General features: G+C 42.7%; 1 protein-coding gene across 1 annotated transcript; it reads right to left on the bottom strand.

Moving 5' to 3' along the window:
- Positions 1-30,406: 30,406 nt before the first annotated feature.
- LOC130367059 (protein spinster homolog 1-like) lies at positions 30,407-33,182 on the bottom strand. Its single transcript, XM_056569440.1, has 2 exons — positions 33,084-33,182; positions 30,407-31,988 (listed from the first exon to the last, which is right to left on the bottom strand). The coding sequence occupies exon 2, from the start codon at positions 31,961-31,963 to the stop codon at positions 30,449-30,451; it is 1,515 nt and encodes a 504-aa protein (XP_056425415.1). The 5' UTR covers positions 31,964-31,988; positions 33,084-33,182; the 3' UTR covers positions 30,407-30,448.
- Between the last annotated feature and the right edge of the window lie 38,907 nt (positions 33,183-72,089).

Below are 72,089 nucleotides of genomic sequence, written 5' to 3'. Positions count from 1 at the left end.
ATATTAGATTTCTGAAATTCTCTTTTACGTGGCCATTTTAACTTTGTCTTGGCTATATATCTACTCTGTTTATATAACGTATACTGTAGCACATACACCATGACATGGTAGAAAGTGCGACAGATTTGCTCAGTATCTGACCCTGTAAATTATATAAAAGGTGATACCCAATTTCAGAAATGTACTAAATGTATCAAAGCTTTAAGAGAAAAGGAGACCTTGTGCCCAGACCAACTAATCATATTTCATGTAACACCATGTAACTCTTCATTATTTATTATTAAATAGATCTATTAGTGTCTTTCAACATGTTCATGTGCCAAGTGATCAGATCTGCCATTAGGGGGGTATAGCCAGTTCCCCCAGTAAAAGGGAGGCCTTCCCCGCTGCACCCCCACTACACCCCCATGCAGCAGCCCCAGCACAGAAGCAGAAGATTGTTGCTTAAACAGTGGTTTTCTTCTTCTGTGCATACATTCCGCAAATGGCGTACGTTATGTATGTACAGGAGCGTGGACTTACAGTAGACTGCAGGCCGTGTATTGACGTCATTTCGTCACGTATCCTATGAAAGAAGTCCAACACTCCAACGCCGCTCTGGAGCCTGCAGAGAGCCAGGCATCAGAACAGGATTGGCGGAAAGGTGGGATTTTTTGTTTACATTTTTTGGTGGAGGACCTTGATGGGGGGACTACCTACCTGGGGGTCACTATATACATGGGGCCACTTTCTACCTGCGGTGCACTATCTATGTGGGAGGCACTACCTGCCTGGGAATGTTACCTACATGGGGGCACTATCTACCTGGGGGTCACTATCTACATGGGGCCACTTTCTACTTGCAGTGCACTATCTATGTGGGAGGCACTGCCTGCCTGAGAATGTTACCTACATGGGGGCACTACCTACCTGGGGGCATTACCTGTTACCTAACAGTTGGCATTACCCACTAGGGGAATAGCCTACATGGGGATCTATCTACCTTGGGGGGGGGGGGGCATTACCTACCTGGGGACATTACCAACTACCTATTGGGGGCATTACCTGCCTGGGGGCACTACCTACTACCTACTGGGAACATTATCCACTATGGGAGGGAAATAACCTTGCCATCACCACCCAATCCCTCTAACCTTTCCCCCAACAATCTAACTTACTCCCTCATTCTATGCAGGGCATCAAGGAGGGCATTATTTAGGGCACTGAGCATAGCGAACACGTGGGGGATGTGCTGAAAAAGTGTGGAGCCTAATAAGTTTGTTGTCTGGCAGATTCTGAGGTGATGAGTCACAGTTGGAAAAATTCTTCATCTTGGTCTGAGCAAGACAGAGACGAAAAGGAAAGAGAACGACTCCAAGAAGCTGCCTCCTTTGAGTCAGTAGATGCAACTGCACTGTAATCACTTCTACAGTCTGCAGCACCTGAGTAGAGCTCGGGTCCCCACCATGGGCTTTGTTTGGGGAGGTATTGCTTTATGTTCTGTGGTTTTTATACAGGCACTATGTGGTGTAATGGTAGTGGTCACGGTGTGGCAGTATTATTCTACCTTGTATACTGGTATTATTGGTAATATTGGTCTCAGTATACAGGATTTGGTCAGTAACAGTATAATGGTAATATGCATGTTGATAACATCTCTCCTTGTATACTGGAATTATTGGTAATAATGGTCAGTATACAGGGTTTGGTCGGTAACAGTATGATGGTAATATGCATGGTTATAATATTCCTCCTTGTATACTGGGGATATCATTGGCAATATTGGTCTTAATATACAGTGGCTCAGGCATTGAGCTGTGCAAGACAGCCCCGATGGCAGCCCTGCAAGTGATAGATCTTCTATGTGGGAGAGTCTAGGAGTGATGAGCTCAGACTTCTTGTCAGAGGTCCTAGAGTTGGTTGTAATGGAAGATTATCCCCCCAGCTTCAATGCAGAAATCACAAAGTAATGTCTTACCTACTCTGAGCAATGGCCTAAGCAATAGACTATGAGTTAAAAAAAATACAGCATTCTCATCTGCATGTTTACCAAGTTTGGCAGTAAAGCATTGGATTGTTAAAGTAACTGTGTCTATGGAGGACATTTATCATTGCTTTTAGAGCATATTTTTTGTCTATGTTTTGGCGCAATTCAGGCACAAGCAGCATATTTTGAGACTTTTATCTGTCTTTTGATATAGACAGTTTCACTCTTTTTGCCTACCTGTGGAACTTTTTCTTTTTGACCATGCAGTGGTCATGTATTTATCATTTGCGACTTTTGTCAAAAGTCGCTATTTTGTGCGTAAAGGTACTTTTTTAGGCTCAAAGCTACACCACCTACCAGTAGGCGTGAGAATAACTTCTTCCTTCCACAATTCAACCTTTAACCTCTTGTGGACGACAGCGTCCCACTCCTCTTCTATGACACACGCTCAGCTCATAGCTGGGTGGTCCTGGCAGCTGTCTGCCAACAGGACCCATCTCTAATGCCAGACATCTCCGATCATGGTGATGCCCGGCTTTAACCCCTTAGACACCGCAATCAAATTTGATTGTAGCGTCTAAAATGCAAGTATAAATGTCCTGGCAGCTCTGTGAAAGTAAGTAGAAACACCTAACTTGCCAAATTCAGGACCCAGGAAAGTGTCTACCTCCCTCACAAGCGTCTAGAAAAAGTGTATGTGGTAGAGCTTTTCCCACCACAGCAGAGCTGCCCAAAATTCATCATCCTGCTGCACCTTCTTCATAAATAAGATGCACGCTAGTCAAACCCACCACCCAAATAAACGTGGCAAAATAGCTCTACCGTAGACATTCTTTGATAAATCTGGGCCTATGCGTTTATCTCTGTTAAGCCTCACATGGCCTCACAAGGTCTTACATGGCCTTAAGCCATTGCTGGGCAGCTGTTCCTCCCTCAGTACAAGAACCTGTGGGCTTGACACCCACTTTAAGAGTTACTGTTATTTGATTAAACAATTGACTAATTGTCTAGATAGCTCAAAAGTTTAGATTGCATCGGGTCTCATACCTGAGACTCAATGTGATCGCAAGTTACAGAGTCAGGTGAAGTGTGCGGCAGCGTGCACCTCTCTTATTGGCTGTCACTTGAATCTGACCCTTTCACTGCATATGTCTATGGAGTGTAAAGGTCTGATCTGCCACATACTTTACTGTCTTAAAACTCAGTATTGCTTTAAGGCACCTAGCACCACTCGCACACGCAAGTATATATAGCCAGTATAGTGTAAGCTTCAAAGGCTCATTAAATCAGTTATGGTTCCATTGATCAGTTCAACCCATTTCTTTGAATAACTGTAGTAATTCTAGAGGTAATACATGCCAGTGACCGGTACATTTATCAGACCAAAGTCAATCCAGTGGCCGGGTGTAAACTCCAATGGCCTGCTGTTCCTGGCAGTCTTGGTGACTCTAGATAACCTTGAGATGATCACACAGACCCCTGCCATGTTCTCTTAAAGGTAAAAATAAATGTTCATTTGTTTGCTATAGCCCTCGTTCCTTCGATGCTCTCTACGTGTTGAATTGCCCTAGCAGCTCCATTTTTCTCATAATAAATTATTAAATGTAAAAATGTGTATAGTATACCTTTCATTTGCAAACATTTTTTTTTATATAATGTAGATATGAACCTAATATACTGTATATATTTTTAATATACATTGGTTGAAAATGTTTTTATTTTTTGGGTTAAAAATCCTAACTTGTCCCTGCAGCTATGTTTTTGGGCAGAGACAAAATACAGAAAATGTGGGTGAACTGAGGACAAGCAGGGCTCTGTGTACTGAGGACAGGCAGGGCTCTGTACACTGAGGACAAGCAGGGCTCTGTGCAGTGAGGACAAGCAGGGCTCTGTGCAGTGAGGACAAGCAGGGCTCTGTGCAGTGAGGACAAGCAGGGCTCTGTACACTGAGGACAAGCAGGGCCCTGTGCACTGAGGACAAGCAGGGCTCTGTACACTGAGGACAAGCAGGGCTCTGTACACTGAGGACAAGCAGGGCTCTGTACACTGAGGAGAAGCAGGGCTCTGTACACTGAGGACAAGCAAGGATTTGTGCGCTTAGGACAAGCAGGGCTCTGTACACTGAGGACAAGCAGGGCTCTGTACACTGAGGACAAGCAGGGCTCTGTACACTGAGGACAAGCAAGGATCTGTGCGCTTAGGACAAGCAGGGCTCTGTTCACTGAGGACAAGCAGGGCTCTGTGCATTGAGGACAAGTAGGGCTGGTCATTACTGTGGCTGGCGATACACTGAGTGCAGTTTGACTGTACATAGGTCCCGATGAAGAAGAGTTCATGGCCATGGTAGAAGTCTGCTCTTCATGGTTCATAGCTTTCTCATCCTGCAGGAGCAATGGTTTTCACCCCTTCCATGCTGACTCCCAGATGCTTCAAGATGCAGGGATCCAGGTAGGTATGGTGTTTAATGCAAATAGCAGTTTGAAGTGAGTAGCTTTGTACAGTTTGTTGCACTGTGGGTGTAGTGTATGTATATGCGTTTGCTGTGTAAGTAAATTTACATATGAATTGGTCAATGCAAGTTCATGACATTTATTAATTCTATACTATACTCGCCTGGCTCCAGGTCCTAAATACCACCCATCCCTGTTTCTGCAGTTCTCTTCATTTTTCAGGCACAAACACAGTCAATGGCCTGATGCTCCTAATGCTACATCCTTGGGCAAAGGTCAAGATTCCTGCAGGAACAGGGAGAGGTATCTATCCGATCACTCTGGTTACCATAAATTTGTTTTTCCATAAAGAATCTGATCTGTGTTCTGTTTTTTTTTTTTTTTCTTTTTCACATTATTTGGGATTCACATTATTTGGGCTAAAGCCTTATAAATCAAAACAGTATGTGATGTGGCACTTTATACAGCCCATTTCTCTACAATGTTGGTAATTATTATTGATACTAGTGATTTGTGGTAAGCTTCATCCATAAGTTAAGAAAAAAATACCAGCAAGACTCAAAATACCTTGTGCCCCTAATCCTTAGACCCTAGCTGTTAGTGCTGCATTGATAAGGTTGCTTAAAAGTCCAATTGACTTGGCTTAAATTATTGATGAGGGACCTAAGTTGAATGGCTACACGGATCCATGACCATTGCTATGCCCCGCACTGATGGTTGCCATGACGTGTCCCTGCCTGGCCCATTGCCGCCAGAGCAAAAAGAGGAGAGCACTGCTCAACTTTGACCAATGCCATGTTTTCTGCTAGGAGACCTGGCTGTACAACATAGGGAAGTCCACATGGCAGATAAGGTTATAGCTAAAGTGCACTTGCCCCTTCTGAAATCGTTGCTAAACTGCCAACATGGTTACATACACTGTAATAAAAAGGATACCAATCTGCTGTTGGTGTGGTTATTTCCCTAACAAATGCCCTTTAATGCTCCTTTCATGTGTCAGGGATGAGTGGCCCAGGGTCTGATGTGCCATTGGGCCATGTTCTTATTCCCCATCCTCTCATTTAGTAATGGTACCCACCATTGCATTGCATTGCTGGCTTAGTAAGTTTGACAGGTCTCAACCTCTGTGATGCCATGGAGATGACAGATCAGAGCGAGCTCTCTTCCTCCTAACACAGGAAGTGCATGAGCTGGGAGTGTGTGAGTTTGGCATTGGATTTCACTCGCTCACCACACCTGTGCTGCAATACCTGACATTGGCACCAGTGTGGGATTTCAACAGGGCTTGCTTCTGGAGACTGAACCCTGTATGCTTGTTACTGAGTGAAACAACAAGGAATAAGAGCACAGAGGAGTTGTTGTGTAGCATGTAGTTTATATAATGTATGCAATATATGGGGGATGATCATATGGGGGTATATAGACATGGGGAAGATCACTAAGTGTAAATTATATGGCTATAGGGGGTTTGCATGGAGTATGCATACTGGTATATGATGACTATATATATAATGAATAGACATTGTGTTACTAAATTCATTATAGGGTTCTATGGAGACCTAAGTTGGGGTTAGTCGAGCTACTGGTGATCTGGGCATCATGGCAATAATATTAATTCTGTGAATTCAACTAGAAAAAAAACAGACATGGTCACACATCTACAACATGTACCTTGATCTAATGGTCATTAGTGTACTTTATGATCATGAAGTGCAAGTCCGCTAGCCACGTCACGGCCACCTGTAAGTAGTGGGTCCCTAATATCCCTAGCATAAAATGGCGCAGCACTGAGCGGCAACCACCACCGTCCCAACACCAGTGCCAACAGGGGGAATGACCCACTGGCAGAGCAGCCCAATGCCACTCAAACCAGTCACGGGGCCACGCCTCCCCACAGACATGGCGCCTGGGCAGCAATAGACGCCACACAGCACCGCAACAGTGTGAACAGATGTAAAAAGCTCACTTACCATGTGCTCTCAGCCAGAGACTGGGAGGCTGCCAGAAAGGAATAGGGCCTTAATGCAGCTTCCTGCTAATTTATATAGGCCTGGGCTGAGGGAGAGGGGCAGAGTGCAGACCAAGTGAAAACAAAAAAAGAGGGGGATAGAAAACACGATGTGAATTCAACTAGAGAAAAAAAAACAGACATGGTTGCACATCCACAACATGCACCTTGATCTAATGCTTCTCAGCAACATTTATTAAACTAACAGGTCATTAGTGTACTTTAAGATCATGAAGTGCAAGTCCGCTAGACATGTCACGGCCACCTGTAAGTAGCGGATTGCAAACATCCCTAGCATAAAATTGCACAGCACTGAGCGGCGACCACCACCACCCCAACACCAGTGCCCACAGTGGGAATAACCCACTGGCAGAGCAGCCCCAATGTCACTCAAACCAGTCTCCTGGCCACACCTCCCACAGATACGGCGTTGGGGCAGCAATGGATGCCACACAGCACCGCACCAGTGTGAACAGATGTAACAAGCTCACTTACCCTGTGCTCCCAGCCAGAGACTTTGAGGCTGTCAGAAAGGAAAAGGGCCCTGGAGGGGTTCTCTGTGGCAGCCATTGTTTCTGTTATGCTTTGTCTGTGGGGTGGTGCGGCCCAAAGCCAGGGGCTTGGTCGGGCAGCAGTGGGGCTGCCTGGCCACTGGGTCATTCCAAATGGTGGATGTGCGGCTATGTTTCTCTATTTGTGTTGTACATAATATTAATTCTATTTTATGTGAAAAAGACAATAGTCTTGTTTATGTTAAACATCCTTTGTTGCTATTAAACATTCAATGATATTAAATCACATTTAAATCATAGTTAGGCTTCTTTCACACTTTGAGTATTCATCGGTTATTAAACATCTGTTTTCTGTGTAAATACGGATGTATAATAACAGATGAAATAATGGTTGCTAATGCCTGATTAAAGTCCGTCAAAATAATGGGCATATTCATCCGTTAAGACCCATTATAACATCCGTCATGTACGGCCATTTTAACACCTCTGCCTACAGACTACCACAGCCAGGACTACTACTACTCCCATCATGGAACAGACTTGTTTCTATGATGGGAATTGTAGTTCCCCGGCTGCGGGAGTCTGCCAGTGGCTGAGGAGGCTACATTAGTGTTTGTACTACTACCCCCATCATGGAACAGACTCTGTTCCATGATAAGGGTTGTAGTACAGGGGCTGAGGGAATGATCGCACGGGGCCTAACTTCTGAGATCCGATGCAATTAGAGTTATTAAACAGGGGAGCGGGCGGCATGCTCCACTCCCCTGTGTACGGTGTATTTTACTTTAATTTTTAAATACCCCGCAGGGAGCCCTGAATGGCGGGTTCGGAGGAGCCATTCAGGGCTTCCAGCTGGGTTTTTAAACTTCAGTGCGTCCCTATTCATTTTATTCCCCCATGTGTATATATCTGAATTCCCCCCTGCCTGCTGTCCAGGTATATTCTCATCTTCTAGCGCTGACAAGCAGTGCATTGGCCCGGGAAGCCGGCTGGCCCAATGCGCTGCTGAAAGAATACTTATCATTCATAACACTGCGGCGGCATCTGGCACAAATCTGGCCTTTATGGAAGAGTGGCAAGAAGAATTTCTTAAATTTCTTAAAGATATCCATAAAAAGTGTTGTTTAAAGTTTGCCACAAGCCACCTGGGAGACACACCATACATGTGGAAGAAGGTGCTCTGGTCAGATGAAACCAAAATCAAACTTTTTGGCAACAATGCAAAACGTTATGTTTGGCGTAAAAGCAACACAGCTCATCACCCTGAACACACCATCCCTACTGTCAAACATGGTGGTGGCAGCATCATGGTTTGGGCCTGCTTTTCTTCAGCAGGGAAAGGGAAGATGGATGGAGCCAAATACAGGACCATTCTGGAAGAAAACCTGATGGAGTCTGCTAAAGACCTGAGACTGGGATGGAGATTTGCCTTCTGACAAGACAATGATCCAAAACAGAAAGCATAATCTACAATGGAATGGTTCACAAATAAACATATCCAGGTGTTAGAATGGCCAAGTCAAAGTCCAGACCTGAATCCAATCGAGAATCTGTGGAAAGAACTGAAAACTGCTGTTCACAAATACAAATCCAAAGGGGTTAGCCACCATAAGGTGATTTTAGTACATACCTGGCAGGCAGTAATGGACATGCTTAGGAAGGATCTGTGCTTGTCTTGGGGATAAATGGCTATGTTGTGAGATCACCATAACTCTGTGGCTAGCTTTTTGTGAAATTGTATTTCTCTTTTCTTTTTTGACTACAAATCCCACAATTCCATTTTCCTCCCTTCCACACATCAGCCACCTCACCCATTGAAACATAAATGAGCTGCATCCATTCAAAAGACCTGTGGTTTTCAATCAAGGTGCCTACAGCTGTTGCATTAGTTGCAGATTGATCTCTCTCCCACCAAGCGATCGCTCCACCCATTGAAGCAGACAGGCTCCCTGTCATCAGATGACTAGTGAGGTCAGGTCTCGGCCGCATTGCAACCTGGAAAAAATCTGAGACAACAGTAATTTTGTATGCTGGTAAAAATAAATATTGGGGTGAAAATCACGGAAGAATTGTGAGAAAACTGTCACACACAGGTACAGACACTATATTATGAACAACACTAACTTTACAGCCCCTGTAGCATAGTCAAATAAAAAAAAAATCCTGGAATACTCCTTTAATGTAACCTGGGATTAACCTAATTAAAAAAGAATAAGAAACATCGGACAATGTTTCATCAAAGATGTCAGATAAAAAACCTGCTCACTCTTTTCCCCCACACCCCAAAGTTCCCCTAAATGGAATATAATTGGGTTTTACCTACTATTAAAGGGTTAAAAGTAATGGGATATTTTTTGTCAGCTTCCTAAAGACACTAGTAGTCTACCAACGTATAATTGAGGTTGAGGTAGCTGGTGATTGTAAGAGAATATTAGACACAGAAAATACATTTTCATCGTCTTTTACACCTTTACAGTGGCTGCCAAAGTGTAAATTGAAATTCCCAATGAAACTTTTCATCTAGACAGTTGTATTTACTCTCTCAATGTGTTCTCTAAAGTGGCTCTGAGGACAACAGTACTGTCATGACATGGTCCATAGGAAACAATGTATTTCCAATTCTTTTAAGGATAGTCCATAATGCAGTGCAGCTCCTCATCTGACTGTTATAACTAGGGCAAGCCTCCTCTGGTGAGAAGGGAAAACATAGCAATATGTAGTACAGATGAATGGCTGTCTATGTAATATACATGGGTGCATTAAGTACACCAGATTTATCAAAACCTGTCCAGAGAAAAAGTTGCTGAGTTGCCTATAGCAACCAATCAGATTGCTTCTTTCACTTTGAAAAGAAAAGGCCCCTGAAAAATGAAAGAAGCGATCTGATTGGTTTCTATGGGCAACTCAGCAATTTTCCTCTGGACAGGTTTTGGTAAATCTCCCCCAATATTGACTCTACTATGGCTCATAGGTGCTCTTTAAAGATGGGGGGGGACACACTGTATGTGACCCTGCAATACATTGAACAGATGTACTAGCCACCATCAACAAGTGTGGTGGCTTGACATCATGGTACTGCAGCACACCAACAAGAGAGTAGGTTCCATTCAGCAAAATTGTATGTGAGCAGCAATACATACATAGATTCATAGATACATATATACATACATACATACAGATATAGATACATACATACATATATATACATACATAGATACATACATACATAGATACAAACATACATAGATACATACATATATACATACATAGATACATACATACAGACATAGATACAAACATACATAGATACATACATATATACATACATAGATACATACATAGATACATACAGTCAGACATATATACATACATACATACATAGATACATACATACATAGATACAGACATAGATACATACATAGATACATACATAGATACATACATACATACATAGATGCATACATAGGTACGTATATGCATACTAGTGTTGCTCACGAATATTCGCAATTCGAATATTATTCGCGAATATCGCATATTCGCGAATTCGCGAATTTCGCGAATATAGCGCTATATATTCGTAATTACGAATATTCGTTTTTTTTTTTGTTTTTTTTTTCACAGTACACATCACAGTGATCACCCCTCTCTGCTTCCAGCTTGTGTGGTGTAAAGAAGGCTCTAATACTACTGTGTGAGACTGGCGTGCGGAAATTCGCATATGCGAAAATTAGCATATGCGCATTTTCGCATATGCGAATTTTTGCATGTGCTAATTTTGTATGTGCTAATATTCACATATGTTAATTTTCGCATACGCGAATTTTCACATATGCGAAAATAAAACGAGAATATAACGAATATGCGAATATTCGCGAATATATGACGAATATTCGTCCATATATTCGCGAATATTCGCGAATTCGAATATGGCCTATGCCGCTCAACACTAATGCATACATACATAGATACATACATACATACATACATAGATACAGACATACACACATACATACGTACATACATACATAGATACATACATACACACATACATACATACATAGATACATACATACATACATACATAGATATATACATACATACATAGATATATACATACACACATACATACATAGATATATATACATACATACATACATCACCACTCACCATAACTGCCAGGCCAGAAGCTCCTACAACTGGCCCAGCCAATGTGAATGGTGTCTGTGCTGTATGCATCATAGCTTACTCATTTCATTACCTGTTGGTTAAATTAAGTTTTTAAAGTGTATAATAATGATATGGACTATAACTATTACAGTGATTATCAAGTGTTTACTAAAAATGGAACAATTTAAAGGGGTACTCCAGTGGAAAACTTTTTTTTTTAAATAAACTTGTGCTAGAAAGTTAAACAGATTTGTAAATTACTTCTATTAAAAAATCTTAATCCTTCCAGTACTTATTAGCTGCTGAATACTACAGAGGAAATTATTTTCTTTTTGGAACACAGAGCTCTCTGCTGACATCACGAGCACAGTGCTCTCTGCTGACATCTCTATCCATTTTAAGAACTGTCCAGAGTAGGAGAAAATCCCTATAGCAAACATATGCTGCTCTGGACAATTCTTAAAATGGACAGAGATGTCAGCAGAGAGCACTGTGCTTGTGATGTCAGCAGAGAGCAAATCATTTCCTCTGTAGTATTCAGAAGCTAATAAGTACTGGAAGGATTAAGATTTTTTAATAGATGTAATTTACAAATCTGTTTAACTTTCTGGCACCAGTTGATTTAAAAAAAAAGTTTTCCACCGGAGTACCCCTTTAAAAAAAATAGAGAATGGAGGTGACTGGAATTAAATAAGGATATTTGTTTCTGACAACAAAACAGCAACAAACCAGGATCTGCCGCAGGATCCTTGAGGCTGTCTGGATGCTGTTTATCAGTATCAGATAAAATGTAATTAACCTGATAAAATACAATAAGATAAAAGTCATGTGATTAACACAAAATGCACACTATGCATGCTACCTGCAAAAAGAAAAACAAAAAGCCTCGCAGACACTGAATGAGCCGGAGCACAATGTTCATGTGAACTTAGCCTTATACCCAGTAGGACTGCATTCTTTCCTTCCTTGCATTTCATTTTATTGCCACATAGGGTAATGTACACCACAGTATCCTTGACTAAACGTTCTGTTGTGAGCTGCATTGCCATTCCTTTTAGCACAGACAGGAGTACAGTGAAATGTGTAGTGTAGATAGATAGAAAAGTAGAAAATATATAGACAAGTAAATAGATAAAACACCATTTACAATAGCTAAAACTCCGCCTCCCCTTCCCTTTGAATGAGCTTCAAAGAAGATATCTCATCCTTTAAAATTCTGAAAAACATATCCCCTATCAGTGATCTCCTGTACGGGCCCTCCGATCTCCCTGGGACAACCCCCGCCCAAAGCAGTGGCTGCCACGCCCCTCTATATATCGCTATGGGAGAGCAGTTTGCCAATCTTCGGCTCTCCCATAGCGATAATTTTAGGGGGCGTGGCAGCCCCTGCTTCGGGCGAGGGTTGTGACGCCCCGCTCCCAGGGAGAGAGGAGGACCCATACAGAAGAATGCGGGGGTCCCAGCAGTCAGACCCCCTGCGATCTAAAAAAGTGGATGGGGGATACGTTTTTCAGAATTCTGGAGGATGAGACTTCTCCTTGAAAAGCATTACAGAGAATGCCCAGTAAAGTATGCTATTAACAGCTCAAGATAGCGCCACAGCGCAAGATAGCGCCACCAAATGAATAAAATAAACAAAGAAAATTACAGAACATAAAAACATATCTTAAAAAAGGTCTGCACTGAATGCTCAATGTACAGGATCAGGTAGTGCTGGAGAATCTCTGTACACTCTGTACTACGCTATTGTGCTAGCATGGTGTGTAACAGTGGCTGCGTCTGTATATTAAAATAATAATACAACATGAATTTCTTAAACATGGTATAAAATGCATTACACTGCTCAACCTTCATATTGAGAGCTGTAAAGATGGCAGGAGGAGGTACTGGCTTCAGCTTATGTCTTTGTGTAGCCAGCTATGATGTTCCATGAGGGTACAGAGCACAATATAAAAGTAACCTACTGGGAAAAGCCTAAAAATATTCCACTTTTCTTTTTATATAAAGTTGGTACCTGCATGAAGAATATCATCCCATATAAAAGCAGTACTTGATCTATTATGCAGAATGTGTACTCAACATCTTCTCCAAGGAAACTAACAAAGAAAAGAGGTTTATTTCTTCAGGCGGTCTGTGTATTAATTGAAAATCTTTGTCATCGCAGCCAAATGCATCATTTATCCACCTAGTAAGCAGGAGGCACAGCGGACACAAGAGCCGCATAACAAGCCACTTTAGGAAGGATTCCACCTGCTATCAGTTTTTCCTCAGTATTTTAAGGTTCAATCAGATTTTATTGCAGTAAACAACAAAAGAAGAAACAAGCTTGGTACAGATTATAAAGCAAACTACAGCAGAGCAAAGGGTATGGTTCTAGAAAGATACGGTTATAATACGTGTGAAAAGGTACGACCCGAGAAACAACCTCCATATTAATTAGATTACTCAGTATAACAACAGAGAATTCACACATAACAAGTACAAGGGCAAGACCGACAGAAAAAGACAAAACAAAGAAAGAATTAAGGGGTGAAGTCCAGAGGGATGATGACAACCCCACCCCTGATCTTTCACTCAAGTCATAAACTAATTTTTGCTATTGCACTTCTTATGGTAAATAAAACATCTTTCTAATGTACTTTTTATTTTTTTATTATGTTTTATTCTTGTTGAAAAAAAAGCTGCCACTAGGGGTCTCCCTACCTTTCCAGAGAACATTTCCCCCCCATCTCCTGCACAGGCTTTGGACTCCTGCTGGCCTAGTAGAAGTCTGCAGTCTGGAGTGCTGAGAGGGTTATGTGCAGCCTTAGCCAATCATAGCTCATCTCACACACTGAACTGCTCTGGGCTGTGTGTAGCAGAGTGAGGGAGGAAGTTCTCCGCTGTATGGCTTCAGAAGATGTCACGCCTGCTGGGGAACGCCCCTTCCCAGTCTGTGATTCTGACTGTGAATCTGACTGAGCAGAAAATACAGACAATATCAAGGAAGAAAACTAAAAAAATTATAAAAATAAAGGCAGGGGGTGGTTTATCACGATGGGGGCAGTGAACTGGGAGGATTATAAAATTTAACAAGATCATGACAGGTACTCTTTAAAGGGGTACTCCGGGGAACAAAACCCATAGCCCATCCTTTCCCTCTTATCAACCTTTTTAATTGTCATGATGTCATAAATTAGCTATATAGAGCAGTTTCTCCTCTTTGGTTGTTAAGGAATTACATTAATGGAATGTCTGAATTTATAATAGTTCCTAGTATATATTATACATCAATATAGTAATATATGTCTGGTAAAAGAATCAATGACACTAGCTGAAGATTGGGTATGAAAGAAGATCAGTCCTAGATTGAATGTCACCCTGTGCAGATCTTTATTTGGGGCTCTGCACCCATCATGAGAAGTAAACTGGGAAGGAGAAGCCCATTCAGATGCTTCCTTAAAGGGGTACTCGGGCCCTAAGACATCTTATCCTCTATCCAAAGGGCAGAATCAAGACATCACGATACCCCGGCCCCATAGTCATGAGGCTTCAGACTCGGAGCCTTCAGCACTGGCGTGCAGCTCACACAGGTGGATGCTGCATGAGAGATTGCGGTGGTCCCCCGAGGTGGGACCCCTGCGATCAGACATCTTATCCTCTATCCTTAGGGGGGCCACTGGGGTCTGGCAAATACAAGCTGTTTCTTCCTTGTCTCTCTTGAAATCTACTGTTGGGAAGAGTCAGAAGGTACCTGTACACATTAGATGGTTGGCAAATCCAGCTAAAATCATTCTGTTTGGCTAATGTGCATCATTAGCTTTAGAGATCCGTATTTTATTTTTGGAGTTGCATTGAAAAAACACTTTGTCTATGAGACAGGTTGCTATACAAAATACCTTCAGCCTGTTCATTTGCTTTAAGGTATGTTCCTTCCACATCTTATGACTATGTTTAGGATATGCTTCTTTAGCTCAAAAGTTTAGCCCATGGTAGTTAAAAGGTATTATGGTTTACAGTAATAGCCAATAGACAGATATCCTATTCTGTATGGTATAAATTCACTATGCCTTACTGTTGAATACAATTGTCCACTGGCTTTGGCTTTAAAACGTCTAAAGCCAGAAAATGCTGCTGACGTTCACCAATTCCCCTGCGGTAGAAATGCATTATAAAATAGTGTATGTCACAGTATCCCTATTTGATACAGAATATTTTTTTTTCATTTTTTTTCTTATTTTTTTTTAAATAAAAATATAAAGATCTGGCATAAGGTGTTTAGTTTAATACTGCTGACCCTTGAAAACAGATATCAGATTATCTTCACCGCGCTGCATTGGTTCTTGTGACCCAGTAACTGACAACAATGGGAAAGATATTTTTGATGTTAGTACCCAAATAGCTTTTGATATCCTAATGGTATTTATCCATTAGACACCTCTGTTCAATCCGCATGATTCTTGCAGTGACAAGCACTTTGGCACTAATATTCTATTAAGCCAGAGTACACTCAGGGATAAATATTTTAATACAATAAATATCTACATAAGAGAAGAGTAAAATGTTTGCCTGACTTGGAGTTCACTGCGTCACTTGTTCACAGCATTTGCTGACCTTAAATAATTTCTTATCAACCTATAAAGTCTTTGTGCTCCGTAATATACTGTAGATGCTTGTTTTTCCACTGATATCTACCTCAAAAAATCTAAAATATAGCTCCATCTTCTTCCAGAATATGAAGGTCCATATTACGGATCTGTATTCTCCCCATAGTAATAAGTAATAATTAATATTTTAGACGTATCTGGATACAGATTGGCATCCACTCCACAGACATCAATACAGTATGGATTCTTATTAGCTGACCTTATTTGTTGACTTGGCTCTTCTATTACCAATGAATATTTTAGACTTGTATGGGGAAATAGAGAATTGTTATACATGCTTTCATGTTCTCATTGACAACTAATTGAACCCAAGGGCTTGGTTCGCTGAATATTTGATAAAGTAGATACACAATGCCATACTTAATTCTAATTTTACATATTAAATTCACACTTAAAGGAAATCTCCAGAATAGAAAAATGTACCACTTATCCTACAGATAGTGGACAGGTGTCCAATCACGGGGGGTCTGATTGAACCTGGGCCCTGGGTGGGAGATCAGGAGGGTCCCAGCGTTCATACCCCCCCCACCGCAATCTGGCACTAGTATCCTATCCTTAGGGTAGGGGAATACGTTGTTTTTTTTTTTTATCCCAGAGTACTCCTTTAACTATAACAGTAAATAACAAAAAGACAGGCTTTCTAAATGTATGTGTACATGGGACACTGTAAACCAAACAAGAAGAAATTAAACCACTGTTTGTGCTTTTTTCGGCAACACATATGCTGGTTCTGGTATTTGTTGTGCTAGACTAAAAATAAAGACTAAAATAAGTACGGTAATTTATGTTTTTGGAGATCTCTGATGCCTGCCTGGATTTAATGCTGCTCCACAAGGAGAAAACAGGGCTCATGCACATGGCCAATAAATGCCCTATGACATATGGAAGGAGATTTGTCATTCTTTTCAAATGTATGACTTTTATATGACAATTTGTTTTACTTACTTTTGCTTAAATGCGACCTATTTATAAAATAGTCGCACAACCTTGATAAATAAATCGCATGTAAGCAAAACCCGGGAAACCTGCTTACAAAAGCATATTTTAAAGCAGAAAAGTTTTACCTTATGTTAATAGCTGAGGTTCTTTATCTACCCTTTATTACAAGTCACGTTACTAGAGAGTGATGGGGGGGGGGGGGGGGCGTACCACAGCGGGTGACACCTACCTGGCACTAAATAGCTGCACTCTAACTATCCCGCAACAACCCATTCACCCTCCTCAGACATTAAAAAATATTAAAAACATACTATGCCGCACCATGAATATTTGTACTCTGGAGGTTTTTTTGTTTAATTTTGAGCCCGCATTTTGTGACGTTGGTGGGCGGAGTCTTGTGTCGCTACTCTGATGTTGGAGTTTACATCAGGCATGAAGACAGTGCAGCACCAACAGGCACATAAACAATAGTGAAGCCACGAAAAAAAAAAAAGGCTTGGTACGTCACCCACCCCGAAATGTACATGAAGCTGTATTACTATGGATGTTTCTTTTTTTTTTTTTAAGGAAAAATTTTTGTGCCACATATGGGTTATTTACATAGTTTGTAAAAATTCTTACACAATTATTTTGTGCCTTATTCTATTTTAACACAACATTCATTTTAAAATTTAGTGGATACGCCAGCATGTACGTGTCCTAAAATTAACAAGGTGTGCAGTGTGTATTTTAAACCTTACAATTAATAGTTATTAGTTATATAGATACATTTTTTCTATAATTAACATTAACATTAATGTAGTAGCTTTGTTTCATGATGCAGAACAAGAACATTTGTTAAAGTGGGGGTTAAGGGCGTCGGCCATTGCCGGCGGGTCCCTGGCTGCGATCAGCAGCCGGGATCAGCCGCGCATGACACGGGCATCGCTCCGATGCCCGCGGTTATGTACAGGACGTAAATGTACGTCCTGGTGCATTAAGTACCACCGCACCAGGACGTACATTTACGTCCTGCGTCCTTAACCCCTTAAAGACCGGGTTTTTTCCGTTTTTGCATTTTCGTTTTTTGCTCCTTGCCTTTAAAAAATCATAACTCTTTCAATTTTGCACCTAAAAATCCATATTATGGCTTATTTTTTGCGCCACCAATTCTACTTTGTAATGACATCAGTCATTTTGCCCAAAAATCTACGGTGAAACGGGAAAAAAATCATTGTGCGACAAAATTGAAAAAAATACGCCGTTTTGTAACTTTTGGGGGCTTCCGTTTCTACGAAGTACATTTTTCGGTAAAAATGACACATTATCTTTATTCTGTAGGTCCATACGATTAAAATGATACCCTACTTATATAGGTTTGATTTTGTCGGACTTCTGGAAAAAATCATAAGTACATGCAGGAACATTAATACGTTTAAAATTGTCATCTTCTGACCCCTATAACTTTTTTATTTTTCCGTGTATGAGGTGGTATGAGGGTTTAATTTTTTGCGCCCTGATCTGAAGTTTTTAACGGTACCATTTCTGTATTGATAGGACTTATTGATCGCTTTTTATTCATTTTTAAATGATATAAAAAGTGACCAAAAATGCACTATTTTGGACTTTGGAATTTTTTTGCGCGCACCGAGCGGTTTAATTAACGATATATTTTTATAATTCGGACATTTCCACATGCGGTGATACCATATATGTTTATTTTTATTTACACTGTGTTTTTTTTTTTATTGGAAAGGGGGGGTGATTCAAACTTTTAATAGGGGAGGAGTTAAATGATCTTTATTCACTTTTTTTTTTCACTTTTTTTTGCAGTGTTATAGGTCCCATAGGGACCTATAACACAGCACACACTGATCTTCATCATTGATCACTGGTTTCTCATAAGAAACCAGTGATCAACGATTCTGCCGCATGACTGCTCATGCCTGGATCTCAGGCACTGAGCAGTCATTCGGCGATCGGATAGCGAGGAGGCAGGTAGGGGCCCTCCCGCTGTCCTGTCAGCTGTTTGGGATGCCACGATTAGCCGCGGCTATTCCGAACAGACCGACTGAGCTAGCCGGCAACTTTCACTTTCACTTTTAGCCGTGTGGCTCAGCTCTGAGCGCGCGGCTAAAGGGTTAATAGCGCGTGGCGCCGCGATCGGCGCTGCGCGCTATTAGAGGTGGGTCCCGGCTTCACTATGACGCCGGGCCCGCCGTGATATGACGCAGGGTTACTGTGTAACCCCGCGTTATATCAGGAGAGCAGGACCAAGGACGTACCGGTATGTCCTTGGTCCTTAAGGGGTTAAACCTTAGAATTAATAGTTATTAGTTATATAGATACATTTTTTCTATAATTAACATTAACATTAATGTAGCAGCTTTGTTTCATGATGTAGAACAAGAACATTTGTTAAAGTGGGGGTTAATTTCCTTTTCTGCGGACATATGCACTGTTACGCCGAGCGCTCCAGGTCCCCGCTCCTCCCCGGAGCGCTCACAGCGTTCTCCTGTTCGCAGCGCCCCGTTCAGACCTGCTGACCGGGTGTGCTGCGATAATGTCCCCAGCCGGGATGCGATTCGCGATGCCGGACGCGCCCGCTCGCGATGCGAATCCCGACCCGCTTACCAGACTCGTTTCCCATCTGTGTTGTCCCGGCGCGCGCGGCCCCGCACCCTAGGGAGCGCGCGCGCCGGATCTTTGCGATTTAAAGGGTAGGTGCGCCACTGATTGGCGCATGGGTTTTAATCAGTATCTTCACCTGTGCACTTCCCTATTAATACCCCACTTCCCCTGCACTTCCTTGCCGGATCTTGTTGCCATTGTGCCAGTGAAAGCGTTTCCTTGTGTGTTCCTAGCCTGTGTTCCAGACCTCCTGCCGTTGCCCCTGGCTACGATCCTTGCTGCCTGCCCTGACCTTCTGCTACGTCCGACCCTGCTCTTGTCTACTCCCTTGTACCGCGCCTATCTCAGCAGTCAGAGTGGTTGAGCCGTTGCCGGTGGATACGACCTGGTTGCTACTGCCGCTGCAAGTCCATCCCGCTTTGCGGCAGGCTCTGGTGAAAACCAGTAGCAACTTAGAAGCGGTCCGCCAGCACGGTCCACGCCAATCCCTCTCTGGCACAGAGGATCCACCTCCAGCCTGCTGAATCGTGACATGCATTTTCTGTAAGCCAGGTTGGACCTGGATTACATATGCAACTTTTAAATGGAGATTTTTTGCTCAGTGGTGCAAGATATTTCCTTCATAAAAAGCGACTATCGCATTTGATAAATACATGACCACTGCAAAGCAAAAAAAAATACTACGTGAGCAGATTTCAGAAATGTGCTTTGGAATAAGCAGAAATCAAAAAGTCGCAGCATGTATAGAAAAGTTGCACGTGCCCAAGTACGTGCAACTTTTTTTTACGTACAAAAAAATCTACTACAGAGCTTGATAAATCTCCCTCATGGAGCTTTTTTTTAAGAGCAGGTAAAGAACACGAAAGAGATAGTAATCTTCCCATTATGCTTTTTTTCTGAGTGGGTTCAAGTCCTAATTTTGGCTTATAAATACTGATGTAAACTACTGATGTGTGAAAGTGCTTTATCAATCTGTACATTGTTTTGTGGCTTTTCTACATGAAAAAAATTTCTATAATTTTTTATTTTTTTTTACTTAGGAATATTACTTGTACTTACTTCGGTATATTAGAAAAGCCCTAAGAGGCAGAAGAGGTAGTGTATTGTAGAATTCTGGTAAAACTGCCTCAAAATGTTCTTTTACAACAGCATGGGAATAATTCATGACTACATTTTATCATGAGCTCTGCATGCGAAATAAACATTAGACAGTCGCTTCTTCAATTTACCACTGACTGGTTCAATAACCTGAAATTATTGTGCATTCGAGCTGAAGAATAATCCTCGGGCTGATTTTAGACTTCCATTAATTAAAATACCTAATTACATAGCGCTACAAGTATAGGTTGGCATGACTGGTGGGAGAATTACTGAGTTTACTGTCTTGTTATCGTTCTCCTCCCATAATGTTTATTCTAAGACATCCCTTCATATCTCTTCTTTTTTTTTTTTTTTATTGCAATAGCTCCAAAGCTGGTAATTGTAGCAAGTCTGTATGCAAGGTTTCCATTTGTGACTCTCTGAGACAGCTGCCTTGCTCTTCTCTAGTCTGATAACTATTTTGAGCCTCATGTTGACACTTGAGCATTATGTGATGCACTTATACATTGATATTAAGATGCAAGTGTTTAGATTAGCCAAGCTATAAAATAAGTTAGCATTATACGGATGGCTTATAACATTCTGACAACTATTTCCTCTGAAATCATGCATTCCTTCCATAATGCATACAAAGTCACTTTTAGTTCTTCCTTAGTTTTTCCCCCTTTTCATTCTTATTCTCCAGAATGGGATACCTTACAAAATCCTTCTACAACTAAATTAATTTTAAACCACATCATTAACACATCTTGTTCATTAGTATATTCCTCCAAACCCCACTGTTCCCAGTATACTCCTTCAAATCCCATATACAGTGTTGGCTTTGTTTCCATTCACTTTAAAGGGGTACTCCAGTGAAAACCTTTTTTCTTTTAAATCAACTGGTGCCAGAAAGTTAAACAGATTTGTAAATTACTTCTATTAAAAAATCTTAAACCTTCCTGTACTTATTAGCTGCTGAATACTACAGAGGAAATTCTTTTCTTTTTGGAATTCTCTCTGATGACATCACAAGCACAGTGCTCTTTGCTGATGTCATTATAATAATAATAACTCTTTATTTATTGATGTCCTTAGTGGGATTTTAACCCAAGGTCCCAGCAAGGCAGCAGTGCTAACCACTGAGCCACCATGCTGCCCTTAGCATACATCTGCTATGCATGGTTGCTAAAATGGACAGAGATGTCAGCTGAGAGCACTGTGCTCGTGATGTCATCAGTGTTCCAAAAAGAAAGGAATTTCCTCTGTAGCATTCAGCAGCTAATAAGTACTGGAAGGATTAAGATTTTTTTAATAGAAGTAATTTACAAATATGTTTAACTTTCTGGCACCAGTTGATTTAAAAGAAAAAAGGTTTTCACCAGAGTACCCCTTTAATTTCACTTTACTGGTTTTGTGTATCATATAGTACATAGTCTACATGTATGTGTGTACTTGGATATATTTTCTGCCCTCCCCCAATTCCCTTTTTATTTTTGTCTCTTCTCTCCTTTCGGTTAGGGGCGTAGCTATAGAGGTAGCAGTCACGCCGGGGCCCTGGTACCTAAGGGGGCCCCAAAACATATTTACCCCATAAGAGACCAGTATTTTAATTGGCATATGGGGCCCTGTTGCAGATTTTGCATCGGGGCCCAGAACATGCTACAAGCTACGCCTCTGCCTTCGGTTATGTGTGTCTGCTTGTCTTGCACTTTGCCAGTCCTATCTATGGTCATTTGCTTTAGGTAGACCCATGTCTTCAGGGGTTCCCCCCTTTATGTATTTATAATTCTGGACCCTTTTTTCTGTATACTTCTCCAACTAGTGTTGGGTGGGAGTCTGGCTCTAGTTACCTACAACTGGGTACCTCTGCTTGTTCCTTTATTTGTATGTAAGGGTTGTTTTTATTTAGTATTTTTCAATAAAAATTTGTCCTAAATGATGCATTGCAAAATGTATTTGCTTGTACTGTGAATTGATTGAAATTTGTTTTAAATTGAAGATACACTTGCAATTACATAGGTAAATATTTTGCTAAAGTGTAGAGAGATGCATTGCAATCCAAATCTGTAACGGTCTTCGTTTAAAGAGAGAACCAATTAAAGAATACAGGTGACATTCTTTTTTTCACTTCAACCTACTTTTTTGCACATTTGCTTAAGGTCATTTTCTGAATATTAATTGTTTTGCAAAGGCATGAATACCATAGAGACAGGGCTGCTAATGGGCCCTTGGTGAGAAGGGGCCCAGACCAGTTCAGACTTATTCCCTTTGCTATTGGTGGTAAACTGTTAAGGCCTCCTCTCCCCTGGGAACTGTTGTCAGCAAATAAAGGAATGGGGCATTGACCTAAGGTCAAATAAAGCAAAGAAAAAGAAAAAAGACATAGCCCTTCTGTCCTGGGGGCAGAACCAGTTGGCATTATAAGAAGCTGCTTATTTCTATCGCGACTGTTCTCTAGGTACATACAGTAAGTGTGTATCAAGGTAAGTAAGAATGGAGCAAGTGAATACTGGTGGGTTGCACCTATACAACTCTGACATTGTAGTCCATGATGGAAAAGGTTAGTGCACTTTTGGTATAATATCAGGACAAATTCTAGATTTTCTGGAAATGTAAATGGCACCCCCTTGCCCTGCTACCATTGGAAATTATAAGTAAAAGTTTGTGTGCAGAAAATCTGCAGCATAAAACGGTACCAGCAAAGTAGACTCTACAGTATATCTAAATATAGAGTAACATTTTCCAAATAATACCACTATATAAGCAACAAAAATAAGCAACATATACCACTATACATGCTACCACATAATACCACAAAACCATATAGTGACTAAATATTATCACCAAACTGTTACTGCATAAAGCCAAATATACTTAAGCCAATAGTCCCAATAATAACACTATACAAGGGACGGCCTAAAGATTAAAGAATTTCCACTGTTTAAAGATGAAATAATACCACGATTGAATAAAAATCACTGTACACAGACCAACATTACCCCCATACTGTTATAATAGTATGGGGGTAATTACAATACAGTTACATCCAGTGACATATAAGTGATGTTTTCTTCTCTGGTCAAAGTTGTCCTCTCTTCCTTTCTTCTCCTTCCAGGCCACACTGCCATGATAATTTATTTTAGCTACAACTTGTCTCTGCAGAATCAAACAAATATATTAGGCTCCACATCTTAAGTAAGTCCCCCAACCCACTCCCCCCCCCCCCCAGTAGATAGATAGTTCAGCCTCAGGTGATAAATAGTTAACCGTCAATTGGTAGATGCCCCCAAGCAGGTAGATAATTCCCCCACTAACTAGATCAGTTGTCTCTAACTAGTTAGATACCACCAGTAATCAGTTATATCTCAGTATGAACATAGTTGTCCCCATTAATCATTTTTTCCCTGTTAGGTAGATAGTTGCCCCCAATATTAAATTGTCCCCGAAAATGACTGACATCATTGGGTGTGGCTACTGGGAGTGTAACTAAGTCAGTGCAGGTGGTAGAGGGGATATGCAGGTCATTGGCAGCACTGAAGTCCTCCCAGGGACCCAGTAATCTGCCACCTGAGGTGAGATACTCTTCTTGTCTCATGGCAAATGCATCCCTGAGTGATATTATTGGCCCAGATTTATCAAAATGTGTGAGTGAAAAACTGGAGGGATTTTCCCATATCAACCAGTCACAGCTCAGCTTTCACTTTACTAGAGCTCATTAGCTGAGGCGTGATTGGTTGCTGTGGGAAAATCACTCCACTTTTTCTCTCACATCTATATGTATATAAAACTCAACGGCCCTCATTACCTATTGCAAACCCGACATGTTTTGCGACAGAATTAGCAGCAGAATTGTAAAAAAAACAAACAACTAACTCCTTATCTTACTAAGAAAACCCGAAAAAGGGGCGTGGACGTTGGGGAAAGGGGGCGTGTACCCGACATTTTCACAAAAACCCAACATATTTACTAAGGTTTCCACAGAAAATGTGGTGGATTTTAGCTGAGGAAAACCAGACAGATCAGAGCATGTGGGGAAAAAAAGCAGAATGTAGGGAAAGTGGAAAATGTAGGGAAACCTTAGTAAATACCGTGGAAAGAAAATTGTAGGGAACTAAATCCCAGAAAGAAACCTACACAACACTCTTAGCAAATCTGGGCCAGTGTGTGTCTGTGTGTGTATGTATGTGTGTATGTTCCAGCATTACTTCAAAATCGATAAAGATATTGACATGAAACTTGGTCACATGTTACTTATATGTCACCTACAAACATAAGATATGTAATTTAACCCTTACCCAACCCTATTTGTGAGGGTCAGGGTTTTTGTTTAAAGTCCCATTCAAGTCTTTGAGAAATATGCATAACTTCCAAACAGCTGGAGATATTTTGATAATACTTTGTCACATGTTACTTATATTTCCACTTAAAATAAAGGATAGTTAATTTAACCCTAACATACCTCCCATTTGCAAGGATCAGGGTTTTTGTTTAAAGTCCAATCAAAATCTATGGGAAATGTATGTTCTAGCATAACTTCCGTACGGCTGGAGAAATTTTGCTAATACTTGGTCACATGTTACTTATATGTCAAATATATATATATATATATATATATATATATATATATATATATTAGTTAAGTTAACCGTAACCTATCCCCTAATGTGAAGGATGGGGTTTTTGTTTCAAGTCCCATACAAGTATATAGGACTTTTGGTGCCATACTCCACAAGCTCTGCTCTGCATCTCCTGGTGAATGTGTCAGTCCGGCTGGCAAGCTACACGCCCCATCTTACAAAGACACGACCACCATTTAAGCCACACCCCTTTTATTTTCAGTTTACAATATCTTCATCACAAATCAGTCCCACCTGAGGACGGGATATGAGTATTAGAAATGGGGATTAGATATGAGAACAGGATATTGGGAGGGGATATGAGAACAGTTATGAGGTTGGGATATGAGGTGGGATATGAGGACGGGATATGAGGCCGGGATATGGGGACAGGGTATGAAGCCGGATATGAGGACGGGATATGAGGAAGGGATATGGGGACAGGATATGAGGATAGGATATAAGGTTGTGATATGAGGATGGGATATGAAGATAGGATATGAGGCCAGGATAGGAGTTCAGGATATGAGGTTGTGATATGAGGTCGGGATATGGGGACAGGGTATGAGGATGGAATATGAAGATGGGATATGGTGACGGGATATGAGGTCGGAACATGAGGAGGGAATTTGGGGTTGGAATATGAGAAGGGGATATGGGGTCAGGATTTAAGGACAGCATATGAGGACAAAAGCTTCCTCCTTTGTTGCTTTTTTAGGAAAAACCGGGCAGCACCGGGTACTCAGCAGGAAGTTTGATAAATCTGGTCCATTGTATTTAAGAAACAGGGAGTTAGTAACAATCATGCGCTGACTCTAAATACTGTATTTAACTTCTGTTATACTATCTGTGCCTCAGTAAAAGTAAAAGCGCAACTTTTACTTTTGTACAATTCGTAGAATAAAATGAAGTAAATTAAATCTAAAAATAGAGTGCATAAAAATTCAAGTTATTGTTTGACATTATTTTCAAACTAAAAATATTTAACAGTGGAGTATGGGAATACCAGAAACTCAGCACAACCTTGATGATCTTTCTGGTGCATTTTACACCTTCCACCTGACTTGCTTCCTGAGTTCTAAATGCCCTCAAATTAGGAAAGAGGAAATGCAATTTGCACTTTGCAAGAACACAGATATTTTTATTATATTTGTCTCCTATATCCAGGTCACACAAGTAGAGGGTGTCAATGTGCAATTGGCGCTCAGAAATAGTGTAGAATTCCAGCTCTGAAAGCTTTGTTCCTAAGAAATCAATTATAACACATCCTCAGATCACAGGAAACTATGCCATAGGCTGTATCATATTTCTTGAGGTTAACTGAGTCTTATGGAGGTGTTTATTATATATTAGGCCTAGGACAGGATTGGTTGTAACTGGATCATGAATATCAGTTACTCTTAAATGCAAGTTCATTCTATTACAATTACCTGTCAGCCTGTAATATATATATATATATATATATATATATATATATATATATATATATTTATATATATATATATATATATATATATATATATATATAGCGACAGGAGAATACAACAGCACACTGCTAGCACAAAGATATAGATGAAACATGAGTATATAGATAAAACATGAGTATATAGATAGAACATGAAAAGCTATACAGCTGTAGTGCAATAAATGAAAATATGAAACTATGAAATTATGAGGTACTTAGCTTGCAAATTTGGCGCCAAATAGCGTGGACCGTCCCACCACAGTAAGGTGACCTCATTCTGGGACAGACCCTACACTATGATTATGCCTCTGTGTGAACAGTACAGCAGGCATTGCAAGGTCTGAAACATCCAAGGCACCCTACATACACCTAATAGAGGTGGGTGGGGTGCAAGAGCCAACGTGGAGGTAGCCACTCCCCCGTATGTGTAATACAACCAAAGAATAAGTTGGCCAGCACTATTGATTCCAAACTATTGTAAAGACCTGCTAGCAGTGTGCTGCTGTATTCTCCTGTTGCTGTATATTTAGCCAGGGCTGGACTGGGTGTGAAAACCAGCCCTGGAAAAAATTACATACCAGCCCCATAGTGTTGCGTCATTATACCAGCACGTCGTAATTTTCTTGTTCATAAAAGGTAAAATCAGGCATTTTAAAGCATATTAGTTTCCCCACATTAGGTGCAGTATAGTTCCCCCCACATTAGGTGCAGTAGAGTTCCTCCCACATTAGGTGCAGTACAGTTCCTCCCACATTAGGTGCAGTACAGTTCCCCCCACATTAGGTGCAGTACAGTTCCTCTCACATTAGGTGCAGTACAGTTCCTTCCACATTAGGTGCAGTACAGTTCCTCCCACATTAGGTGCAGTACAGTTCCTCCCACATTAGGTGCAGTACATTTCCCCCCACATTAGGTGCAGTACAGTTCCTCCCACATTAGGTGCAGTATAGTTCCCCCCACATTAGGTGCAGTACAGTTCCTCCCACATTAGGTGCAGTACAGTTCCCCCCACATTAGGTGCAGTACAGTTCCTCCCACATTAGGTGCAGTACAGTTCCTCCCACATTAGGTGCAGTACAGTTCCTCCCACATTAGGTGCAGTACAGTTCCCCCCACATTAGGTGCAGTACAGTTCCTCTCACATTAGGTGCAGTATAGTTCCTCCCACATTAGGTGCAGTACAGTTCCTCCCACATTAGGTGCAGTACAGTTCCTCCCACATTACGTGCAGTACAGTTCCTCCCACATTAGGTGCAGTACAGTTTCCCCCACATTAGGTGCAGTACAGTTCCCCCCACATTAGGTGCAGTACAGTTCCCCCCCACTTTAGGTGCAGTACCTGAGGACAAGCGGGGCTCTGTACACTGAGGACAAGCGGGGCTCTGCACACTGAGGACAAGCGGGGCTCTGTACACTGAGGACAAGCGGGGCTCTGTACACTGAGGACAAGCAGAGCTCTGTGCGAGAGAGAGTGCAGCCAGGGTGGCGGGCGCACTGATCGGTGGCATGATGAACTCAGACGTTGCGCTGCTGCGCTTAGACGTGAGGTCACGTCACCCCCACGGTGATGTGACCTCACATCTAAGCAGGGCCGGTGCAAGGATTTCTGCCAACACATGTGAAGCTCCATTTTGGCGCCCCCCTCCCCCCCCCCCAAGTCGAGCCATACTCTCCACTACCGGCCACCAGAACTCCCACACGCGATTACAGATAATGTAGTAGATGTGACCTGCAATCCTATGTAACACCACAGATAACACAGTGATAACTCACTGGTGTTACATAGGACTGCAGGTCACATCTACTATATTATCTGTAATCAGAGAGCTATCACTGTGTTATCTGTGGTGTTACATAGGACTGCAGGTCACATCTACTACATTATCTGTATTCAGAGAGTTATTACTGTGTTCTCTGTGGTGTTACATAGGACTGCAGGTCACATCTACTACACAGGGGTGGACTGACAACTTATGGGGCCCCCGGGCAAAAGATGATCATGGGGCCCCCGTGCGCCCACCCATGTATGTCACACAGCACAGTATTGATCATTGACGCCACACTCTGACTGTCAGTTTGCGTTGTGCATTTTATTCACTCGGTGTCAGGAAGTGCTGGAAGTTGCAGTTAGTTACTAACTACAACTCCCAGCATGCCCTGATATAGCCTATGGTTCTGCAGCTGTCCCAAACCAAAATGATGCGGTCAGGAGGCTGCGAGTCCCAAAAATCCCACAGCATCCTCAGTCAGTCTCAGCTCCACCATCCGATCAGTGTTACCAATTAGGTGATCCTCCCAGGGCCTCCGTCCATGTGTGTCTGTCTGCTCTTCGCTTCTATACACATGGGGTATGTGCAGAGAAGACTGCAGACAAAACATTTCACTCTAGGGTCTTAGGGTGCAATGTTCTGCAGCCTGCACATAACCTTCCCTCCCCAACCCCCAGGTGTATAGCAGTGTATGCACATTTCTATACAGGTGGGGGTATGTGCAGAGCATTGCACCCTACTAAAGACAAGGGTGCAATGCTCTGCACATACCCCCCCCCCCCCCCCTGTATAGGAATGTACATACATACTGCTACATAAAAGTTTGAATTCCCCCCGGCTATTCCCATTTAACTAAAATAGTGTAAAAAATGTTTTTATGTGGTATTGCCGCATGTGTAAATGTCTGAACTATTAAAAAATAATGTTAATTAAATTGCACGGTCGTGGGCACTCTGTTTCCTATACACATGGCAGTATATGCTTACAAAGAGATTGCACCCTAGTGTCTGTAGTACTGTTTTAATATGGCCATTTTACATAGTGTTACAAGTATTTCCCTATTTAGTAGTTTAGGTTATGCTGCAACCTGCAGCGCTATAGGCTGTCAAAGAATGATGGGAGTTGCAGTTAGTAACTGCAATACCCAGCAAACTCTGAAACATGCCTTGGAGCAGCACGCACGTTGTAATTTTGGGTCTGCAGCCATAATCTAAATTGTACTCCTATATAGTGCAAGATGTGCTGAGTTGTAGTTTTTGTCACCATAGATTGTATCAGGGCATGCTGGGAATTGTAGTTGGTAACTGCAGCTCCCAGCATTGCATTCCCTCAAGGAATGCAATGCTGGGAGTTGCAGTTACCAACTACAATTCCCAGCATGCCCTGATACAATATATGGTGACCAAAACTACAACTCCCATTATGTTGCACTATACTATAGTATAGGTTATAAGGTGCTACATGCTTGGGGGAGCTGTAGTTTTGGCTCAGCTGCAGAGATATAGGCTGGAATCTGGATCACGGAAATTTCGGTGATCCAGATTCCAGCCTATATCTCTGCAGCTGAGCCAGAACTACAGCTCCCCCCAGCATGTAGCACCTTATAACCTATACTATACTATAGTGCAACATAATGGGAGTTGTAGTGTTGGGTAAGCTGCAAAACCATAGGCTGTCTCAGGGCATGCTGGGCATTACAGATAGTAACTGCAACTCCCAGCATGCCCTGATACAATCTTGGTCTGCTCTGCAGCTGTCCCAAAATTAATGCATTGCTTCCCCAGGACTCAGGAGTATAGTGCAACATAATGGGAGTTGTAGTTTTGGGTCAGCTGCAAAACCATAGACTGTATCACGCTGATGCAGCCTATGGTTTTGTCGCTGACCCAAAACTAATTTTGGGACAGCTGCAGAGCAGACCAAGATTGTATCAGGGCATGCTGGGAGTTGCAGTGAATACTAACTGTAATGCCCAGCATGCCCTGATACTATTACAATTAGTAACTGCAACTCCAAGCATGCCCTGACCACACCACACATTCCCAGGCTCATGGCTCAGGACTACATCCCCATCATGTATTATTATGACTCCATTATACGTAGGCTCACGCCCGTAGAGAATAAGGGGTAAAGTGGAACATAGAACAAATGCAGTTATTTTTTTCTTAAATTTTTTTTAATGAAGTAAACGAGATAAAGGTAAGCAATGACTTTTCCTCAGTCTGATGCGCGGTCCTCATCGGCAGGAAGCAGTGAGGAGGAGGAGGATGACGGAGGTTCTGATTCCATCTCTGCTTCTTTTTCGTCCCTCTCTATATATAGGGCCGTGGCCATGAAGAAGGCCCCTCCGATGACTGCCATTATGGTGCAGGTCATGAGGGCATACTCCAGGCTGCGGTATTTCAGAAGAGGGGATTTGGCATATCCTCGTTCGTAGGTGTCAGATATCAAGCCGATGAGGTACGGGCTGCCGGCGTCACCTAGGAGGTGATAGATTGTCATCTGCACGGCCAGGGCTGAAGATCTCCTCCACGGAGTTACTACTTTTAGTATAATGTCAGATATGAGGGTGAAATTTACTGACAGAAGCGTCTCTCCGATGAAGATGAAGATGTTGGTGGCAACGAGGCTGATGTTGCCAAAAGTCAATGCCAACAGAAGAAAAGGGGCGGAGAGCATCATCGCGCATCCACACACAAGCGGGTCCGCCCGTGGGTTGGATTTGCGATATCTTTTACTTATCTCCGTCCCTGCTACAACTCCCAGAATGCCGGAAACGAGTGTAACCACACCAAATATTAGGATGTCGTGATAGTCACACGGTTCAGCACGGCAAGGGTCCTTCTCTTGTAGGAGTGTTCGTGCGTGGGTCAGGTATGACGGACCCCATACACCTATGGCTCCCACTATGAAGGATACAGCCGTCGATCCCATGGTGGTTAACATGAAGCTTCGATTTTTAAATATTTTTTTCAGATCTGTCGCCCATTTGGCAAACTTCTGGGATTTGTTGTTCTTCTTCCCGTTTGTAGTCGTTCTTGGAAGCTCCTTTGTGACCAAAATCATCAAAGCCACAGCTATGAGGCCCAGGCCAGGGGTGACCCGAAATGCCCAGTGCCAATCGCCCCTTGCTGCATCAGTCACTTTGGGCCCGATGATGTATCCTAGTCCGCAGCCTACAGGTATGACGGAGTAAAACACGTTCAGCATGCGGGTCCGCTGGTCACTTGTAAAAAGGTCTGCAATGATGGATGGGGCGATGGTGCAGAAAGTCGCCTCTCCGGCTCCAACCAGTCCACTCGTCAGCAGGAAGAGCAGGAAATACCCGTCAGGGATGAATGACAGGGTAAGTGTCATGCTCAGCCAAACGATGACTCCTGCGCAAACAGTATATTTCTTATTACAGTGGTCGCCCAAATATCCGGCAATTGGTGCGACCAGCACGTAGCTTCCAATGAACAATGTATTCAATAAGCCGGACAGACTAGCATTGGTGTCATATGCTTTCTGTATATAAGGCAGCACCCCCGCCACGCTGGAGCGATTTGCATAGATGAGCAAATTAACAAAGGCGAGGATCACTACGGTGATGATGGAACGTGCGGTGGACATCACGCTTAGAGATGGCAGGTTCTGCCTCTCAGGGATATCGCCCTTTTCTACATCCATATCACTATGGTCCTCCATTGCTTCTTCCTCCTCCTTCAGCAATGGGTCTTGTGGAGAGGCCATGGTCACAGGTCAGAGCCTGAAAACACTAGAGAGAGAGAGATAAGTGAACACATTAGACAACATGTCATAATTCCTGTCATTATACAATAGATCCTTCATACAGAGCAGAAATGTCCAGCACAGAACCACAAGATAACACTAAGACCATCGCAGCCTCAGAAGAAGAGGCTTCTCTATAAGTGTTTTATATGGAGACGTCTTCCCTGAGGTTACCAATGTCTGATAACCCTGAACCTGTCCGGTCCTAGTAATATCTGATAACCCTGAACCTGTCCGGTCCTAGTAATATCTGATAACCCTGCACCTGTCCGGTCCTAGTAATATCTGATAACCCTGAACCTGTCCGGTCCTAGTAATATCTGATAACCCTAAACCTGTCCGGTCCTAGTAATATCTGATAACCCTGAACCTGTCCAGTCCTAGTAATATCTGATAACCCTGAACTTGTCCAGTCCTAGTAATATCTGATAAACCTGAACCTCTCCGGTCATATTAATATCTGATAACCCTGAATCTGTCCCAGTAATGGTGGATTATAAGGGCTTGGCTGTATGGTCACTGGGCCATGTGAACTTCATACTGTAGATACAATTGGGCTATCCTGCTATATACATTTACTAATAATGAACCTACCCCACCTCATTGGGATCTATCCATCCCCTATATGACTTTCTGCCACTAGTTGATTTGAAAATTTTCCCTTTCGGAGTACCCGGAGTATTTCTATTGTTAGTACACACAGAATTCTATTATATACTATTATATTTCTGCCCTAATCTTTCTGTCATTCTTTTACTACACCACTAAATCTTTCTTATAGACTTATATCTTTTAGAACTTCATGAATTAGGACTCTTTTTCTTGGGGGCTTTTTTGGGCATAATTGGATTTTAGCAGTTTTGCAAGAAAAAGCTCTGGTCATGATACTATCTGTGGGTTTTATTATGTTGAATGCCTAAGCCAAGTATTGTCACAATGCTATGAGAAATATAACTTTTGTTATTTCTTTTGGAAATTAATTTCTTGTTTTTTTTTGCTAAAAAAAAAAGCAACAGCAATAAAAAAAAACTGTCAAACAAAAAGCCCTGTGTATGTATGAATAGAAGAGGCTGAGACTTACCTTGTGGTTCTCTCTTCAGACAAGGAACAATCAAAATCTTGAATTCTCTATCGCAAATAGAAACTCTCTAACAAACACTTTGCACCACAGGTTGTGAATGCAAAACACACTGAAGAGACTGTAGCCGGCGCGCACCTCCTTGTACAGCTTACGGTGACATCATCACAAGCATGTGTGACATCACAGGGTTCTAAACCATCTTCAGGTATGTGTATATCTGTATAGTAAATGTGAGTAGCCATATTAGTCCAGTGATGCAGATTGTAATACCTTTTTTATTGGACTAACAGAATTTTGTAGAGACAAACTTTTGGGATTCCTCCCTGATAATTTAGAAAGTCCTTTGATCATTAGTCCTTGACTATTGGACTTGATAAAGGGAGGAATCCCAAAAGTTTGTCTCTACAAAATTCTGTTAGTCCAATAAAAAAGGTATTACAAGAGACTGCAACATATTTTTTGATTTGTGTGTGTGTATATATATATATTTATATATATATATATATATATATAGTTTCAAGCGTGAGTAGGTGCCTCCAGCTAGGGTCCGTGTCCAGGATTCTGCATACGTAGTTCCAAGGAAAATGCTGTGGCACTCAAGGTATGGTGAAAAAATGAAAACTATTTATTCATCCCAAATGTGCAAAGAGCAACGTTTCAATGGTCTCACACCATCATTATCAAGCCACTTGATAATGATGGTGTGAGACCATCGAAACGTCGCTCTTTGCACATTTGGGATGAATAAATAATTTTCATTTTTTCACCATACCTTGAGTGCCACAACATTTTCCTTGGAACTACGTATGCAAGATCCTGGACCCGGATCCTAGCTGGAGGCACCTACTCACGCTTTAGGAGTGCTGCTTTCTTCTTTGACATATATATATATATATATTAATATACACCTAGAAATACATCAAGTACATAAAAATATCTTTTAGAAAAATATTTCTCCAGGCCTGCCGAGTATATCCCCGTACTTCACAGTGTCTTCTTAGTTTATATATTTTAATCTTTTGACCTTTTAACCCCACTAGGACCAAGGGCATCCTGGGACTTAAAGGGGTATTCCAGGCCAAAACATTTTTTTATATATCAACTGGCTCCAGAAAGTTAAACAGATTTGTATATTACTTCTATTAAAAAATCTTAATCCTTTCAGTACTTATGACCTTCTGAAGTTAAGGTTGTTTTTTTTCTGTCTAAGTCCTCTCTGATGACACCTGTCTCGGGCAACGCCCAGTTTAGAAGCAAATCCCCATAGCAAACCTCTTCTAAACTGGGCGTTTCCCGAGACAGGTGTCATCAGAGAGCACTTAGACAGAAAATAACAACCTTAACTTCAGAAGCTCATAAGTACTGAAAGGGTTAACATTTTTTAATAGAAGTAATTTACAAATCTGTTTAACTTTCTGGAGCCAGTTGATATATATAAAAAAGTTTTTGCCTGGAATACCCCTTTAAGATTGAACCGATTATTATTGATATATGTCATGAATGCATCAACAGTCAGATGGTCGGACGACCAAATGATGACCACATCGTCTACATACCTCCCATACCATGCGAGGCATGTGGAAAATGGATTGGTGTCAGAAAAAATAAACTGCTCCTCCCACCAAAAAACAAAAAGCTTAGCCCGAGCTGGTGATGACTTTGCTCCCATTGAAGCACCAAATCCACAGAATATTTAGAAAATCTCATCAGTATATCCGAGATAGCTGATAATGCCAGGTTTTGCAGAATACTGGAATAGAGCGATTCAATGTCGCAAGTAAGCCACGACAGAGAATCGCTCCATGTGAATTTAGTTCTTCTGACCAGGAGTTTACTGAAAATTCAGATTGTTCAGATACCACGGACACTAGCGGGGACTCAGAACCGCAATATGTGAACACTCACAAGAATCGCAATGCGAGAAGACAGTCAAAAAACGAGGAAGGCGCGGTGGCAGAAAACATAGGAAGAAGAGCTTCAGAGCGTAACAAGGACAAACGGAAAAAGTAATAAAAGAGGATTTTCCAGTCATTAACATTTCTGCACAAATCATTACAGATGAAGAAACCTCGGTCCTGTGGAAAGGACTGGGTTTCTCTCCTACACATCGTTTTGATGTTTATCTGACAATTTTGGATATAAATAAATTTGTGAGAACTTTAACAGTTAAGAAACATTTTTTTGTGGAAAATGCTGATGAACCATCGGACCTACAGGCTATGAGTAAGGATCGATAGATCAGAAACGCGTCAGCCATGCTTGGGACCCCCCTCTGTTTGTGCAATATTTCATATTTTTGAAATGTTCACGGTTTGTCTGCCACCGTGAAGGCTTTTAAGGAAGAACCCTGAATAAAGACGGACGTTTTACTTCTACTTGCTGGCTTTTTTAGTATTTTATTTTAGTTTTATCCACTGTGCCAGGGATGAAAATTATTCCAAAAGAAACTAACTCAACTGTCTATGCTCCCCCGTTGCTCCAATATTGGTGTCCCGTTCTCTGTTCGCCGCCTTCTGCTTTTCCTGCAGGTCAGTGAATCACGGTGCGCTCAGTGTCATCATTGTTTCAGCACCAGTTTTACAAATCAGTGTGCCTCCAGCTGTTGCAAAACTATAACTTCCAGCATGCCTTGACAGCTAGAGACTGTCCGGGAATGCTGGGAGTTGTAGTTTTGGACCACCTGGAGAGACACTGTTTTGAAAACACTGCCTTAGTCAGTATTTTCCAACCTGGGGACTTCCAGCTGTTGCAAAACTACAACTTCCAGCATTCCCCTGACAGTCTTTAGCTGTCCAGACATGCTGGGAGTTATAGCTCTGCAACAGCTGGAGACACTCAGGTTTGGTAGGTAGGTCCTTAGTCTATTGTTTTCCAACCTGGGTGCCTCCAGCTGTTGTAAAACTCTAACTCCCAGCTTAAGACTGTCCGGGTATGCTGGGAGTTATAGTTTTGCAACAGCTAGAGGCCCCCAGGTTGGGAAACACTAACTACGGCAGTGTTTTTGAAACATTGTCTCTCCATCTGTTGCAAAACTACAACTCCCAGCATGCTCGGACAGTCTTAAGCTGGAAGTTAGAGTTTTGCAGCAGAAGGTGGCATTTTGGTGGGTAGTTGGGCCCTTAGTCCAGTGTTTCCCAACCTGAGTGCCTCCAGCTGTTGCAAAACTACAACTCCCAGCATGCCCAAACAGCCAAAGCCTATTTGAAAAACACTGGACTAAGGGCCTACCTACCAAATGTAATGTGGCCACCCACCTACCAACCAAACATATTACCTACCTAGCAAATGCTTTTCCTGCCTACCTAACAAACGTATACCGTATATACTCGAGTATAAGCCGAGTTTTTCAGCACGATTTTTCGTGCTGAAAACACCCCCCTCGGCTTATACTCGAGTGAACTCTCCGCCCTCAGCCATCGGCTGTCCGGGCTTGCTGGGAGTTGTAGTTTTGAAACCTCTGGAGGTCCACAGGTTGAAGACCACTGCGGCCTTCGACATCATCCAGCCCCCTCTCACCCCCTTTAGTTCTGTACTCATCTCCGCTCGGCGTTGGTCCGGTGCTGCAGGACTGTCCGGTGGGGAGAACGTCTGGTTGGATAGTGGTTCCGGGCGGCCATCTTCATCGGGGGGCCTCTTCTCCGCGCTTCGGGCCTGGAATAATCACATTGCCTTGACGACGACGCAGAGGTAAGTTCATTACCAACGTTCCTCTGCGTCATCGTCAAGGCAATGCCTCTATTCCGGGCCCGAAGCGCGGAGAAGAGGCCCCCCGGTGAAGATGGCAGCCCGGAACCACTATCCCTCCGGACGACCTCCCCACCGGATAGTCCTGCAGCACCGGACCAGCGCCGAGTGGAGATGAGTACAGAACTAATGATTACAGGGGGATGATGAAGGGGGTGTGTGGGATGATGACAAGGGGATAATGAAGGGGGGTGGGGATGATGACAAGGGGATGATGACAAGGGGATGATGAAGGGGGGGGTGTGGGATGATGAAGGGGGGATGATGACAGGCGGTGATGATGAAGGGGGATGATGAAGGGGGGATGATGAAGGGGGATGATGACAGGGTGATGATGACAGGGTGATGATGATGAGGGTGTTAATGACGGGGGTCTGGATGATGACAGGGGGGGGTGATGTATTTCCCACCCTAGGCTTATACTCGAGTCAATAACTTTTCCTGGGATTTTGGGGTGAAATTAGGGGCCTCGGCTTATATTCGGGTCAGCTTATACTCGAGTATATACGGTAACCTAACTACCTAGCGGCAAACCTTTTACTTGCCTTCCTACCAACTGAACTTACTACCTGCCTAAATAACTTGCAAACTTACTACTTGCCTACCTACTTAGAGAATGTTCTACTTACCTAATTTACTACTTGCAAACGTACTACCTGCTTACCTAGCAAACATATTACCTGGGTGGGGGTGGGGGGCCCAGGCATATTCTTTGCACAGGGGCCCTCTGTTGTCTGTGTCCGCCCCTGGCTCACGGCTCAGGACTACATCCCCATCATGCATTATTATGACTCCTTTATACATAGGCTCACGGCTCAGGACTACATACCCATCATGTATTATTATGACTCCATTATACGTAGGCTCATGGCTCAGGACTACATCCCCATCATGTATTATTATGACTCCATTATACGTAGGCTCATGGCTCAGGACTATATCCCCATCATGTATTATTATGACTCCATTATACGTAGGCTCACGGCTCAGGACTACATCCCCATCATGTATTATTATGACTCCATTATACGTAGGCTCATGGCTCAGGACTACATCCCCATCATTTATTATTATGACTCCATTATACGTAGGCTCAAGGCTCAGGACTACATCCCCATCATGTATTATAATGACTCCATTATACGTAGGCTCACGGCTCAGGACTACATCCCCATCATGTATTATTATGACTCCATTATACGTAGGCTCATGGCTCAGGACTACATCCCCATCATGTATTATTATGACTCCATTATACCTAGGCTCATGGCTCAGGACTACATCCCCATCATGTATTATTATGACTCCATTATACGTAGGCTCACGGCTCAGGACTACATTCCCATCATGTATTATTATGACTCCATTATACGTAGGATCATGGCTCAGGAATACATCCCCATCATGTATTATTATGACTCCATTATACGTAGGCTCATGGCTCAGGACTACAACCCCATCATGTATTATTATGACTCCATTATACGTAGGCTCATGGCTCAGGACTACATCCCCATCATGTATTATTATGACTCCATTATACGTAGGCTCATGGCTCAGGACTACATCCCCATCATGTATGATTTTGACTCTTATATGTAGCCTACATATGATAGACAGTCACAATCATACATGATGGGGATGTAGTTCTGGACTGTGAGCCTACGTATAAAGAAGTCACAATCATACATGATGGGGATGTAGTCCTGAACTGTGAGCCTACATAATGTATGAATGTGTAACTGTCTATTATATGTAGGCTCACAGTCCAGAACTACATCCCCATCATGTAGGATTGTGACCATTTATAATTTTTAACACTTTAAGTGCTCCAGTGCAACCCTGACCTTGGCAGCAGGCCAGCAGCCACTTACCGACACTTGCTGCTGCAGGCCTCTCTCTCCTTAGCCTCTCCAGTAGCCCAGAGTCGGGGGCCGGGGCTGCTCCTGTCCTGGCAGCGGCCAGAGGGGCTCCTGTCCTGGCAGAGGGGCTCCTGTCTTGGCAGAGGGGCTCCAGTCCTGAGAGCGTGGCTGTAAGTGTGGCCTGTGCCTCTCCCGTGCGGGCGGACATCATCCAGACGTAACTTGCGGCCGTGCGCCATAACCATCAGCCCCTGCGCTCTTAAAGGGGCCACAGGAGGCAATCCAGGTGAGCGCGGACCGGACAATAATTTGCTGGCGGTGGCGGGAGTTTGCTAGGGTGGATGGAGGAGGTCTGTGGGGCAGCGCCGGGCCTGTGTCTAAGCGCAGCAACGCGCCACCGCCACGTCGGAGGCAGCCGACCACCCAGGACCGTAAGTAAGAAGCAGGGCCGACCCTCTTTATCGTCGGCGCCAGACGGCCTATGCGGGCCGCCTGTGCAGCCCGCTGGACCTATTTTCATGTAGGGGCCTGGAGCCCCTATGTTAATCCGGCCCCGAAGCGGCCCCAGGCCCAGCGGCCCACCGGGATAATTCCCGGGATCCCGGTAGGCCAGTCCGGGCCTGTATTTAGCCCAGCAGCCTGCACCTGTAAGCCAGGTCTTTACAATAGTTTGGAATCAATAGTGCTGGCCAACTTATTCTTTGGTTGTATTACACATACGGGGGAGTGGCTACCTCCATGTTGGCTCTTGCACCCCACCCACCACTATTAGGTGTATATAAGGTGCCTTGGATGTTTCAGACCTTGCAATGCCTGCTGTACTGGTCACACAGAGACATATTCATAGTGTAGGGTCCGTCCCAGAATGAGGTCACCTTACCGTGGTGGGACGGTCCAAGCTATTTGGCGCCAAATTTGCAAGCTAAGTACCACATAATTTCATAGTTTCATATTTTCATTTATTGCACTACAGCTGTATAGCTTTTCATGTTCTATCTATATACTCATGTTTTATCTATATACTCACGTTTCATCTATATCTTTGTGCTAGCAGTGTGCTGCTGTATTCTCCTGTCGCTGTATATTTAGCCCAGCAGCCTGCACTTGTAAGCCAGGTCTTTACAATAGTTTGGAATCAATAGTGCTGGCCAACTTATTCTTTGGATATATATATATATATATATATATATATAAATAAAACTAAAGGGGATAAGTATTTACCTCAGAGAGAGGCCACCACTTCTGGTGTGACGGAGCTTCAAAAGGCCAATTAGCACTCCGCGGGAATTCTGGGTAAGGGAATATGCAAAGCAGCTCATTACACCACCTAAGGTGGTGTAACGAGCTGCTTTGCATATTCCCTTACCCAGAATGCCCGCAGAGTGCTAATTGGCCTTTTGAAGCTCTGTCACACCAGATGTGGTGGCCATCTCCCTGAGGTAAATACTTATCCCCTTTAGTTGGTCTAAGGCCTCTCACGTCAGCCAAGCCAGATCACCCTGCTCTGTACTGACGAGTGGCAAACACCACGAAACAGATGTCTACCCCAATCACAGATTGTATTGTTTTGTTATTCGATCTCTTGTGCTTTTCTATTACAGGATTGAGCGGAGTGTTAGAGTAGCATGATGTGCGATGTATAGCTTAGGGAACCTTTGCTGTGTATTGTACTGTCATGCTTTGTGTGATTTTAATTTATTGTATGACTTGTAATGACTGAACGGACAATAAAGCTCCTTCAATAAACACGAAACAGATGTCTGCAGATGGGTAGAAACTTCCCTTTTGGGGAGTAGTCTGGCTTGGCATAAATCCTGATCAGCTTTTTATATTCCGTAACAGGAGACAAGCTGATACCAGGGAACACTACCTGAGAAGGTGGTGTAATGAGCTGCTTTGCATATTCCTATATATATATATATATATATATATATATATATATATTTTTTTTTTTTTTTTTTTTTTTACTTAGATCTCTTTAACCAATGACAACTCTCAGTGACATTGTCCTGGGTAGTTGTTGTCTTCCTTTGACACATGCCCTTGTTTATACCGCCTTTCAAATAAAATCAGTATGTGTTGTGTATGGTATAAACTGGGAAGAGTAAGCAGTAACATTACATCTGACATTATATATGACACCTCTCAAAGAACAACCTGACCTTTAATGTCAATGAATAATCTTTTTGTGTTGTTGAAGTAATGGGTCAGAGCTTAGACCTTTAGAATCCCTGGTGAGAGGGGGATGGAATGAATGACCTTTCAAGGTAATGTTGATATATTTACCAATGGATCTGACTGCAAGGTTCTCCTGATTTCTATGAGGTTTAGTGTTAACTGATCTGTACACTCAATTCAGATCGAGCACTGCACACATGGTGCCCAGCATACCATAACAATAGGCGCCCACTCGATTGGTTTCTTCATTCCAAGAGCTTTGTTGCTATAATAAAACTCAGCAGCGTTTTTTGTCCTGATGTTCCTCAAGCGCCCTGTTTTTTATTCCACACACATGATGGTAGAGATGGGAGTCTCCTAAAGCAGTTCTGTCACAGAACAGTTTTGACATCAATTCATTTTTATTAAGTCTGTGCTGGAAGTTAAAGGGGTACTCCGGTGGAAAACATTTTTTTTATCAACTGGTGTCAGAAAATTATACAGATTTCTAAATTACTTCCATTAAAAAATCTTTATCCTTCCATTAATTATTTGCGGCTGTATATTACAGAGAAAGTTCTTTTGTTTTTGGATTTCTTTTTCTTCTGTCCACAGTGCTCTCCGCTGACACCTCTGTCTGCATCAGGAACTGTCAAGAGCAGCATATGTTTTCTATGGGGACAGCTCCTGATACGGACAGGGGTGTCAGCAGAGCACCGTGGACAGAGACAAAAAGAAATCCAAAAAGAAAAGAACGTTCCCTGTAATATACAGCCGCTAATAAGTACTGGAAGGATAAAGATTTTTTAATAGAAGTAATTTACAAATCTGTTTAACTTTCTGGCACCAGTTGATTTAAAAAAAAAAAAAAAAAAAAAAGGTTTTCCACCAGAGTACCCCTTTAAGATCTAAATCATTCAATATTTTAGGTTTCATGGTTATTAAAATACATGGATTTTCCTTCATGAGTTTTTTTTCTGTTCCCCATACAGAGGAGCACGGCTGCCTTCCTATTCCTAGTTGTGACTAGTGTTGAGCGGCATAGGCCATATTCGAAGTCGCGAATATTCGCGAATATATGGACGAATATTCGTCATATATTCGCGAATATTCGCATATTCGTTATATTCTCGTTTTATTTTCGCATATGTGAAACTTCGCGTATGCGAAAATTAACATATGTGAAAATTAACATATACAAAATTAGCATACGTGAAAATTCGCATATGCGAAAAGTAACATATGCTAAGTTTCGCATATGCGAATTTTCGCACGCCAGTCTCACACAGTAGTATTACAGCCTTCTTTACACCACACAAGCTGGAAGCAGAGAGGGATGATCACTGTGATGTGCACTGTGAAGAAAAAAAAACAAAAAACTAAAACGAATATTCGTAATTACGAATATATAGCGCTATATTCGCGAAATTCGCGAATTCGCGAATATGCGATATTCGCGAATAATATTCGAATTGCGAATATTCGCGAGCAACACTAGTTGTGACCCTACAGTAGATCTGCAGTTTATAAATGAAGATGTAGCCGGCAGGCAGGGTTCTGGTGTTTAGCTCTTCATAGGTGCTTATTTGGGACATTTATGCCTCATTTAGCCAATTTATTCTGTTGAGCTCTGCAATATAAATTTTTGTGTTTGAACTAATCATGCCTGACCATCAAGCTGAAGCTTAACCTAGTTGACCATCTATTAACACAACATTTTGGGCCAATAAGAGGTAAGTGATTATTTGGTACTGTAATGCTGTTATAAAAGGGTATTTTTCCAAGTCCTTTATCCTAGGTGAGCTAGCAGAGAGGCTCATCAGGTGCCTAATAAATGAGGCCAACTGAAGTCTGCATATAAGGAAAGGAAACAGAATAGTCTGGGCTCTCCCCAGAAGACAGCAAGGTGGCTGTGGGGGGAGGCAAGGGTCCTTGTGAGGTGCAAACAGCCAGGAGCTGTGAGAGACCCCAACAGTGAAGGGGACAGACAAGGAGTCTTAGCACACACAGCAAGAGGCTGCAAACGCTGTGTGTACAGTGAGTAAAAGGTTGCAGGAAACTTGTGTTTTAAGCTGGTGGAGACTAGCTTACCAGTTGATAGTCAGGGCATGCTGGGTTGTGTAGTCATTGACTGGATGGTCTAGGATTTTGTTTGTTCCTGCATTGTTTTTATTTATCCTGCAACCTATCTAATAAAGCTGGCAAGGAGCCAGACTGCATAAAGTACTGTTGTTTGCTTGCTGAACGAAATAGAAACTGAAGTGTCCTGTGGCTGCTCATCACTAATAATTGCTATACATTGAGGATTTGGATTTAAAGGGTAGCTCCCACCATCCTATTTTTTTTTTTTTTTTTGCTAGCCGGTCCCCCCCCCCCCCCCGCTATGGCACTAGCCCGCTCCCTCCTCCCCACCCCCACCCCGCATACTCATTACACTTGCCGTTACTGCAGAGTCCGGTAGCGGGCGTGCAGGGACAGTGGCGGCAACGAGGCAGCGGCGGCGATGTGCGGGAGGAGTGGCCTCCCAGCCAGTGGCCGGGGAGCCAATGCGCTCGCTCCCGCCTGTCTGATTGAGCGAGTGCAGCCTAACTGAAAAAGGACCGATTGCCACTCCAAAATCAGTCCTTTTTCAGTAGCCAGTTTTTAAATGTAAATTAAACCTTTTTAATGAAAAAAAAAAAAAAGTATATTAGAGATATGTTGTAGTACGTAAGTACTACAACATATCAAAAAATAAAGTTGGTGATAGTGCCCATTTAAGTTTTCTACATCCTTTGAATCACTGTATGATTTGGAAGTCCTATAACTTTGCTTTACAATTCCTTGCGATCATCAAGATACAATATTTCAGATGAGTGATCCCACCCCTCACATTTTTGTAAATAATTTGTTGTAATTTTTAATGTGACAACAGTGAAGAAAGGACTCTGCTACACTGTAAAGTAGTGAGTGCACAGCCTGTTTAACAGTATTTAATGTTTTGTCCCCTCAAAATAACTCAACACAAGGCCATTACTGTCTAAACCTTGGCAACAAAAGTGAATGCACCCCTTTGTGAAAATGTCCTTGTTGGGCCTAATTAGCAATTTTCCCTCCATGGTGTCATGTGACTCATTAGTGTTACAAGGTCTCAGGTGTAAATGGGGAGCAGGTGTCTTAAATTTAGTGTTATCACTCTCACACTCTCTAATACTGGTCAAAGGAAATTCAACATTGCACTTCAATGGCAAAGAACTGTCTGAGGATCTGAAGAAAAAATAAATATTGTTCTACATAAAGATGACCTAAGCTATTTTAAGATTGTCAAGACCCTAAAAATGAGAGGCAGCATGATGGGCAAGGCCATACAGCAGTTTTACAGTATAGAATTCAATCAGAACAGGCTTCGCCATGGTCGAATTTTGTGATGAGTGTTGTATTGGCCTCATCCACCCCACTTGGTGTTAACTATCCGGCACAAAAATCTGATAATATAACAAAATATAGATAGTGCCTAAAACATAACTTTTATTTATGGTGTCTTAAAATCACCAAAATATATACGTGAGCTCATCACCATTAAAAATATCATTAAACAGCAGGCTGACAATTATCTCTGGGCCAGTAGTCACCCAGCACCAATTGTCATCCAAGTATCACACTGCTAGGCACGATTCTGTTCACACTTGGACAGATATACGCTCTGCTATCGCCTTCAACACGTTTCTGTCACTCTGTAATAAGTGAGGTCATCAGGATGGCGGAAAGCTCCTCTTAGGAATATATATATATATATAGAATGATAGCAATGACTCGTAGCCAGGAGCGGTCTTGGTCTCCCATGGTCGACCAAAGAAGTTTAGTGCATGTGCTCAGCATCATATCCAAAAGTACAAAGAGGAGTACAAAGACAAGTGTGTCTTGCCTACAGTCAGGCATGGTGGAAGTGTCATGATCTGGGGCTGCATAAGTGCTGCTGACACTGGGAAGCTAAAGTTCATTGAGGGAATCATGAAATCCAACATGAACGGTGACACAGTGAAGCAGAGATTGATCAACTCCCTTCAGTGACAAGGGCCACAGGGCAGTATTCCATCATGATAATGAACCCAAGTACACCTCCAAGACAATCACTGCCTTGCTAAAGAAGCTGAGGGTGAAGGTGATGGACTGACCAAGCATGTCTTTAGACCTAAACCCTATTGAGAGTCTATCAGGCATTCTTAAATAGAGGTTAGGGTAGTGCAAGGTCTCTAACATCCACCAGCTCCCTGATGTCATTATAGTAGAATGGAAGAGGACAACAGTGGCAACCTGTTAAAGGGTACTCCGCTGCTCAGCATTTGGAACAAACTGTTCCGAACGCTGGGTCCGGCTCCGGGAGCTCCTGACGTCATAGCCTCGCGCCCTCATGACTTTATGCCCCACCCCCACAATGCAAATCTATGGGAAGGGGTTGTCATGCTCCCTCCCATAGACTTGCATTGAGGGGGCGGGGCGTGACGTCATGAAGGGGTGCAGGCTATGATGTCACAAACTGCCGGCACCGACTCCAGCGTTTGGAACAGTTTGTTCCAAATGCTGAGCAGCGGAATACCCCTTTAAGCTCTGGTTAACTCTTTGCTCAAGATGATTAAACCCTTAAGGACATGTCAACACATCCTGGTGCCCTGGTATATTTATGCTTGGCGTGTCCCGGCTAGTAAGGTTTCGGCTGCAATGGAAGCCCTCATTGTGATCTTCAATCAAAAAAGTCTGAGTCCTTGATCTGACAATAATAGCCAGGGGTAACTTATTTCTCTAGTACTAAGGTCCACATTCAAACTAGGTTTTCATCCAATTTAAACTAATCAGAAACCATAAAGATAGCCATGCATCAAACCAGGCAGCATTGGCTTTCTTGCCTACCTGCTTGAGGCTTGATGCATCATCTCCACATTCCCTGATAATATTAATATAATAATATTAATTTATATAACGTCAACAGATTCTGCCGCAATTTACAATTTTGAGGTAACAAATAAAGACAAATATCAGACATAATATTACACACAAAATATTCAAACAAAAGAATTGAGGGCCCTGTTCAAGAGAGCTTACAGTCTATGAGGAATGGGGTTGAGTATTTTTTTTAGTACAATGGTTCAGTCATGTTTTATTAATGGGGTAGATCACATAAAGAAAGGTGAGCCAATCACTAGCCAATCTTTTTTAATCATAGAAAGGGCATAGATTGTAGGGGACACTAGTGAATATAGATTTTTGATGTCTCCAAGACCCAGAGGTTTAAAAAGAGGCAAAGTGATAGTAGGGGAGACCAACTACGGAATGTTATAGGCCTGCTTGAAGAGATGTTGCAGATGTTGGGAATTAGTCTGAAGGTTTGTGATATTGTATTTCAGAGAACTGGTACAGCTCCAGCAAAGTATTGGAGACAGGAGAGGTTTGGATTATATAAGATGTTAGTAATAGTTTTAGATCATTTGCAGAGCTGGAAGCACGTGTAGGATGGTAGACAGAGATGAGGAAGGGGATGATGAGTTTTAGAATGACTTGTATGCATTCTGGTTTTCTACTAGTATTATGTCCAATAGATTACATACAAGCTTTGTTACACTCACGTTTCAGAAGACGGGAACACCAGTGAATGTGGATCCGCTGGACCTGTGTGGCAGATGATGCTGGCCGTGCCAGGGAGCGGAGTTTAAGGTGCCGCTGGTTTTCACCAGAGCCCACCGCAAAGTGGGATGGTCTTGCTGCGGCAGGCGGCACCCAGGTCGCTACCCCTGGCACGACTCGACCACACATTCAGCTGAGTTGATGTGAGGTACAGAAGGGATGAGGCAGGACGTAGTCTGGATAGCTAGGGCAAGCGGCACAGGTGCGTAATCAGGGACGGAGCAGGAGGTCAAAAGGCAGGCAACAAAGGAGCAAGGTCAGGTCAAGGAGCTAAGGGTCACTAACACAGCAAGTCAACTAACAGTTAAGCTTTCTCTTAGGCACTGGGGCAACAAAGATCCAGCAGGGAAGTGTGGGAGGAGCAGGAATTTATAACTGAGGACACAGGTGATTTCACTAATTAAGGTGTACTGGCCCTTTAAATGAAAGAGCTCCGGCGCGTGTGCGCCCTAGGATGCAGGGGCACACGCGCCAGGGCTGCGAGAACGGAAGGAACAGGGAGGTGGGTGATGGGCTGGGATTCACATGCGGGCTGTGGATCAAAAGTAAACATGACTTGGGAATACATGGTGCATTGCTGATATACACTGTTTTCATTACTGAGGTGATATTTACTTTACAAGTAAACCCAATGATATTTCATAGTAGTATTCATTAAATGTTATGTCTGATAATGTTGGCTTCATTTTCTTTTGTCATTTTGAACTCTCTTAATAGGAATCAAAGCCTTTGGGGGAGAAATTCTATTGTTCCCTTCTGTGAATGAACATTTGGGAAGTACATATGAAAAAGACATAAAAATGAAAATTAGAAGAGTTGTCAGTGGACCATTTTCTAAGACATTCAAGGCAGGTGGCTCCATACAGATGGCAGCTACCCATTTTGTTTAATCTTTTGGCATGATGTTGCCAATTTTAGTTTTGAGCCATGTATCCGCTGTGGGTTTAGTTAATAAACAATTCTGTCATGTAATGATCCTCTTGTGAGAGTCACAACAGTAGACTTCAATCTAACAATAGAATTAATAGTGCATCTACACATTTGTTCCCTTTAAAGAGGCAGCCGGTCTCCGAAAAGTTGTGGCTTTAGAGCAATTCCACTTCAATTGAATGTACGACCCCTAAGGGATGTTTTAATCAAATGAGTCGTTGACAAGATGCTGCATGAAGTAGGAGGGGGAGGCATTTTTTTTTCCTCTAGATGCCAATGTGTATTACTTGGTATATGAAATCGGTATCTCTTCTCATTGTTAAGTTCAAATAATTGATAGATGTGGCTGAAAGGTAAGAGAAGGATTGCATTTCTTTTCATTCAACCAGACAAGAAATCAGCAACAGAAGGATGAACTTGCCAGAGGCAACTGGAATATAATATTCTAAAGGTGACTCATTTAAAAAACAGAATATCCTGAATTATAATAGGCATCATTTGTATCTATCATATCAGTTTGACATAAAAAAGCGTCAAGACAAAAAATGAAAACGACAATGAGTGTTTGCAAAAATGTCCCTTAAAATGCTATAAAATAAATTAACTGACCAACCCCCCACTTTTTTAGACCGCTACATAGCACCCCCTAATTAAGTTACGGTGGATCTACTGAGTACATCTGCTCTGAAAAGCTGTACTGTGATTGGTTGTTATGGCAATTAGGTTTCTATAGGAGGCATTTCCATAAATTAGGACATATGGGGGATTTTTTTTTAGATCCAAAATTTTATATATCGGTCTTAAAGGGGTTATACAACATAAGGTGACTCTACTAATTACCTGCTAACCAATAAGGAACTTGCTTACCAAGGTTTGTTGCTAGTGTTGGTGGTAAATGGCTGTGTCCTGTGTTCCCCATCATGCTGCTGGCTGGTTTGTGCAATCAGGCTATTTCTTGTTTCTGTGCCCTCCATCCGACTACAATCAACAGGATCCCTTGTTTCTAGGAGGAAGGTGACTTATTTCCCTCCCACACATCCAGGGCCGGTTTTAGGCTTAGCGTGGCCCTAGACAAAATAAAAAGAGGGGCCCCAAAAATCGTAATAGTGCACTAACCAGATTTGCACATTTTTGGACACTTCAAATACCATAAAAAATATCTAAAAAGCTATTGAAAAGTCCCATCAAAACAAAAATGGTACTGATAAAAACTACAAATCAAATTGCAAAAAATGCATCCTCATATACAGAAAAATTAAAGAGTTATAGGGATCAGAATAGTACAATTTTATATTTTTGTATAGTTCCCCCACATTAGGTTGGCAGTATAGTTCCCCCATATTAGGTTGGCTATATAGTCCCCCCCCCCCCTTTTTTTCACTTTTTTTTGCAGTGTTATAGCTCCCTTAGGGACCTATAACACTGCTCACACTGATCTTTTACATTGATCACTGGTTTCTCATAGGAAACCAGTGATCGATGATTCTGCCGCTTGACTGCTCATGCCTGGATCTCAGGCACTGAGCAGTCATTCGGCGATCGGACAGCGAGGAGGCAGGTAGGGACCCTCCGGCTGTAAGCTGTTCGGGATGCCGCAATTTCGCCGCGGCTATCCTGAACAGCCCACTGAGCTAACCGGCACTTTTTACTTTCACTTTTAGCTGTGTGGCGCAGCTTTGAGCGCGCGGCTAAAGGGTTAATAGCGTGCGGCACCGCGATCAGTGCCGCGCGCTATTAGCGGCGGGTCCCGGCTTCACTATGACGCCAGGCCCGCCGTGATATGATGCGGGGTCACCGTGGGACCCTGCGTTATATCACAGGAGCGTGACCAAGGACGTACTCAATAAAAAAAATTAGGAAATGGTAAAAGTTAGTTAAAAGGGGGAATATGGAAAATGAAATAAAATGAGATGGTAATAATAAAATAATATATAAGAAATAATAAATTTAACAATAATAAGAACAATAAAATAATATTAGGAATAAGTATAATAATAAATTGGGAAGAGGAAATTAACTTATGTACTTATCTTCTTTGGAGCATCAAAGAAAGAGGAAGTTGACTGGAATATCACACCTTATATTCCCTGTGCTGTTACCTGATTGGAGCTTACAGTTATAGCATGTTTGTATGCACTATTGTTCAAGTTCACTTATTGTTATTAACCCTTTGTTTGCTGCTATCAAGTAAAAGAAAGAGTGCATTGCATAATGTGAAGTCTCCGGTCCTGTAACAAAATCAGAATGATGTGATAATAATGGGGGATTTTAACTATCCTGATATAAACTGGGAGACTGAGACCTGTGAATTTCATAAAGGAAACAGGTTTCTGACTATAGCTAAAGACAATTATATGTCCCAAATAGTGCAGGGCCCGACTAGAGGGGGCGCCCTACTGGACTTAATATTGACCAACAGACCTGATAGAGTAACTAATGTGCAAGTAGAAGGATACCTAGGGAATAGTGATCATAATATAATACATTATAACTTGTTCTGCAAGGGAATCTCTCGAGGGGCCACAAAAACAATGAACTTTAGGAAGGCAAAGTTTGACCAACTCAGAGAAGCCCTTAACAATATAAAAGGGGATAATGTCCTAAAATACAAGAATACTGACACAAAATGGGAGACTTTTAAAATATCTTAAACTCTCACTGTAAGATGTATATACCTTATGGGAATAAAAGGGTCATAAATAAAAGAAAACCAATATGGATGAATAAAAATGTTAAGGGGGCAATAAATGACAAAAATAAAGCATTTAAACTCCTAAAACAAGATGGAAGTGAAGAAGCATTAAAAAGCTATAGAGAAAAAAGTAAAATATGTAAAAAAAAAACAGATAAAAGCCGCAAAAATAGAGACAGAAAGATTCATTGCCAAAGAGAGTAAAACTAACCACAAAATGTTTTTTTAACTATATAAATAGCAAAAAGGTCAAAAATGAAAGTGTAGGCCCTTTAAAAAATTATAAAGAAGAAATTATAAACGGGGATCAGGAAAAAGCAAATATATTAAACAAATTCTACTCCACTGTATTCACCGAGGAAAATGAAATGCCAGGTGAAATACAGCGAGATAAGGTAAACTCCCCTTTACAGGTCACCTGTCTAACCCAGGAAGAAGTACAGTGCCGCCTACAAAAAATCAAAATCCCCCGTGTTCTAAAGGAATTAAGTAGTGTAATAGACAGACCCTTTATTTTTAATATTCATGGACTCTATAATAACAGGGACTGTTCCCCAGGACTGGCGCATGGCAAAAGTGGTGCCAAAATGTAAAAAGGGGACAAAAATTATAGGCCTGTTAGTTTAACCTCGGTTGTATGTAAATTGTTTGAGGGTTTTCTAAGAGATGCTATTTTGGAATATCTTGATACAAATAATTGTATGACTCCATATCAGCATGGCTTTGTGAGGGATCGGTCCTGTCAAACTAACCTGATCAGCTTTTATGAGGAGGTAAGCTCCAGACTGGACCATGGGCAATTGCTGGATGTCGTATATCTGGATTTTTCCAAAACATTTGATACGGTTCCACATAAACGGTTGGTGCATAAAATGAGAAGGATGGGGCTGGGGGAAAATGTGTGTAAGTGGGTAAGTTACTGGCTCAGTGATAATAAACAGAGGGTGGTTATTAATGGTACTTATTCTGATTGGGTGACTGTAACTAGTGGGGTACCACAGGGGTCAGTATTGGGTCCTGTCCTATTTAATATATTCATTAATGACCTTGTAGAGGGGTTGAATAGTAAAGTAGCAATCTTTGCAGATGATACTAAACTCTGTAAAGCGGTAAACACAATAGAGGACAGGGCACTGTTACAAATGGATCTGGATACGTTGGAGGTTTGGGCTGGGAAGTGGCAGATGAGGTTCAACACTGATAAATGTAAGGTAATGCACATGGGGAGGAAAAATCCGGCCTGCGATTATGTATTAAATGGGAGCACACTAGGGATGACTCATGCGGAAAAGGACTTGGGAGTTTTAGGTAACAGTAAATTTAGCTGTAGTGACCAGTGTCGGGCAGCTGCTGCCAAGGCAAATAAAATCATGGGGTGCATCAATAGGGGCATAGATGCCCACTACAAGAAAATAATTATACCACTGTACATATGACTAGTTAGACCACACATAGAATACTGTGTACAGTACTGGGCACCAGTGTACAAGAAAGATATAGTGGAGCTGGAGAGGGTTCAAAGACGGAAAACCAGGGTAATACGGGGAATAGGAAGACTACAGTACCCAGAAAGATTATCAGAATTAGGGTTATTTCGTTTAGAAAAAAGAAGGCTCAGGGGAGACCTAATAACTATGTATAAATATATCAGGGGACCGTACAGAGATCTTTCCCATGATCTATTTATACCCAGGACTGTATCTATAACAAGGGGGCATCCTCTACGTTAAGAGGAAAGAAGGTTTCTACACCAGCACAGATGGGAATTCTTTACTGTAAGAGCAGTGAGACTGTGGAATTCTCTCCCGGAGGAAGTGGTCATGGGGAACTCTGTAAAAGAATTTAAAAGGGGTCTGGATGCATTTTTGGAGAGTAAGAACATTGCTGATTATGTAAATTAGAATTATAGGGACAGAACGTTGATCCAGGGATTTATTCTGATGCCATATTTGGAGTCGGGAAGGATTTTTTTTACCTCTAGTATGAGGGTTTTTTGCCTTCCTCTGGATTAACTCAGTAGGGACTCATTAGGGATATAGGTTGAACGTGATGGAGTCTGGTCTTTTTTCAACCTTATGAACTATGTTACTATGTTTGACTGCTTCTGCAGTAACCTTTATTAAACCCTTTAAGGACTAAGCCTATTTTCACCTTAAAGGACAACTGCAACGCAATATACACTTATCCCCTATCTACAAGATAGGGGATAAATGTTTGATCGCGGGGGGTCCGACCGCTGGGACCCCCCTCGATCTCCCTAACGGGGCGCCGCCATTAGCGCTCATGGTGACGTAGCGTCGACCTAGAAGTCGACGGTGACGCCCCGTCTCCTCCCCGTCCCCATACAGTTCTCCGCCTCTCCCATGGAGATGTATGGAGGAGGCGTGCAGGCTGCAACGTCATGCTGCGGCTGTTCCGTGCAGGGGATCACAGGGGCTCCCAGCGGTCGGACCCCCCGATATCAAACACTTATCCCCTATCCTGTGGATAGGGGATAAGTGTTAATCACGCTGCAGATGTCCTTTAAAGACCAGAGCATTTTTTGCACATCTGACCACTGTCACTTTAAGCATTAATAACTCTGGGATGGTTTTACTTATGAATTTGATTCCAAGATTTTTCGTGACATATTCTACTTTAACATAGTGGTAAATTTTCGTCGATACTTCAAAACTGAACTGGTCCCTGAAACATTCAGATTTTGAAAATGTTGTGAAAAATTGGAAAATTGCTGCTGAACAACTTTGAAGCCCTCTGATGGCTACCAAAAGTCTTGGTGAAAAATTCCCAAATTTCATGAAAAATTTAAAAAGTTAGCATTTTTCTAACTTTGAAGCTCTCTGCTTGTAAGGAAAATAGACAAACCAAATAAATTATATATTGATTCACATATACAATATGTCTACTTTATGTTTGCATCATAAAGATGACATGTTTTTACTTTTGGAAGACATCAGAGGGCTTCAAAGTTGTTCAGCTACAATTTTCCAATTTTTCACAAAATGTTCTAAATCAGAATTTTTCAGGGACCAGTTCAGTTTTGAAGTGGATTTGAGGGGCCTTCGTATTAGAAAACCCCCATAAATGACCCCATTATAAAAACTGTACACCCCAAAGTATTAAAAATAGCATTCAGAATGTGTGTTAACCCTTTAGGTGTTTCACAGGAATAGCAGAAAAGTGAAGGAGAAAATTTATTATCTCCATTTTTTACACTGACATGTTCTTGTAGACCCAGTTTTTGAATTTTTACAAGGGGTAAAAGGAGAAAAAGCCCCCCAAAATGTGTAATTTCTCTTGAGAAAGGAAATACCTCATATGTGAACGTAAAGTGCTCTGTGGGTGCATTAGAGGGCTCAGAAGCGAAGGAGCGGCAATGGGATTTTGGAAAGTGAATTTTGCTGAAATTGTTTTTTTTTTTTTTTGGGGGGGGGGGGGGGGCATGTCACATTTAGGAAGCCCCTATGGTGCCAGAACAGCAAAAACAAACAAGAAATGCATGGCATACTATTTTGGAAACTACACCCCTCATGAAACGTAACAAGGGGTACAGTGAGCCTTAACACCCCACAGGTGTTAGACAACTTTTCGGTAAAGTTGGATGTGTAAATGAAATTTTTTTCACTAAAATGCAGTTTTTTCACCAAATTAACCATTTTGAGGTAATAGGAGAAAATGCCCCCCAAAAGTTGTAACCCCGTTTATTTGAGTATGTAAATACCCTATGTGTGGACGTCAAGTGCACTGCGGGCGCACAACAATGCTTAGAAGAGAAGGAGTCACATTTGTCTTTTTGAAAGGAAATTTTGCTGAAATGGTTTTCGGGGGGCATGTCGGATTTAGGAAGCCCCTATGGTAAACACCTACATAAGAGACTATACCTCTAAGAGGTAAGTAATGTGCAAAATAGAAGCACCACCAAAAATACAGAAAAAATTATGCACAGATAAATAACTAAACAATAGATGAGAGAAAGTTAACAAAATCTTTATTGGAGTATATCATTAATTAAAAGACGATAGCATAAATACAGAATAAAAACAAGGCACCAGAAAATACTGCAGATGGGTAGGTGAGGACTGGAACTAAGTATAGAGAAGTACTGATTATAGATATAAATGCGAGGTCACAGGGCAATAAAAGTATAAGTCAAAGTGGAAACGCACCAGATGGCTGCTAAACGCAAGCACAAGGGCAGGGAAAGAGTAAACACAAAGGATCAAACCCAGGGACCAGAGAGAACAAGTATGCCAGACCTTACCTACCAACCCCAACGATCGTTTCACCACTGAATGGCTTCCTCAGGCTTCCTATGGTGCCTGAACAGAAAAAAATAAAATAAAAATAACAACATGGCATACTAATTTGGAAACTACACCCCTCAAGAAATGTAACAAGGGGTACAGTGAGCCTTAACACCCCACAGGTGTTTGACGACTTTTCATTAAATTTGGATGTGCAAATGACATTTTCACAAACTACAACTCCCAGCATGTATGATCTATCAGTGCATGCTGGGAGTTGTAGTTTGCAACAGCTGATTGGGGGGCACATTGGGGGGAATAATGATGAGCTGGCTGGCACTGCGGACGAGCGGTGCTGATGTCAGAATGCCAGTAACCCTGCCTGTGCCAGTTAGAACCTAATTAGCATATACAGAAAATCAAAGATTTCGGCCAAACGGTACGGTAGGCACAATAGGCATCAAACTGATTAGCGTCCCCTGGTTAGTGCAGGGGGAGCAAGCTGACAATTTTTCTTTAACTCAGTGTTTCCCAACCAGTGTGCCTCCAGTTGTTGCAAAACTACACTCTCAGCATGCCCAGACAGCCGAAGGACATGCTGGGAGTTGTAGTTATGCAACAACTGGATGAGAACAGTTTGTAGACCACTGTGCAGTGGTGTCCAAACTGTAGCCCTCCAGATGGTGCAAAACTTCAACTCCAAGCATGCCCAGACTGCCCAGGCGTGCTGGGAGTTGTAGTTCTGCAAAATCTGAAGGACCAGATGTTACAGAACTACAACTCCCAGCATGCCTGGACTATCTGGGCATGCTGGGAGTTGTAGTTTTGCAACATCTGGAAGGGCTACGGTTTGGACACCACTGCACAGTGGTCTCCAAACTGTGGCCTTCTAGATGCTGCAAAACTACAACTCCCAGCATGCCCAGACAACCTTTGGCTGTCTGGGCATGCTAGGAGTTGTAGTTTGGCAATTCCTAGAAGGCACCAGTGAAGATCACTTACCACTGATCTTCACAGATGCCTCCACCGCTGCCTCCCCAGCCACCTCCTTACTGCTACCGATCCCGCCACCTGCCGCCAGTCCCGCCGTGATCACCAGTCTCTCGCTGTCTTGAAGTGCTCCAGCACCCGCCGCCATCTTCGCCCAGCTCTGCCCAGACATCCAGGGGCGAGCAGAGTGGGGATTTCAACAATCTTGTTCCTGAAATCTTTGGACAGCTCTTTGGTCTTGGCCATGGTGGACAGTTTGGAATCTGATTGATTTCTTCTGTGGACAGGTGTCTTTTATACAGGTAGCAAGATGAGATTAGGAACACTCCCTTTAAAGGGGTACTCCCGTGGAAACCTTTTTTTTTTTATCAACTGGTGCCAGAAAGTTATACAGATTTGTAAATCACTTCTATAAAACAATCTTAATTCTTCCAGTACTTTTAGGGGCTGTATACTAAAGAGAAATCCAAAAAAGAAATGCATTTCCTCTGATTTCATGACCACAGTGCTCTCTGCTGACCTCTGCTGTCCATTTTAAGAACTGTCCAGAGCTGGAGAAAATCCCCATAGCAACCATATGCTGCGCTGGACAGTTCCTAAAATGGACAGCAGAGGTCAGCAGAGAGCACTCTGGCCATGACATCAGAGGAAATGCATTTCTTTTTGGATTTCTCTTCAGTATACAGCCCCTAAAAAGTACTGGAAGGATTAAGATTTTTTTATAGAAGTGATTTTCAAATCTGTTTAACTTTCTAGCACCAGTTGTGTTACGCCGAGCGCTCCGGGTTCCCGCTCCTCCCCGGAGCGCTCGCTTCACTCCCTCCGCTGCAGCGCTCCGGTCACGTCCTCTGACCCGGGGCGCTGCGATCCTGCTGCCAGCCGGGATGCGATTCGCGATGCGGGTAGCGCCCGCTCGCGATGCGCACCCCGGCCCCCCTACCTGACTCGCTCCCCGTCTGTTCTGTCCCGGCGCGCGCGGCCCCGCTCCCTAGGGCGCGCGCGCGCCGGGTCTCTGCGATTTAAAGGGCCACTGCGCCGCTGATTGGCGCAGTGGTTCCAATTAGGGTTTTCACCTGTGCACTTCCCTATATTACCTCACTTCCCTTGCACTCCCTTGCCGGATCTTGTTGCCTTAGTGCCAGTGAAAGCGTTCCTTGTGTGTTCCTTGCCTGTGTTTCCAGACCTTCTGCCGTTGCCCCTGACTACGATCCTTGCTGCCTGCCCCGACCTTCTGCTACGTCCGACCTTGCTTCTGCCTACTCCCTTGTACCGCGCCTATCTTCAGCAGCCAGAGAGGTGAGCCGTTGCTAGTGGATACGACCTGGTCACTACCGCCGCAGCAAGACCATCCCGCTTTGCGGCGGGCTCTGGTGAAAACCAGTAGTGGCTTAGAACCGGTCCACTAGCACGGTCCACGCCAATCCCTCTCTGGCACAGAGGGTCCACTACCTGCCAGCCGGCATCGTGACAGTAGATCCGGCCATGGATCCCGCTGAAGTTCCTCTGCCAGTTGTCGCTGACCTCACCACGGTGGTCGCCCAGCAGTCACAACAGATAGCGCAACAAGGCCAACAGCTGTCTCAACTGACCGTTATGCTACAACAGTTGCTACCACAGCTTCAGCAGTCATCTCCTCCGCCAGCTCCTGCACCTCCTCCGCAGCGAGTGGCCGCTCCTGGGATACGCTTATCCTTGCCGGATAAATTTGATGGGGACTCTAAGTTTTGCCGTGGCTTTCTTTCCCAATGTTCCCTGCATCTGGAGATGATGTCGGACCTGTTTCCCACTGAAAGGTCTAAGGTGGCTTTCGTAGTCAGTCTTCTGTCCGGAAAAGCCCTGTCATGGGCCACACCGCTCTGGGACCGCAATGACCCCGTCACTGCCTCTGTACACTCCTTCTTCTCGGAAATCCGAAGTGTCTTTGAGGAACCTGCCCGAGCCTCTTCTGCTGAGACTGCCCTGTTGAACCTGGTCCAGGGTAATTCTTCCGTTGGCGAGTATGCCGTACAATTCCGTACACTTGCTTCAGAATTGTCCTGGAATAATGAGGCCCTCTGCGCGACCTTCAAAAAAGGCCTATCCAGCAACATTAAAGATGTTCTGGCCGCACGAGAAATTCCTGCTAATCTACATGAACTTATTCACCTAGCCACTCGCATTGACATGCGTTTTTCTGAAAGGCGTCAGGAACTCCGCCAAGATATGGACTCTGTTCGCACGAGGCGTTTCGTCTCCTCGGCTCCTCTCTCCTCTGGTCCCCTGCAATCTGTTCCTGTGCCTCCCGCCGTGGAGGCTATGCAGGTCGACCGGTCTCGCCTGACACCTCAAGAGAGGACACGACGCCGTATGGAGAACCTCTGCCTGTACTGTGCTAGTACCGAACACTTCCTGAGGGATTGTCCTATCCGTCCTCCCCGCCTGGAAAGACATACGCTGACTCCGCACAAAGGTGAGACAGTCCTTGATGTCTACTCTGCTTCTCCACGTCTTACTGTGCCTGTGCGGATGTCTGCCTCTGCCTTCTCCTTCTCTACAGTGGCCTTCTTGGACTCTGGATCTGCAGGAAATTTTATTTTGGCCTCTCTCGTCAACAGGTTCAACATCCCAGTGACCAGTCTCGCCAGACCCCTCTACATCAATTGTGTAAATAATGAAAGATTGGACTGTACCATACGTTTCCGCACGGAGCCCCTTCTTATGAGCATCGGATCTCATCATGAGAGGATTGAACTTTTGGTCCTCCCCAATTGCACCTCGGAGATTCTCCTTGGACTTCCCTGGCTTCAACTTCATTCCCCAACCCTGGATTGGTCCACTGGGGAGATCAAGAGTTGGGGGTCCTCTTGTTCCAAGAACTGTCTAAAACCGGTTCCCAGTAACCCTTGCCGTAACTCTGTGGTTCCTCCAGTAACCGGTCTCCCTAAGGCCTATATGGACTTCGCGGATGTTTTCTGCAAAAAACAAGCTGAGACTCTACCTCCTCACAGGCCTTATGATTGCCCTATCGACCTCCTCCCGGGTACTACTCCACCCCGGGGCAGAATTTATCCTCTCTCTGCCCCAGAGACTCTTGCCATGTCCGAATACGTCCAGGAGAATCTAAAAAAGGGCTTTATCCGTAAATCCTCCTCTCCTGCCGGAGCCGGATTTTTCTTTGTGTCCAAAAAAGATGGCTCCCTACGTCCTTGCATTGACTACCGCGGTCTTAATAAAATCACGGTTAAGAACCGCTACCCCTTACCCCTCATCTCTGAACTCTTTGATCGCCTCCAAGGTGCCCACATCTTCACTAAATTGGACTTAAGAGGCGCCTATAACCTCATCCGCATCAGAGAGGGGGACGAGTGGAAAACGGCATTTAACACCAGAGATGGACACTTTGAGTATCTGGTCATGCCCTTTGGACTGTGCAATGCCCCTGCCGTCTTCCAAGACTTTGTCAATGAAATTTTTCGTGATCTGTTATACTCCTGTGTTGTGGTATATCTGGACGATATCCTAATTTTTTCTGCCAATCTAGAAGAACACCGCCAGCATGTCCGTATGGTTCTTCAGAGACTTCGTGACAACCAACTCTATGCCAAAATTGAGAAATGTCTGTTTGAATGCCAATCTCTTCCTTTTCTAGGATATTTGGTCTCTGGCCAGGGACTACAGATGGATCCAGACAAACTCTCTGCCGTCTTAAATTGGCCACGCCCCTCCGGACTCCGTGCTATCCAACGCTTTTTGGGGTTCGCCAATTATTACAGGCAATTTATTCCACATTTTTCTACCATTGTGGCTCCTATCGTGGCTTTAACCAAGAAAAATGCTGATCCCAAGTCCTGGCCTCCTCAAGCAGAAGACTCCTTTAAACGACTCAAGTCTGCCTTTTCTTCGGCTCCCGTGCTCTCCAGACCTGACCCTTCCAAACCCTTCCTATTGGAGGTTGATGCCTCCTCAGTAGGAGCTGGAGCTGTTCTTCTACAAAAAAATCCTTCCGGGCATGCTGTCACTTGTGGTTTTTTCTCTAGGACCTTCTCTCCAGCGGAGAGGAACTACTCCATCGGGGATCGAGAGCTTCTAGCCATTAAATTAGCACTTGAGGAATGGAGGCATCTGCTGGAGGGATCAAGATTTCCTGTTATTATCTACACCGACCACAAGAACCTCTCCTACCTCCAGTCGGCCCAACGGCTGAATCCTCGCCAGGCCCGGTGGTCTCTGTTCTTTGCCCGATTTAATTTTGAGATTCACTTTCGTCCTGCCGATAAGAACATTAGGGCCGATGCTCTCTCTCGTTCCTCGGATGCCTCAGAAGTTGATCTCCCTCCGCAACACATCATTCCACCTGACTGCCTGATCTCCACTTCTCCTGCCTCCATCAGGCAGACTCCTCCAGGAAAGACCTTTGTTTCTCCACGCCAACGCCTCGGAATCCTCAAATGGGGTCACTCCTCCCATCTCGCAGGTCATGCGGGCATCAAGAAATCTGTGCAACTCATCTCCCGCTTCTATTGGTGGCCGACTCTGGAGACGGATGTTGGGGACTTTGTGCGAGCCTGCACTATCTGTGCCCGGGATAAGACTCCTCGCCAGAAGCCCGCTGGTTTTCTTCATCCTCTGCCTGTCCCCGAACAGCCTTGGTCTCTGATTGGTATTGATTTTATTACTGATTTACCCCCTTCCCGTGGCAACACCGTTATTTGGGTGGTCGTTGATCGATTCTCCAAAATGGCACATTTCATCCCTCTTCCTGGTCTTCCTTCTGCGCCTCAGTTGGCTAAACAATTTTTTGTACACATTTTTCGTCTTCACGGGTTGCCTACGCAGATTGTCTCGGATAGAGGGGTCCAATTCGTGTCTAAATTCTGGAGGGCTCTCTGTAAACAACTCAAGATTAAATTAAATTTTTCCTCTGCATATCATCCCCAGTCCAATGGACAAGTAGAAAGAATTAACCAGATCCTGGGTGATTATTTGCGACATTTTGTTTCCTCCCGCCAGGATGACTGGGCAGATCTCCTTCCATGGGCCGAATTTTCGTATAACTTCAGGGTCTCTGAATCTTCCTCCAAATCCCCATTTTTCGTGGTGTACGGCCGTCACCCTCTTCCCCCCCTCCCTACCCCCTTGCCCTCTGGTCTGCCCGCTGTGGATGAAATTTCTCGTGACCTTTCCATTATATGGAGAGAGACCCAAAATTCTCTCTTACAGGCTTCTTCACGCATGAAGAGGTTCGCGGATAAGAAAAGAAGAGCTCCCCCCGTTTTTTCCCCTGGAGACAAGGTATGGCTCTCCGCTAAATATGTCCGCTTCCGTGTCCCTAGCTACAAGTTGGGACCACGCTATCTTGGTCCTTTCAAAATTTTGTGTCAAATTAATCCTGTCTCTTATAAACTTCTTCTTCCTCCTTCTCTTCGTATCCCTAATGCCTTTCACGTCTCTCTTCTCAAACCACTCATCCTCAACCGTTTTTCTCCCAAATCTGTTCCTCCCACTCCTGTTTCCGGCTCCTCGGACGTCTTCTCGGTCAAGGAAATTTTGGCTGCCAAAAAGGTCAGAGGAAAAAATTTTTTTTTAGTAGACTGGGAGGGTTGTGGTCCTGAAGAGAGATCCTGGGAACCTGAGGACAACATCCTTGACAAAAGTCTGCTCCTCAGGTTCTCAGGCTCCAAAAAGAGGGGGAGACCCAAGGGGGGGGGTACTGTTACGCCGAGCGCTCCGGGTTCCCGCTCCTCCCCGGAGCGCTCGCTTCACTCCCTCCGCTGCAGCGCTCCGGTCACGTCCTCTGACCCGGGGCGCTGCGATCCTGCTGCCAGCCGGGATGCGATTCGCGATGCGGGTAGCGCCCGCTCGCGATGCGCACCCCGGCCCCCCTACCTGACTCGCTCCCCGTCTGTTCTGTCCCGGCGCGCGCGGCCCCGCTCCCTAGGGCGCGCGCGCGCCGGGTCTCTGCGATTTAAAGGGCCACTGCGCCGCTGATTGGCGCAGTGGTTCCAATTAGGGTTTTCACCTGTGCACTTCCCTATATTACCTCACTTCCCTTGCACTCCCTTGCCGGATCTTGTTGCCTTAGTGCCAGTGAAAGCGTTCCTTGTGTGTTCCTTGCCTGTGTTTCCAGACCTTCTGCCGTTGCCCCTGACTACGATCCTTGCTGCCTGCCCCGACCTTCTGCTACGTCCGACCTTGCTTCTGCCTACTCCCTTGTACCGCGCCTATCTTCAGCAGCCAGAGAGGTGAGCCGTTGCTAGTGGATACGACCTGGTCACTACCGCCGCAGCAAGACCATCCCGCTTTGCGGCGGACTCTGGTGAAAACCAGTAGTGGCTTAGAACCGGTCCACTAGCACGGTCCACGCCAATCCCTCTCTGGCACAGAGGGTCCACTACCTGCCAGCCGGCATCGTGACAAGTTGATTAAAAAAAAAAGTTTTCCACGGGAGTACCCCTTTAATAGGGTGCTCCTAATCTTTGCTCGTTGCCTGTATATAAAACACCTGGGAGCCAGAAATCTTACTGATTGATAGAAGATCAAAATGCAGATCTATTCAAAACTTATTTGACAATTTATAACTTTTCATTTTTATTGTTGTTATTTCATCCCTCCCTATTTAAATAAACTTACCATTACAATTAATGGTGCGCAAATGTACAAAATCAGTATGGGACCAAATAATTTTTTCCTTCACTGTATATCTCCCGCCAGGTCTTTTCAGCACCAGCACAGCTCACTTATCACACGCAGACAGGGACCTGATCTCTTTTACATGCACAATTTATCTGTCAGCTAAACAGTGCATCTAGAAAGTTTTCAGATTTTTTTTCACTTTTTTTTTATGTTGTGGACTTCTACTAAAACAACAAAAAAAACTAACAAACATACCCCCCCCCATCACTCTGCACTTAAAACCCCATAATGACATAGTGAAAACAGAATATTAGAAATCTTTGCTAATTTATAAAAAAGAAAAAAAATTATATTACATTGACATACGTATTCAGACCCTTTACTCAGTACTTAATTAATGCACCTGTGGCAGACATCGAACCTGGAACCTCGCCGGTACCTTTTGGTCCAGAGGCGAAGGGTAAGGTTTGTTGGGGGGACCGCATCCTTTGTGCACGTTTTAGGTGCAAGTCATGTTAGCCAGTTTTTTTTTTAGCACAAATTGCGCAAATATTCTAGCACAATTGCAACAGTAGATCTGTTCCTTAGGGATTTAAAATTAAAAATTTTTAAATGCTATGCTAGAGAGAGTGGTAGCTTGGTTGGACAATATCAGAAAGAGGGTTTGGTTTATTGGTATGATGTCATAAACGGGCATGGCTTACAAGGTGAGGTCACTGAAAGCCAGAACAATGTGTCACATGATCTCTGTCTCAGTTGGGGGGAGGGGAGAGAGGAAACATAGGGGACAGAGTATGCCAGTCTTTTCTTAACTTCCTGCCTGTCTCAGAATGTTCCAACAGGGAAACAGCCCAGTAAATGTAATGAGTGTATATTACAATACAGTTGGTCTGGCCATTAAGGTTCAAAATATAAATAATTTATGCTTTTTAGAGTGCCCATTTAAGATTAAAAAGAAAGCTTGATTTTATAACTTTGCAAAAAGCCAAAAGCTAGACAGGCGTCATTTGTTTTATTTCCATGTCAGCTATCTGTAGCTCTGAGCATAATAAGATGGCCTGGTCCTCAAGAATTCCTATATTCCTCCAAAGTGAACCACAGGATAAATCAGGCGCCACAAACTTGTAAAGAGCAGCAGTTTATTTTACCCACAATGCAACGCGTTTCGCGGTGAAGACAGCTTCATCATCCCTGATGAAGCAGTCTTCACCGCGAAACGCGTTGCATTGTGGGTAAAATAAACTGCTGCTCTTTACAAGTTCGTCGCACCTGATTAATCCTGTGGTTCACTTTGGAGGAATATTGGAATTTGTCTGTATCTATCCCAGGAGTGGCTGCCTGATCTGAGACTCCATTTCTCTACATGCTTTTACCATTGTTGTACTTGGTTGAGTGCAACTACTGCGGGTGATCAATATTCCTTACTGTTCATCTAATATACATATATACGGTTTCACACTATGGAGCCCTTTCCTTTGTTTTAGCTGGTCCTCAAGAAGTCATACAATACATTTCAAAATACAAAGGTCTAAGACAGCAACACCAACCAAATAAATCTTACTGTTATGATCACTACAATGCAAGGAGGCAAAATAAAATGGTTATGTCCTTAAAGTCAAATTTTGTCTGGTTCCCAAGAGGTTAAGTCATAATTATGTTTGTCTATTGAAGCATTGTAACTATGCCCATCTGCTGTATCAAAAACATACTGAGGTCCCTGCTTCCATATAATGCAACAGAAATAAACAGAGATTTCTGAACAGCTTAGCTAACATCTGTGCATGTGTCCCTGGGTGTTTCATAGAGATGACACATGCAGTTGTAATATAGTCTTCAGTCAGCTGAAGTTCTCTGGGACTTGCCTGGTGACTTTTATCATAGCAAAAGCAGACATAAACAAATCATTTAAAGCGACACACACACACACACACACACACACATATATATATATATATATATATATATATATATATATATATAGACAAAGCAAAAGGTGCAGCACTCCAATTCCGGTAGAAAAAGATTTGTGTATTTATTCACCACATCTCAAAATTACAGCAACGTTTCAGCTCAACAATAGAGCCTTTCTCAAGCTTAGTGACAACTGCTAGGTAGGGTTTTTTTATACCCGATCAAGTGTGTACAATCAACAAATAATTAAAACAATCCAAAGTGTATAATCCATAATCAATACAGTGCAGTGCATTAATAAAGTGCTCATTCAAAATATCACAAAGAGTACTATTACAGTACATAAAGTGCTGGATGATTAAAAGCGTATACATAGAAAAAAATGCTTGAAACTCTAGACTCGTAGTTAATAACATAATTAGTAATATGCGAAACATCTGTAGTAAACATGATTGTATATTATAGTTTTATTATAATATACAATCATGTTTACTACAGATGTTTCGCATATTACTAATTATGTTATTAACTACGAGTCTAGAGTTTCAAGCATTTTTTTCTATGTATACGCTTTTAATCATCCAGCACTTTATGTACTGTAATAGTACTCTTTGTGATATTTTGAATGAGCACTTTATTAATGCACTGCACTGTATTGATTATGGATTATACACTTTGGATTGTTTTAATTATTTGTTGATTGTACACACTTAATCGGGTATAAAAACCCCCTACCTAGCAGTTGTCACTAAGCTTGAGAAAGGCTCTATTGTTGAGCTGAAACGTTGCTGTATTTTTGAGATGTGGTGAATAAATACACAAATCTTTTTCTACCGGAATTGGAGTGCTGCACCTTTTGCTTTGTCTGAGTATCTGTTGGCCTTGATCGGGCCTGGTTTGCTTGGCACCCACTATATTTTTTTGAGTCGTGCTGCAATATTTTTTGTTTTTATATATATATATATATATATATATATATATAAAATATTTTGTCAAACTTCAAATGTTTTGAAAGTAAAGTTACATTGTGATTGTGAAAAATGCTGGGCCCTGTAAAGATGCACAAAGTTATTATTGATGTGGATTATGGGGTTAGGTTATAGACTGTACAGCTAGACCACAGTGCTCTCTGCTGACACCTCTGTCCATTTTTGGAACTGTCCGGAGCAGGATAGGTTTGCTATAGAGATTTTCTCCTGCTCCGGACCGTTCCAAAAATGGACAGAGGTGTCAGCAGAGAGCACTCTGGTTAGACAGAAGGAAATTCAAAAAGAAAAGAACTTCCTCTGGAACACACAGCAGTTGATAAGTACTGGAATGATTAAGATTTTTAAATAGAAGTAATTTACACATCTGTTTAACTTTCTGGCACCAGTTGATTTAAAAAATGTTTTCCAGTTAGGTACCCCTTTAACCCCTTCTGGTTGTGATGCTGTACTGAGCATGCTCAGTAGCAATAACGAATCATAATGGAAGGTGAAAATAGCGGGCACTAACAGATGTTCTTTGGGAACATCCATCAGCCATAGACTTTAATTTTAATGTCCGTCATTCCCTTGTTATTTTTGACGGGACAAAAATTAGTGCATGCACCGTTCTTTGCACTTTAAAAAATAACGTCCGTTAGTCATAACGGGACATAACTGATGCTAAAGAATGGTCAAAAATCCCATTGACATGAATAGGATTTTTTGATGACCGTTTGATGGACTTTCTGATGGGAGTTCATGACGGTAAGGGGCCTTAGGTAGTTTATCTTTACAATGGCTAGTACAGTATAAACTCCATATAAACTCCATGCTTGCTTTATGCTTACTCTTTCTACTCTATAGACACCTTTTATGATAAAGATAGGAAATGTAGAACAAAATGTGCACACTCGGTAGAATATACTCCATAATATGAAGTCAAAATTCTGGCTGCAAGTCCTGGCTAGATCAAGGTTCTAGTGACCCAAACTGGCATGATCAAAAAAGTGTTCTTATTTTTCAGGTCTAAAACCACAGGTCTGTGACTGTAAATGGCAGATCCACAGTAGTAGCTATATGGGAAAATGTAAGTATATAGTAAGCAGCAACTACAGTACATTTTAACCCCTTGGGGACGGAGGGTTTTTCAGGTTTTGGACTTTCGTTTTTTCCTCCTTACCTTTTAAAAATCATAACCCTTTCAATTTTGCACCTAAAAATCCACATGATGGCTTACTTTTTGCATCACCAATACTACTTTGTAATGACATCAGTCATTTTAACCGTAAAATCTACGGCGAAACGGAAAAGAAAATCATTGTGCGACAAAATTGAAGAAAAAACACCATTTTGTTAATTTTGGGGGCTTCCATTTCTATGCAGTACATTTTTCGGTACAAATGACAACTTATCTTTATTCTGTGGGTCCATGCGATTAAAATGATACCCTACTTATATAGATTTGATTGAGGAAAATGTATATATATAAAATTGTCATCTTCTGACGTTATTTTTCTGTGTACGGGGCAGTATGAGGGCTCATTTTTTGCGCTGTGATCTGAAGTTTTTAGCGGTACTATTTTTGTATTGATCGGACTTTTTGATCTCTTTTTATTCATTTTTTCATGATATAAAAAGTGACCAAAAATACGCTATCTTTGACTTTGGAAATGTGTTTGCGCGTACACCATTGACCGTGCGGTTTAATTAATTATATATTTTTATAATTCGGACATTTCCGCACGCGGCGATATCACATTTATTTATTTTTATTTACACTGTTTTTTTTTTTAAATGGGAAAAGGGGGGTGATTCAAACTTTTATTAGGGAAGGGCTTAAATGATCTTTATTCACTTTTTTTCCACTTTTTTTTATCAGTGTTATAGCTCCCATAGGGGGCTATAGCACTGCACACACTGATCTTTTACATTGATCAATAGTTTCTCATTGGAAACCATTGATCAATGATTCTGCCACTTGACTGCTCATGCCTGGATCTCAGGCACGGAACAGTCATTCGGCGATCGGACAGTGAGGAGGAAGGTAGGGGACCCTCCAGCTGTCCTACAGCTGTTCAGGATGCCACGATTTCGCCGCTGCGATCCCTAACAGCCCACTGAGCTAGTCGGGAGCAGTTTATATTCATTTTAGACACGGCATTCAATTTTGAATGCCGCGTCTAAACGGTTAATTGTGCGCGGCACCACGATCACTGCCGAGCGCTATTGGCGCTGGGCCCGACCTGCTATGACGCGAGGCCACAGCATTGCCCCGCATTATAGAAAGGGAGTGGGCAGAGGGCGTATAGGTACACCCTCCGTCCCCCAACAGGTTAAATCCCTAAGGAACAGATCTACTGTAGCAATTGTGCTAGAATATTTGCACAATTTGTGCCAAAAAACTGGATAACATGACTTGCACCAAAAACGTGCACAAAGTATGTGGTCTATCGCAAGCCCTTCTCCTACAGGGGAGAGTCCCCCCCCAACAAACCTTACCCTTCGTCTCTGGACCAAAAGTTACCTGCAAGGTTCCATGTTTGATGTCCCTTTTCGCTGAAGCTACTAAGGGACCACAAATGCTCCCGGCATCCTCCTTGGCGTTAGCCAAGGTATCTGTCCGCGGAGCCATAAACAGTTGTTACCCTGCCCATACAGGAGTACCTGGGGTTGATGCAGGGAGGTGTGGAACCTAATGGCCTCACACACCGCCCCTAGACTGCTAGGAGGGACACCCAGGAGGGCTACCGCATCCTAACTATCCTGTGGACATACAACACGCAAAAAGTGACACAGTGACAAAAATAAATAAATAAGTGAATGTGCACAGACATACTGCCCGGACATCCGGCCGCATCTATAAAAATGTATCTGATCTTAGCCAGAAGGCCGGGAATCAATAGGTGAGTGCCACAAGGTTAAGAGTTCATGGTGCCGGTGCTTCAACTCAGTGAGCCAATACACCGAGTGAGTTTTGGCACCTCGGGGTCACCACTTCCTGAGGCACTAAAGTACCTCAGCTCTAGACCCACCCAGCCTCTTGGTGAGACCCGGAGGGAACAGGTCACATGGGGGCTGCTGTCGAGCTGATTCCTCCGAACCAGCCCCGGAACATTCGGTACAACTATCACCTCCATGCAGCACCCATCCCCACAAGTTCAGTATCCGCTTGGCTCGGACTACTGGGTCAAACTGATAAGAAAGATACTACACTTGATCTTAGCCAAAAGGCTGGTTTTACACTTTGTCCAAGAGGGTATGGTCTTGGTAAATCAAGGCATTTCTTATGCAAAATGCAGCATGATTTAAATGTCTCAAATTCATCTGACTTAGTGTGAAAATATGATAAATTCGCCACATTTTATATTGGCATAGGGTAAAGAGTGCATGATCAAAAAGTAGAGAGAAAAAGGTGCAAATGGTAAATGTCTCCCTAAATATAAGAAGTAAATACAGGCATACATACACTATGATGATTTAGGCTGGGTTCACATCACCTTTTGTCCCATATGGGACCTCATACGGCAGGGGCAGCTGAAAACTTGCACTCCCCTATGCCTTCGTATGCGGTCCCGTATGTAATTCATTTCAATGAGCTGACCAGAGTGAAAAGCTGACTCCGGTTGGCTCATTTTTGCCCCGTATGCGGTTTTCCCACCGCACCTAAAATCATGGTCGACTACGATTTTAGGTCTGGTGGAAAACCGCATACGAGGCAAAAATGAGCCGACCAGAGTCAGCGTTTCACTCCGGTCAGCTCATTGAAATGAATTACATACCGGACCGCAAGTTTTCAGCTCCCCCTGCCGTATGCGGTCTCATATGGGACAAAACATGATGTGAACCCAGCCTTAAATGGTCTGTAGTTTCCATTATTTTACTATGTTATTACTTATAAGAGCTGTTCATCTTGAAGAAAATGTTCTGGTAAAACAACTCAAAAGGATATTTTTCAACATCCTTTGAATGCACCATCTTCTAGCCACTCCAAAAATCCATTAATACTGCTCTGTTCACAGAACTTAAGTCCTTTCACCATCGTTTCTCTTTGATAAGATGCACTGTAGGATAAAAGAAGCTGTTAGCAAGAAGGGGATATAAAATAGGGAATGCTACATCTTTGCTGTAAATATTATTAAACTCATATATTCAGAGATCCTTTTATAATGAACATTTATAGATAAGCGTTCAGAATGACTTGGGACAATGTCCCTGTCATTTAGAAAATAACTTGACATGTCAGACAGACCTATCAAAAGTTTTTCTAAATGACAAGTATCTATTATAATTAGAGATGAGTATCTATTATAATTAGAGATGAGCGAGCCTAACCTGGCGCACCCAGTTTTCGGGGTGCCCACAACCAAGCAGCTGCTGGTACAGCTCATACTGGGTGTGAGGTATACATTGTATACCTCCTGCCCCGCAATAATATACAGTAAAGCAGCAATCTGTATATATCACTGCTATGCTGTAGCCACTTGCTGGTTGGAGCGCTAAGCAACGGCCCAGCAAGGAAAGAGTCAACTAGCACTGCAACTAGTTAGCTACTTGATGGGGGGGGGGGGGTGAGAATATTGTGAAGAGAAGATCACTTACCCTCCAGATTCCTGCCGTGATCACACTAGAGGCAGAGCTACAACAGAAAATCAGAGGAATGAGGGTGGTTAGTATGCATTTTGTGTGAAAAAGAGGCATGTTAAAAAGTGTATAACTTGAACAAACTCTTACAGGCAGTGTGTTTCAAAACAGGGAGCCTCTGTCTGGGAATGCTGAGGGTTGTAGTTTAGCAACAGCTGTTGGCTTCCTCTTTGGGAACACACTGCCTTATGCACTTTATTGCCACTGTCCCCAGGGAAGAGCACCTAAAATGTACTAACCCATTTTTTCTCCTTGTTTCAGATATGTGAATACAGTGGATAATGTTGGATTTGAAGGACTATGTTGACGACCAGCATTTTATTTTATTTTTAATAAAATGGTTAACAAGGTCTGTGGGGGAGGGGGGATTTTTTAAATCTTTTTTTTCATTCCTTTGCTGTGAGGTGTATCATACAGTAGCTGATCAGTTGTGATAAAGTTTAATTTTATATATATATATATACTTAGGATGACTTGCATGTTCTTTATAGAGCAGCATCTTCACCTTTGACTCATTGATGTAATGGAAATGGATTTCTCCATGCCTTTTCTTCAGGTGTCCTCTCGTTGCAGTCCCATAAACCCTATGATGTCTGACTTGCTTCTCAGAGTCTGACAGGTATCGCTCTTTTTTCCTTGTCTCCTGCTGTCAGTTTATTTTTCTTGCTTTAGGACCCCCCTGTGCCAAATGAAGAGTATATGTTATGGGAGGTGAGGCAGAAGAACAGTCAGGACAGTGGAGCTGTAGTACAGTACAGAAAATACAAATACTTTTCATTCTGTGGGTCTTCCAAGGTAAAATTATACATTATGGATCATAGTTGGTCTCATTCTGATAAATTTAATTATGGAGCCTCTGGAACAAAGCAGTTATCTATATCAACTCACAATATATACTGAGATAAACGAATACACCATTTAACATGTATGAAAAGGGAAATACAAACATTTACATTATAGTTCATTTTGCTCTAATGCATGTTTTTTAGACAAGGTATAACCTAAATGCATAATTTCTGAGCACATCATGTAAAAAGGTCCAGGGTTCAGTTCCTTAATGACTGATGTGAAAGGAATAATATAGTAATGTGAATAAAGTCACTTATTAGAATGCATGAGGTCCCCAAAGCTATATCAGAGAGAGGTTTTTATGATCTGAGCATTTTCTGTATGGAGAAATGTTGTTCATATGGACCACATTTACATGTTGTTCATTACTGTTTATTCATAGGAACTCACATACAACCCATGGCAACAACACATTAAAGTTGTTTTAAGGTCTATTTTTGCTGGGAAAGATTCATAGCAGCAAAGAATGGAAAATAATATTTAGTAACTTCATCTAATGGAGAAAAGAAAACCAACTGTGGCACTAACCACTTTTCCTAAGACTTTATTTTGGTATGGTATAATACTAGCATGTATCCCGTTCACACTGTGATAACCCCCAGGGGGCCACCCACTGCTGGAAATCTTCTCAAAGTTTTGTTACCATTTACTTAAGTGGGCCCACGGAAAATCTGCAATAGCGGCAGGACCCATTAAAGTGAATGAAAGTGAAACTTGCAGCGGAACTCCCACAGTGGGAAAACTGCTTGGGGTTATCAACCTGTGAATGTATACTAAAGGGTTGTTTCTGAGCTAAGACAAAAAAAAAAAAAAAAACTGAAAGAAGTCTGCAGGGACACTCCACACAACTCAGCCATATAATGATATAATGTTAATGCATCTTAAAGGGGTACTCCACTGAAAAAAAAAAAACATTTTTTGAAAATCAACTGGTGCCGGAAAGTGAAACAGATTTGTAAATTGCTTCTATTTAAAATCTTAATCCTTCCAGTACTTATCAGATGCTGTATGTTCCACAGGAAGCTCTTTTCTATTTCTGCACTGAGAAGGAGGCCATAGAAGCAACAGTATGATAAAAAGTAATTTTTTCAGCTGCTGTATGCTCCAGAGGAAGTTGTGCAGTTATTTTCAGTCTGAATAGCACAAATTCAATTGAGTTCCTCAATAAATCCTCAGTAGGATAGCCCGTACTATCAGAGCTCCATACAAACTCCACTAGACCAACTGAGTATAACACATGTATAGGGTAATCAAAATGCACTGTCAGCATGCCAACCATTTAACCATTTTTGTTGGTGAGTAAAATATAAAGCAACTCACATTTCTCAGGAAATTTCTTCCGGCTTTAATTTCTTGATCCATATTGCACTGTGACAGCCTCGCCGGACTTGAATAATTATATGTTAGCAGCAGAAAATAGCAGCAAGATGCATATCTTCATCAGTCATGAAGTTCTTTTCAGTCTCACCACAGTGCTCTCTGCAGACACCTCTGTCCATGTCAGGAACTGTCCAGCGTACAAGCACATCCCCATAAAAAAACCTCACTGGCTCTGGACTGTTTCTGACACAGACAGAGGTGTCAGCAGAGAGCAGTGTAATCAGACTGGAAAGAACTACACAACTTCCTCTGGAGCATACAGCAGCTGAAAAAATATTACTTTTTTCATACTGTTGCTTCTGTGGCCTCCTTCTCGGTGCAGAAACAGTAAATAAGGCTTCAACTGCAGGCTGTAAACCTATACAAGG

This window comes from Hyla sarda, chromosome 4 (genome assembly GCF_029499605.1).
Source record: "Hyla sarda isolate aHylSar1 chromosome 4, aHylSar1.hap1, whole genome shotgun sequence".
Lineage (NCBI taxonomy): Eukaryota > Metazoa > Chordata > Amphibia > Anura > Hylidae > Hyla > Hyla sarda.
The sequence above is the reverse complement of the archived record's forward strand: the minus strand, read 5'-3'. Positions and strand labels throughout refer to the sequence as shown.

Bases quoted from the DNA above. Each gene is read 5' to 3' on its own strand.
- LOC130367059 (XM_056569440.1), bottom strand. From the start codon at position 31,963: ATGGCCTCTCCACAAGACCCATTGCTGAAGGAGGAGGAAGAAGCAATG.